This window comes from Conger conger, chromosome 18 (genome assembly GCF_963514075.1).
Source record: "Conger conger chromosome 18, fConCon1.1, whole genome shotgun sequence".
NCBI lineage: Eukaryota > Metazoa > Chordata > Actinopteri > Anguilliformes > Congridae > Conger > Conger conger.
The window spans coordinates 18540653-18612741 of record NC_083777.1 but is presented as its reverse complement, the minus strand read 5'-3'; the positions used below and the strand labels follow the sequence as shown (position 1 = coordinate 18612741).

The 72089-nt window shown below is 40.6% G+C and overlaps 2 protein-coding genes across 3 annotated transcripts; one reads left to right on the top strand and one right to left on the bottom strand.

Annotated features, from left to right (window-relative positions):
• Window positions 1-11951: 11951 nt before the first annotated feature.
• rgs17 (regulator of G protein signaling 17) lies at window positions 11952-16734 on the bottom strand. The gene is made up of 4 exons (XM_061228824.1): window positions 16611-16734; window positions 13498-13566; window positions 12349-12580; window positions 11952-12140 (listed from the first exon to the last, which is right to left on the bottom strand). The coding sequence occupies exons 1-4, from the start codon at window positions 16715-16717 to the stop codon at window positions 11952-11954; spliced, it is 597 nt and encodes a 198-aa protein (XP_061084808.1). The 5' UTR covers window positions 16718-16734.
• A 14374-nt stretch (window positions 16735-31108) lies between these two features.
• Window positions 31109-68467, top strand: oprm1 (opioid receptor, mu 1). 2 transcript variants are annotated; one of them, XM_061227933.1, is made up of 3 exons: window positions 31109-31224; window positions 63645-64003; window positions 66498-68467. In XM_061227933.1, exons 2-3 carry the CDS (start codon window positions 63655-63657, stop codon window positions 67025-67027), a joined length of 879 nt encoding a protein of 292 aa, XP_061083917.1. In that variant the 5' UTR covers window positions 31109-31224; window positions 63645-63654; the 3' UTR covers window positions 67028-68467. The 2 variants fall into 2 exon arrangements, with proteins under 2 accessions (XP_061083917.1, XP_061083916.1); XM_061227932.1 differs by lacking the exon at window positions 31109-31224 and adding an exon at window positions 54724-55203.
• The last annotated feature ends 3622 nt before the right edge of the window (window positions 68468-72089 follow it).

Here is a 72089-nt window from a genome sequence, read left to right as displayed (position 1 = left end):
CCAGGTGACGGGTAAATAACCAGCTCTATCAATGCATTGTATGTAAAAAAAAAAAAAATGTATTCTCTGTTATCTGGATAAAAGTAAATGCCAAATATAAAAGGGTTCAGCACTGCAGTGGAGAGCGGTGTTTGAAACTGCCATTTCACTTTTCACAAAACCACCCAGCTGCACAAATGGCTCACATGATGTTTTGGTTTAACCGACATTTATTGGCCGCTGTCACTCAATGTAACTGAGCTAAATGCAACTGAATTAGATAAAAGCCCCATGGTGATGAAGTCTGAAGTGAGGATGTGGTCCTCGTCTTGTTTAAGCTGGGGTTTTGTTTGGTTAGACTCAAGTCTTTAAAGAGAAACAAAAGAAACTGACCTCACAAACAGGAGAGGTGCAGTTTCAGGTAGCTGCTTATCACTACTTCCCTGTCCCACTGTCAGGTGCAGTCATATAGTTGTGTCTACCACAAGGTGGCAGTAAAGTACCTATCCATAAGACAGTTACTGAACTTAGGCAAGTTACAGCTTTTTCAAATACTTTATTTTTTAGATTATTATTATCATTATTAGTATTCTTCTTCTTAATAATAATAATAATAATAATAATAATATTCCTGGGGGTTACATTCCTTTTTTAAATGATGCATATGCAAACATTTCAATGTACTATTTATAAAACAGCATAAGAAGACATACAAATACGGTGCCTTAAAATACATATGCAGTTGTTGGTTTTTCTGCTGCCACTAGTGGAAACTGTGTTGACATTGTACTGTGTGGACTGCATATGGTCACAATTTATTACACATCTGAGTATTTCCTAACCCGCTCTAAATGCATTGCTAGCTATGCTATCGTACCTCTCTGCACTTTGATATACGTGTTAACATTATTGGCTCCCTTCCAAGTAAATAAATTCCAACACTCCGCACCCCACTGGATATTGCATCTGTCAGTAAAGTGTTATGCTGACATATATAGACTGCGGTAAAGTTTCAACAGCTATAGTTATGTTATGAAAGACATTCATTCTCTGGCTAAGAAATGTGTGTACTCCAACCAACATGTTTTCCTTTATTTTTAATATTGAAAAAAATGTTATATTGACTAAATATACATGACTAAAATGTTACAAAATGCATATTCATTCTAAAAATGCATATTCACGACTGTGTAGTCTTATCTTCCTTTCTCATTTACCTCTAGCTCTTGTTTTCAGTTATCCAATGCAGGAGTGAAAGCACCCAGATATACTTCAGTAGTCAAGGGACCATCTCAAAACTGCACTGCTTTTGAACACACACTGCATAGACCACATAATTACTTCATTATTCTCACCCTACTTTCACAAGCTTAATAACAAGTTGTTATAAAAGAGATGAATTTGCTTATCATAACAGATTTGCATTTTCTTCAATAGCAGTCCCTCCATGTGACGAGTACATAGAAAACCAATTGCAGTCAAAACTCACACTTGGATTGCTGGATCGTTGTTTCTCTCATAATGTATTTTGCCAAGTTTAAGAACTGAGCCAATATGTAGGTGTTCATAATTACCCAGCTAACACACAAGTGCATTAATGGCTACTTACCACGTCAAAGATCTTGGAATGGCAAAGTTGCCTCTTCGGATTGGTCCTGTTTGTCATTGACAGTATGTAAGTACAGGGAACATTGTTCCCTTAGGCCAAGCTAATTGTACAACGGATATTGTGTGTGGCATCATTCTCGTCCAAATATTCCCAAGCATGCCTTTATATTCCTACCAGAACTGAGCTGGTACATCATTTTAATTGACAGAGACAAAATGTGAACAAAAATTATCTCAATTTTATGGATAAATAATTCCACGTGGGAAATAAAGCAGTTAGTAGTGGATGCACAGGTATATTGGTTCAACGTAAGCAGAAATAACTTTTTCTCTTTCAAATAACTTTTTCTCTTTCAAATAACTTTTTCTCTTTCAAATAACTTTTTCTCTTTCAAATAACTTTTTGTATCCATCTACCAAAAACTTACTTGAAAAGCAGATTGGTCAAGATAAAAAAAATTACACTGGAGACGTGTGTACTTTGTACTCTTATTATGACCACAGTTATTTGTTACATTTTCATCCTTCAAATTGAAAAATGAAGGCGAATGAATAGCTCAGTTATTGCATTTTTGTCACGTTATTGTCTTTGTTCAAAAGACATCATCCAGACAAATGTACCAGCTTTATGAAGGCGCTCATAAAGAGTATTTAGTATTCATCAAAAGGGTTTAGTGTCTCCAGAGGCTGACAAGGGAAAGAGATTAACAGTTTGAACCAAGCCTTTTCAATCCATCCATGACGTGTGGACTCCTGACTGATTTATCCTCCTCAAACCTATTCACTCCCTAAACTCCATCGAGCAGGTCTCCTTTGCAAACCTTTCTGAAGCTCCATTCTGAGCATGTTCTGCATCATGCTACCTTTCCACAGGTGAACTGTGAAACTCTCCCATTCCTGCATATGAGAATAAAGGTCACACAATAAAGAGCAGTTCATATTAAATTCAATTACTGGCACTCGTTTACCTTATTATTAGTATTTATTTGTTTCCCCCCCTAAAGAAGTCAAAACAAACATTGGTAAAAGTCTAAAAAGTGTTTATTGTAGTAAGGTGTTACATTTAAATTCAGCATCTCTTCTCTAGCAGCACTATGTCAGTACACAGAAATATTGAGGGCAGTTAAACGGGTTTCTCCTCCACAGGACAGCATTGTGTAAACAACTCAGCACCCAGCGTCTCCAGCACATGAGCTTTCTGACATGGAGGTGTTCCAAACCGCGTGGGAAATGTTTTCAAAATAAAAGTCAACAAATGCTAATTTCTTCATGACAAAAAATCTACTAAACAGAAACCCAGTCTGAAGAGAACAAGACGTTCAAGACAAAAAAAAAGAATAGTGAATGATAACTTTTGATTCATACATTAGAGGCTGCCCATATCTTTATTACATTTGGTCTTTCACACAATCCAACTCTTTTTAAACAGATTTTTTCAACTACCTGTTCTAGCTTGTGAATGCCAAGAAAGAACATATGAATGAATTAATGAATGATAGCATTCATGTTTCACATGAGATCCCATGGTCATTCTTCATGACATGACCAGCACATTGCTTTAGTGGCCTTTAGTGGCATTACAGAATTAGATTTTCTGAAGAAGCTGATATCCTCTAAGCATATAGGACAAAATAATATTGGTCCTAGAGGACAGGGAATCGAATATATGTTTTAATTGTTTTATATACAGTACCATATGCATCCTTTGACGAGTGTAGGGGAACACACTTCCTGGTGTCACCATATCTGTATATAAATTTGTCAGCAAAGTTTTGAAAAGTCCCTCTCACTGTTTTGGCACGTCGAAGCAGATGAATATGAGTATGTAAGTACTGGGATCATATAACCATTTGGCACTTTCACGCACATTCCATAAAATAACAAAATGTATGCTGTAAATCATGAACATAACATGGATCAAGGTCTTTTTCGTTAACAAGCCTATAGAAAGAAAAGAACGAGACTCACTGGATCCTAAGGAGAGGACATTCCCATAGTGCTATTTCCATGCAGGAGTGGACATGACAGAATAGTGACACTAAGGAATTCAAAGTAAGTCCGTGTAGAAGCTTCTAGTGGCTAAACCATGAACAAACCCCATGATGAAATATGGCTTGTTGAGAATGCCAAGACTTTGCAAAGTAGCAACGGCCATTAAGCACGTATTTCCCCATAACAAATCTTTCTATCGCAATATACTTACGCAAAAAAGTACTTGGATCACAGCTGCCCAAGTCCTTTTAGTGCCCATCATGCACACCCCTTGCATACATTAATGAGCACTCCTCCAAGCCTAGCCCCCTACTCCCCTCCAGCTATCCACCAGCTATCAGTTTATTTAGCAACTACCCAATGGTGAAGACCTGGGAAACACACAAGCTATGCTATACTCACATACTCACAGCTATGCTAGAGAGGAAGCATGCAGGAAAAATAGGATGAAAATACCTTCAGTTACAAAGGTAAAATATCGACCGTCTCCTTCACAAAATATACGGAGCCTTACAAAACAAAACAAGATTCTTTGCCCTTGGAATCACCATCTCACACATGTATTGGTGTTCAGTGATCTAACGACCAAATCTATTCAGCCCTTTGTCAAAAACACACTGGAACATTCCCAGTCACAAAGCCCAACAAAAGGGAGAATCTCATGGAATCAAATTATCCATATATTTACATATCCTACGAATGTATCATGTTCAATCCACAAAAATTTGTAACAGAAACGGTCTTTAATCTACCCAATGACTGGTATAACAAGGTCATGCAAAATTTGATTTCTGCCAAATCATCTGAAGTGACCCATCATAGCATAATCTCATTAATATAAAGAGGATCTACGTCATTCAGGCAATTTTGAGAATCCACTGGTAACATCTTTAATATTTTCAATATTGTCAATACCACCTAAACGTACTCAAAAGTAAAACAATTTCCCCTCTCAAGGAGTTTCAAACTTACTAGTTGTCTGCATATTGCAGTACTTTTATACATACTCATACAGTATTGTTTATGATAAATAACTTAATTATTATTTTATTGAGTAAATGCATGCGGAATATAAAATATCACTTTGAATCAATATCGTCAGTGCCTTACACCCAGAAATAGCTTTTTTCAATCATCCACCGACTTGAACGTATCCAAAAAGGATTTGTCACTTCAAGTCTATAAAGAAAGCCTAATATTTTGGCATCTTAAATGCAGAAAAAGAAGCAAGTAAGTTAAATGCCACATCAATTGTGGTCCCACCAATGACACGACATACTGAGAATTCCAAAATCAGAAACTGCGATAATCAAGTAACCAAACTGCTTTTAGACAGAATGGCAGAGAGAGACAGGGATTTCAGCTGCTCCGGCACCATAAAAAGCACACGTCCCAAAACCAAAACTGGTGAAGAACCTGCACGAGCCAGGCAGGAGCTGACGGTGTGCACTAGCAGGTGTCTGGCTCTAGAGATGCCATACAGCCATTCTGTTTTTGACGGTAAATTCGGATTAAAGTTTGCAGATCTTAGAGAGTACCATTGATATCACCAAAGACCTTCTCTAGCCTAACCCTGGCACTGACACAGACAGCATCACAGAAGATGAAATACAGTAACAGAAATCCACACTCCCTAAAAGAAAAAAAAAAAAGAAAAGAAAATAATTTTCATTGTCATTAAATATTATGAATTATTTTCATGAAATAATGGAATCACGCTCTTTCAGCACCTCCCCAGAAGAGATGGATAACTATGTCTGTGACTCATCGCAGAAATGCTACACATAGTGCTATGCTGGACGCAGAGGAGTTTGGTATTTCTCTAGCAAGGTTAAACTTCTCAGTGATCATTTACCTGTGTTCCACCCACACAGGATGGAGGTGTGCAATAATCAGGCTTGAAATGCTCCTTCCTGGTGTCACAAAATTGCTCCACCCTCAAGGGCTATGGCCAGGCCAGCAGGGATTCACTTTGATTCACCTGGGCATGTAGAGGAGTACTTATCTCTCATGGCATTGAAGGTTTAGAAATGTAGGAGTGTAGGTCTGCAGGGTAGGGAATCTTGCGGGCCAAACGTTTTTCTGCACATGGAAAACTGTGGGATGCCTGCAGAATATACTGACCAGTAGTATTTTTGGTGATTATGTGTCTCTTTTATGTATATTCATAAACATATACTTCAAATGCCAGATCAAAAAGGGCAAATTAGATGTGATTTTCACCCTGGTCATCAAACACAAGCCAATTTGAATTTTGATGTGGACAGACACAATGCACCTCATCCAACTGGTCAGCTGGGCAAGCAATCCATGTAGTTAAAGTCTTATGGGTATAGTGCTGGACATCCAATTAATAATTACATAATATAACCATTTATTATGTGTGTGAAATTCAGAGAAAATTTTAATTTAACAAAGCAAGTAGCCTATTTGTGTGGTTATGGGGATTTTTTTGTTTGTTTGTTATATTTATACGTATCTATTATTCAATGATTTTTGTAATCATTTAATGATATCGACTTGTACAGCAGTGTTATTTTAATGTGTCTTATGTTAATGAATTCAGTAGGTTTGCAGGTCTCTTTCAGTAGGTTTACCAGACATCAATGGGGCTGGCATCACAAAGACTGTTGGGCTCATTCTTCCCACAGCTCAGATGGAGAATCGGCACTAAAGTCACACTTTGTGGGTATGCCAGCGTAATTTCTACTGCCTCGGTTACACAGGCCAGCTTTCACACAGAGCTGGAGAAAATATTCCACGCTGCAATATCGATGTGATTATTAGAGTGAAAGCAAGGGGGCCCTGTTGCTCAGGAGAAGCGGAGCGCTTAAGTTCTGCGGTTGCAGCTGATGATACACCCAGGGCCCTGTGTCAGTGGAACAAAGATAAAAGAACACAGATGTGCTGCTAATCGCTCCGCCCCTACACCGAAAAACATGACAGGTTGAGCCGACTTAACAGGAGCAAAGCCTGATTAAAAAACTATGAAAATGACTGTGTGAAGAGGTCTGGTGATGAGAATGAGAATATTGTTCTCTAAACCAAAGAAATCTGGAAAATGTGCTTTGGAACTCGGACTGCACACCGGTTCATCTCATAAAGCAGCAGCTAATCTCCTCAAAAAACACCACTTCATCTCTTCAGAAAACACCAGTTAATCTCATAAAACTCCAGTTTATTTCTTGATAAAACACTTATGAGACACCTTCCATCTCATAAAACACCAGTCCATCCCATAAAACACCAATTCAACTCTTGCTTTAACCAGTGTCGGATGAAATGAGACAATCTTTGCATCAGACGTGCTTTTAAGAACGATATGAAACACGAAAGCCCTCCCTTAGGAGCATAAACTCTAATATCAATAACACCCTTGGTGGAAATATTACACCCATTAGTATCTAATGCACCTTTGGGGGAAATACGATAAAGTAAATATATTGCATGGTATGTTTAGGCTTCCAGATGTATTCTTCTTTTCCTAGAAAACAAGCTGCTCAAATATGAATAAATTGCCTCCGGTTTGATGATTGTGTCATTCTGCATTGCAGCACTGGCATTCATTATTACTAAGTGAAAGTTTACCGAGAAAATACAATCCCAGATACGTCACTGATGGAGGGATATTACGATATATTACCAAATACACCCCCCCAATAATATAGCATGATGTTGAGAAAAATAATATAATGTAATATAGTCAAGCTGCATGGAGATGTCACGATGCGATTGGGATACACTGATAAGTAAGGCTGGGTGTTTTGCACAGAGTCTGTGACTTTCCCTATTTTCTCCCATTTACAATATTTTGAAGTTTTGGATTGGTAACGGTCAACCGAAACATAGCCGATTGGGCTTATTTGTATAGGCCTACGCATTTAAACAATCGCTTATTGCCAAATGCTGGGAGACACAAAGTGGGACAATGTACGCAGATTCTGGAATGTGCTGGGGACAAGATTCTCATTCTTGTCAGTTGCTGTAATTAGTAATGTTTGATGGGCCTTATCAACAGTGTTGATGGCCAGCACTCCTTCCCCTGTTATGGTAACATCGGAGACAAGAGGTGCTCCATCAAAGACCAAACCCTGCAATGTACAACATGTTGTATATCAAAACAAACTATAATCATATTAGTAATGCAATTTCAGCATGCTCCATTTCTAACAACATTCTGCTAAATTAAAGGCAAAAAAGCATGCTGCCCGTTGATTTTTCAGAAACTTCAAGCACTTGTTACTGTTGCTACAGTTGCGCATGATATTTCAGTTGTTTCTACTGCTACGCATGAGATCTTAATTTCATAATTGAGAGTAAAAAAACCCCCAAAAAAACACGACTCCAACCAATATTTTCAATAACAAACACCCAGTCTTACTGATCCTTAATCTGTCAAATTTTTTCCCCATGGAAATCTCCAGATTAGGATTAGGTTTCTTATTGGGAGGCATGCACCTGGACTCTCAGGGCCCAATGAATTTCAACCCCCCCATATATTAAAACTAAAAGTTACGCCTTCATACTATCCCCAAACAAAGTGATTAAACACTACTGCTACTCTGCAACGTGTATTACAGGAGGAAAAATAATGAAGGTGTGACTGTTATCCAACACTGAACACAAAAGCTGATGTCACGTGCGTAACGGAATCGGAGGGCAACGCAGAGGTAGATATTTCTGCTGTGTCCTGTCCTTGTGCCTGGCACTGTCCTTCAAGCAAACAAAATCCTCTCCGAAGTACTGACTCAATTAAACGCACCATTAAAAACAAACAAAACACTGCGTCACTGCACTTCCATTAAACGATTGTTCCTTTGAACCTATAGCTGTTTGGATTGTACACGACATTAATAACCGCAAGTATAATACCAAGTGCCTCCTTTATTAAATCAATTTTCATGGGCCTGAAAACAATACTGTATGAGCCAAGCAGCCATGAAGTAAGGGGCCAGTACAACCATACATTCCATTCATAGTGTATTTTACATTTATAATGCAGTGACCTGCCATCCCACCAAGATGTAATAACACAGCCACAATTCAGACGAGACAAATTTATTTAGTCTTTATAAATGTTATTTATACCATCACAAAGGCATATACTATATTCTCTATATATTTTCTTGATATAGTTTATAGAAATAAAATTTAAAAAAACCCAAGAATACATTTTTGCTGAAGAAGTTTGAAGTGTCAGCAAAGGGAAATGTAAACCATAGTCCATTCAACACAGCCAAAAAGCTCTCTAACTTTCCCACATTACAACAGTAATATATTTGCATAGGCAAAATGAGATTAGCCCTTGGACATTATATTTCCTGAATTCTTTAAATCTAAAAATCTATTTCAGTTGAACACAACTAAAGAAAGGAAACGGCTGCTCTTCACTAACTCTCAGTATGAAGGGGCATTACCCCTGTGCACATTGTCTTTACAGTGTTAGGATTCAAGTAGATCTAAATACGAACTGTACACTGACACAACTACATGAGAAATAAATTAACCGACATGAGAGGTAGTGATAAATCCTAATGAAACTCTCAAAGGAAAAAAGTAGATAAGGCCAATATCCATCCATTAACTATAAAAGCATTAGTGACCATCTACTAGTCTATACCACAAGTCAAACCATGAATCCCAGGCTGTACGAAAGCACACCACAACATATGGTGTTGCGCGACTTTTCAGTTGTTTTTCTTTCAAATAAAGTCAAAAGAAAAAAGGAAGGAAAGTTTTAAAAGGCATCTATCCTATCAAGTAATTTAAAAGCAGTGGTTGTGAACACTGACATTATAGGAGTGAGGAAAGCACAGATATCTCGCTTTTCCTCGTCAACACAAAACATGCATTAAAAACACTGTTCGTGCACATTGGTGTTCTCAGAACCTGCCATCAGTAAAATAGTGAGTTCTTCTGGCCATTCTTGCAGTGAAAATGTAAACCGGATAAAATTCAACACGCAACTATTTCCTTGCTTGGCAAGCCTGCCCATTCACACCGAACTGTAAACAAGTACATTTTAACCAAATAAGAGATCACCAATGGAGATCTAATGTAATTCAAAAGAGCCACATTTAAAATGAATCTATTGTACTAATAAATTGTATGTTCAATATCGTTATCCATGCATTTCAATCAATGTTCTCCAAAGGTTAGGTTTCTTGTATGCCATCATCGCATTGCCAGTAAAGACTTGAATATAATCCACCATCAAAATGTATATCTCCATCACAGAAATGGCTGTCAATATTAAAAAGTGTCTTTTTCTCAAACCACAACACAAGCTCAAAGAATACAATCTAATTGCACTTAAATGTTCTACAGGATTGTCTAAATCCTGCATGAACTGATCTGATGACTGGCCAAGAAATGGTGGCAAGTGGCCTTTAAAAGATCCAGAAACTGGAGGCCACAGTGTCCTAACAACACCCATAAGCGATTCAGTTAAAACTGATCTGATTGGTTTGATCCAGAAAAGCCCATATGCTATTCAGTTAACACTGATTTGATTGGTTTGATCCAGAAAAGCAGAAAAGCAGTTCATTTCAGACTGACCTTATTGGTTTGATCCTGTATCATTCTTTCAGTTCAAGTGTGTGATTTTGATTATGTATACTGCCCTTCAAAAATTGCTTAGTCATGCATTGATTTCATCACAAGAAATGGTAGGCAGAAGCCAAAGACTTGGAATAAATGTTCCATGTTCAAATGGCCAACTGGCCTTCAGTTCACGCATACATAAAGGAGTTATCCCTCATAGGGGGTGAACATTTGCTCAGTAGCAAATGCAACAACTGTTATGATCAATAAGAAATTGCTGTCTTACATATTTGGGAAGTGCAGTACAGAGAATACGGAATATAGATCCTAAATCTGAACACTTCCAGGGAGAAACTTTGCAGTTTTGATTCTCCTGGTTGAAGAGATCATCGGGCTGAGGTGCTGATTCTCTTCCTGAACTTACAGCAATGCATTTCACATGACTCCACCAGGTGTTAAATAAAAACTTAAGCTTTATACGCCACAACACTCTCTAGACACTGTCCTGTAATCTGTAAGAACGGTCTGTGTTTTCTAAAAGTTTGGCACCCAATGTTGGGCTGAATACGACTAATTCCCACCCTGACCTGGAATGCCCAATCACTAGCCACCACAGCTGCATTCGGGCGGGAACCCCGCTGGCGAAGCGAGACAGGGCAGACATTCCCGGCTCTCCTCGGAGTCTCCAGCCTTCTTCTTTTCCTGCCACAGAAACCTCCCACATCCTGGGCAACGCATCCTCCATATGGAGCTATGGCCACAGTCAGGACTGGCTCAGTCCAGGTTTGGATGGGAGACCGCGGGCTCATCCAGCACCGCAGCGCGGTGCCTTAATGACCTACGCAGCCCCCAGAAGAGTGTGTCAAACAGGCACTGCTGCCACCAACAACCACGTCCATTCAGAGACACCAACAAAAGCCCCCTCTCCACACACCCCCCCTCCACACAAATTCTTAAAAAAGGCTATTTCATACGTTACTTTTTTTTTTTTTCGATAATAGTTTAATAGCTTTTTGCTAGGTGTGCTTCTCTATTTGTGTAAAATGTATTTTGGGATGGGGGAAGGACTGGTACAGTAAACCGTGGTTTTTGTAGCTCTTCTCTTCTCATACAGGTTTTGTGATTTTTGCAGAGGAAAACATCACACTGAGCTGTCCGACCACTCTAGACATTTAGCCCTTATTAATCCCAGTGTCTCTATTGTAATGGACCAAAGTGCTTTGATGGCTTAAAATATATGTGGCATTGCTGTAAGATATGAAAAGACAACAACTATCAGTTAATTCCCTTCACTGACATGATGAGCCTGTTAAGGGCAATCCAGAGGCCTAAAATAAACTCACTCTCATGCCCAGGCCACAGAGAAACTGCCAGTGAGTTCAAATTCAATAACATGCACAACCAGGGGCTAACCATGGACAAGCTCTTAAACCTGGATAAAGAACTCAAAGAGGGGAAAAACAAACATTGTTTGTTTAAAACAGGTTCAAATGTGTGAGGCATGAGAGAGAGGGACGGATAGAGAGAGAGAGGGGGAGATACAGAGAGGGGGAGATACAGAGAGAGGGGGAGGGAGGGAGGGAGAGAGGGAGGGAGAGAGAGAGAGGAGTACAGTACGGTAATTACAGGTTTGCCTATTTCTGTCTTGTTTTCCGAGCCTGAGTGGTGCTTCCTGGGAGTTCACTCAGAGTGAAGCCCAAGGGATACGCGCAGGCATATGAGATTCCACACTACGGTTAGCTCTTCTTTTACATTTTGTTTTTTTTGAAATAGGAAATATCAAACCTTTCCGATATGGACACCTTTCCTGCCCTTTTTTCAGCAGGAGTTTAGGTGTCCAGGCAGGTGCTTTGCTTGCTCTCAACGAGCTCCCTGTAGAAGGAGGAGTTGAGGAAGCGAGGGTAGGAGTCTCTGTGCATGAGGGTGTAGATCTGCAGCTGGGCCTCCTCGTACATGTCCCTGTTGGGTTCCGCCAGGCTGTGGTGAATGCTCTCTCGCACACGCGAGTCCAGGCTGACCTGCATAGACACTGGCTGTTAGGAGATCTCCTCACAATTCTTCAGCCCACCGCATAACATTCTCTGCATATAAATACTTTTGCAGTGAGGGTATACCTTTCCGCTGCATGAATTTGCAGAAAAACAACAGCCCCAAGTTACAAAGACTGACCGGTTTCCGCTTTTACGCACCATTTCAAATGAAGCAAGAAAAGGACCTTGATCCTACCTCTTTTGGGGAGAGTATGGAGACGTAATCTTCATAAATGATCCTGGCCTTTTGGTCGATGGTAGGCCGGTTGGTCTCTGCCTTCAGCGCCTCGCAGGCCAGCCAGAAGAGCAGGTTCTCCTCGCTGTACTCGGAGCGGAGGAACTGACTGAAAATATTACGGCCCTCCAAGGAGTGCATCATCTTCTCGAAACTCCGCGACCAGGACAGAACCTCGTCTAGCGTGGGGGGTCTACGCACATAACGGCAGAACCAAACCATCAGGACTTTTACCTAGCAATGAGGCTTAATTACCTACATTTACACTATATTATATACATTTATATGTAAATGTAACTGCCAACACACAAATGACTACACTTCTGAGCTAGGGCTCTTGGTTTAAGATAATTATGTTCCACAAAGTGAAGCGTATCATTTTGCATTTGTTGTATTAATAATAATTTATGGTCAAATATGCAGTCACAGAATTAAAATAATAAACTCCTCCATGTTGAAACCTCCCAACAACATGAGGGTTCAACATACTCCAATTGACTAAAACAAAAAGACAGACACAGCAAAATGTGAAAAACAAACAAATAATGCTATTATTTTTGCATGCGTTCTGCTGGAGTTTTCTTGATATTACATACAGACAGATTTGTAACGTTAGATGTAAGGCCACATATATATAGAGAAACCCATAAGGGGTGCAATATGGATGTCAGCACTGGATGTAGGAATAACATGATGTAGGGATGAACATCCTTTGAACTGAATCTCTTAATGCTTAATGCTACTATAACCAAGCTCCAGTGTACGCTCTTAAAACTTGAGCAAAATCATTTAAAACGAGGTAAACATTTGCAACCTGTGAAGCCTGGTTTTAGTGCTTCAAAAAATCTGAAGGAACTGTATTCAACAGTGGACAGGTTTACCAATGATTACGTTATGTGAAGGAGCTGTGTAGAACAAGTAAAACAAGCTTTAAAGCAATTGTATTCAGGAATTGGGCTAACTGCATCCACAGATTCCACCAGTTGCGATGAAGCACAGTCTCCTCATGGGAGTTGCATATACATATCTGACTTTAACATTCAAAAGGCAGACTCAAAGTAAGGATTTACTTTCACAGTGTCATGATATGCCAGGTTCTCAGTCACTTACTGTTCTTCAGTAGCTTCAATACTGTCCATTTTAGTCTGTCCTTCAGTGCGCTCCACTCTGTCTTCATTCCTTTAACAGAGAAACTGACTGAGCTTCATCACACCACATGGTAAGGCAAAAGTAATGTAACGTTACATACATTAGTCACACAAACCAGTAATAATCAGAATTCCTCATGGCAGCAGGGATAATAGACAGAGGCAGAAAAAGGCACAAAATGGCAGAAGTGAACGGTGGATCCTTTCCCTAAGCAGCTGCTGGAGTCTAAACTCACAGTGCCAGCCAAACACCAAATCTTACCTGTGATCAACAGACATGACCCTTACTCTAGTTACCACATATATTGCGGTCATCATCTATGAACCATCACTGTTGTTATCATGTATGAACCCTCACTGTTGTTATCACACATGAAATGTCACTGCCACTGTATTTAATAGCCCCGAATACACATTGCACACTGCCACCCCTGCCTTAGGTTATGTGATCATTCCATTTGAATATACAGGTTGGTTCATCTCTACCCTGTATGCCATGAATTCACCATCTCACTTATCAAATAGTTTTCTTCCATTACAGTCAGTGGTCTCTCCCCCATGTGACTGCCTGCCTTCTGCACCACTGCACGGCTTGCCTGTTTTCCCTCCACTCCTGTAGCAATTTATAGCCACCAGGACAGAAGCCAATCACCTCACAGACTAGACCCAGGTGTCATGCCATTGTAAATTATACATACAAACAGTCATTCTGGTACAGAAAGGCAATGCCACACCGCCCCTTGTAACAGGTGAGTTTGTTACATAGCTCTTTTATACATTCTGTACTAATAGTCTTGAGCCTGAATTTCCTCAGAATTGCACACGATTCCTGTTCTGTAATATTCTGTCATCTGTTTTCCTAGGAAAAGATAGGGAATTAAAGATGACCAATTGCTTAAGACTTTGCGTCTCTTAAATGTGAATAGTCTTTTTTCTCAATTACATGCACCATGTCAGAGAGCCCCTATCCTGTGCTGTTTTTCAGTCTCTGTGACTGCATGTGCACAGTGAACTGAAAGTCTATTTAGCCTCAGAGTGAATTTTTGTGACTTCTCAGTAAGTTCATCAAAGTCTCTATTGTGTTAGCGTAGCTGGACTCACTAGCCCGAGGCCCTACACATGCTGAGGTCTCTAAATATAAAGCATGTTGGGCACAGCTGTTTTGCATGTGATGTGTGGCTAGAAATAGCTCTTCACAGACAAGATAAGGCAGCAGCACATAATTAGGAATGGCTGTGGAAACACTGCTCTAAAACTGGGCTGGGGGAGGCAGCGGAAACGGTGCCTTAAAACCAGGGGGGTCCTGCTCGCTCAACATTTTCATTATTTGGGGCATTATTGTTGAAAAAATGAGCTATTTGTGTTTGTTGCAGAGAGTGCAGTACTCGCATGCAATGCAGTCTCAGATTCTCCTACGTCCAGGACTGAATCTCCCTGCCCCCCAGGACTGAATCTCCCTGCCCTCCCAGGCCTGACCTTCCCTGCCCCCCTGGACTGACTATCCCTGTCCCTGTATAGAACCCAAATCATATTGTCACCTAAATAAAGATGACTGGTCAGCTAATATATACCTCAGGAGACTGAGCACAATGTACAGTGCTTTACAGTGATCTCACATTAATTTAATCAACTGAGATGTGCAAGTGCTTATGCAAATTCAAATATCATTGAAATAGATAAATATATCATATTTCATTGACTACAATTGCAAATATAACTGAATTAAATATAATAGAACTTAATTACAAAAGGTAAATATTAACCTGACACTGCAGATCTGATGCCTTCCTACAGTATGGCACACTACAGACTGCTAAGTGTTCCCCTTACAGAGGAAAGCGATTCCAGGTTTCCTTGCGATCACATTGCCTTATTCAAACGTTTCCATTGGCATGGAGGACACAGGCTGTCCTGCAGTCATCACAAGGCTGCAGTTCTGACCAACACGGCCTTACAAAATCACGCTATAAATGGAAAACAGGCCCGACAGTCACAGCAAAAGCGGATCAAAACGGCCTTCTGTGGCCGTATTCACAGAGCCTCCACACAGACACGGCTGAAGCCCTAATTTAATATCACCCTCTGCAGGCAGCGAGTGACGGCCGGTGACACTCAGCACATACCCTATGAGCCTGCCTCCTGAGCACATTTAAATACAGATGAGAGCCTTCAATGTTCCCATAACATTCCCATGTCATACATAAATAGCTGAGGGATTTATTTATTTCTCTCTCTCTCTCTCTCTCTCTCTCTCTCTCTCTCTCTCTCTCTCTCTCTCTCTCTCTCTCTCTCTCTCTCTCTCTCTCTCTCTCTCTCTCTCTCTCTCTCTCTCTCTCTCTCTCTCTCTCTCTCTCTCTCTCTCTCTCTCTCTCCCGTGGGCTGCTGCTGTTGAAGGCTGGAGAAACTTATATAATATAACATATTATAAATTCTAAGCAGGTGTGCATATTGAAAGGGAGGGGCATAGGTGACTGTATCATATACTGGATAGAGCATAGGATAGGACACAGGTGAGTGTGTTATGAATATGACACAGGTGAGTGTGTTATAAATAGGACACAGGTGAGTATGCTACAGATAGGACAGGCAAATGTGTTATAATACAGTGTGGGACAGGCGAGTGTGTTATAATACAGTGTGTTATAATACAGTGTGGTACAGGCGAGTGTGTTATAATACAGTGTGGTACAGGCGGGTGTGTTATAATACAGTGTGTTATAATACAGTGTGGTACAGGCGAGTGTGTTATAATACAGTGTGGTACAGGCGAGTGTGTTATAATACAGTGTGGTACAGGTGAGTGTTATAATACAATGTGGGACAGGCGAGTGTGTTATAATACAGTGTGGTACAGGCGAGTGTGTTATAATACAGTGTGGTACAGGTGAGTGTTATAATACAATGTGGGACAGGCGAGTGTGTTATAATACAGTGTGTTATAATACAGTGTGGTACAGGTGAGTGTTATAATACAATGTGGGACAGGCGAGTGTGTTATAATACAGTGTGGTACAGGCGAGTGTGTTATAATACAGTGTGGTACAGGTGAGTGTTATAATACAGTGTGGTACATACCAGGGGCATTTGCAGCATCCGCACCAGCACAAGCAGCAGGTGTTGGGCCTCAGGTGGGCGGGAGCTGGGGGGGGAGTGTCGATGTGGGGCTGCTGTCTCTTTCTCATCTCACCTGTTGGGGCTCGGAGGCTGCAGGAAGGGGGAGAGAGGCAGATTAGGCTTTTTCACAGGTGCACTGAAAGGAAACGCAACCATTGTCCCTCATTCCTGCCATCTCCTGACTTTAGTTCCACGTCCCATTTCACGCCTTGTGTCTCTGTCTTAGTTCATTTCCCAGTTTCCGCATTTCTGTGTGTTCTCTGTGTTTATGTTCCGTTCCATGTTTTCACTTTCCCCCTGTTACGTGTCTCCGCCACCCCACACCATATATGCATTTCCTCTCTGTTTCTCCTTGTCTAGTCCTTACTGTGGCATAAGTCGGCCTGCTTCATTGTTCTGTGCTAGTTCATCTTGTTCCTTTTTTTGGTTGTTCCCAGTGATTCTAGTGCTTCCATGTTCTGTTTACCTGCCTGTTCTTTTGCCCTGCCTGTTTTGGTCTCCCGTCCTGCCACCTGCCTGCACCTCCACCCTACCCCAGATCCGACCCTCATTCGCCCTGGACCTATTCTCCAGCACCCTTCCTCACCCTTCCTGCCCTTCAATCTACTGTACTCCAGCCCTGTTTCTTGACCTCCGCCTGTCCTTTGACGTCCACCTGCCTGACCCACTGTACCCTGTTCGTTTGGATCCTGACCCGCTGCCGGTTGGCCGTATTGCCCTGTTCTGCTGTGCTTTAACCCTCTTCTGTTGACCCTGATTAAAGCCTGTTGTTTAAGTTTATATTTAAGTCTGCGAGTGGTTCCTCTGTCCACGAACCTGACATCGATGGCTTCCATTAGCCACATAAGTCAACTACAGCAACTGCAGTTCCCTGCTGCCCCCTCTGCCCTGGACTTGCTGGCACAGGCACGCTGGGTCTCTGCACCTGCTCACAGCATCCTCGGACATGAGCCCGGAGCCAGCTGACACAGGTATAATGGGTGTCAGTTCATTTCCTCCAAGATAATGGGCACCCAGGGAGCAGGGTCATAAATCAACACAGTGGCCAGAACAAGCTTATGACCAGGAGTGATAAATATTTCACACACATCTGAAACTCATTTTGACACCATTTTGGTCACATTGTAACTTGCTGAATTCAACAGCAGCTTAAATTATGAGGAAAATAAGTTAATAAGTTACTGAATCTGATGTTATACATTAGAATACTCCCATCAAATGCTGTTTTTGGTTTCTCCTGTGAATGATCACATTAATAAACACTGTACTGTTTTGTTTCTCCTGTGAATGATCGTAATGAATTTTTGCTGATAGCGGGGATATTTTATTTAAAAAATGTTTTTATTTTATTTTATTCCTACCATGAGTGCCATTACACTTTAGTAGGGAGAATGCACTGGCCGACTGTCTGTACATCTGCTATCTAATGACCTTTTCTGAGCAGCTACTGCACATAGATACCCTTCAATACTACCCACTAAACCAAGCTTCTGTATTTTAATATAGATTTTAACTTTTAATTGTTTTGTAAATGGTAAAAAAAATAATCATTTAAACATTGATTAATGTCTATGCTTAACATCCAGAGCATATTTTACACTGACATAAGAAACTCTGTAATGATATCAAGAGCATGGATTACACCAACCACCCTTTTCATACAACACTCTCTGTAATGATATCAAGAGCATAGATTACACCAACCACCCTTTTCATTCAACACTCTCTGTAATGATATCAAGAGCATGGATTACACCAACCACCCTTTTCATACAACACTCTCTGTAATGATATCAAGAGCATGGACTACAGACAGCCTTTTTTATAAAAATAAAAAAAACTCTGTAATGACATCAAGACCATGGGTTACACCAACAGCATTTTCTAGGGATGGGCATGGGAAATCGATGAGCCGGTAAACTGAAATGGACACTTGACCAAAACGTCCAACGTCTTAACCGGTTAAAGTTAAAAAAAAAAGTTAAAAAAATAAATAAATAAAAGAACTCTTGCTTTATTGGGGTGGCTATAATTAGCTTAACTCCAAGATAAAAAATACTATACTATTTTGATTGGAGTTGTGAGTAACCTACGGTAGTTATTGCCAGCTTTCTCGAGACCAATAAGGGATCTTGACATCAAAACAAGCCCAAACAACTGGATAGGATTTTGCGATTGCAGACCGTGGCTGGGAATTGAATTCCTAAATCAATTGCCAATTTCATGCAATCATTAATTATATTGTTTTGGCTGTGATCCAGCCTATAGGAACATGTACAGGAGTTCGAAAAAGAGATTTGTAATTGGTTAATCGATTCAATTTCACCCGTTAACCCAAACATGAAAATACTGAAAATGTCCATCCCTAGCTTTTTCATATGAAACTCTGTGTAATGATATCCATGGATTACACCAACAGCATTTTCCACCTGCAACTCTAAAGATAACCACAACACGCTTTACAGTGGCAACCTTTTTGCTAAACCTGTAAAGACACATTTATAGAAAAGTGAAGGACACTTCCATTGCTTAGCAGGGCACACAAATAATCAATCTTTTGAAAACTTGCATTGCAAAAAACATAATTATGTTATGGCATCATTTCACTGTAGATTTATCTGCTATAGTAATTCTTCCTTAACAAATGTACGAAAAAAAGCTAAACAAAATAGGAACAGGAGTATAAAGGCGCAGTTGGTTATATCAGCACCCACACCCTGTCACAACCTCCATATTTGTCCTTCCTGTGCTAGACTCTTTCATAACCACACACACACACTTCATACACACACTGCAAGAAGTGTTCTTGCAATTTTGTGTCAGCATTTCTGCAACACAACAACAACACCAAATGAGAAGCTAATGAAAGGTGACCTACATTTTCTACCATTTAAAATAAGCCACACAGCACAATGGTGCTGTCCTCAGGAAACCCCTCTCAATGCATCACCTCTGAAGTGTCCACTGAAAAAATGTAAATAAAAGAATGAATAATGGGCCCCTGGTAGGTCTCTAGGAGGCGCTCATGTAGCAGCTGAACAAGGCAGCATTTTGGCCCCATATTGACTGCTCAGTCAAGCATGCAATGCATTATGTGCACTGCTTTGCCAACTCATTTGACCTATATAAAATATTAATAAACAGACGTCACATATCATGAAAGATATTCTGAGTAAAACGTGGGCATGCCATTCACACTGGACATTTATCTAGTGACAGTACATAAAATACATAGTACAAAATTCCCATACGTCCACATATATACATTTATATTAGCAAATGAACGTATGCATTACATTACTCTCGTTTAGCAGAAGCTCCACAGCAACTTCCAGTCAAAGAGAAAGAGAACTGCACTAATTCATCTGAAAAAACATCACCATTTTCACATCACCACCTGTATGTATTACCATAACCTGCAGTGCAGTCTGGAAACCCATCCACAAGGACTTTCTGACAGAGAAACATGATTTGAATTTTCCATTCAAGATCTCTTCTCTGAAGGTATACGCTAAGATTTACCTAGCTGCTATAAGTGAGCTTCTATGTTACCATCGGAGCTAACTAAGGCAAAGTGAAGCTTTGTGGAACAGTGGATGCTCCCAGTAAGACCTTTAAGCATCTTTCTGAAATATCTTAAATTAAGCATAGTAAAAAAATCAGCAAATTGGTCACATTAATAACAGAAATACAGCATGTGATTTCTAATCACACAGAGTCTGTAGTGGTTTGACAAAGTGTGTACATGCATGTGCATGCATGAGCCGTGTGCATACGCGTGCTTTGTGTGTCGTACATGTGATGTGTGTGCAGTGTATGTATCTGCCATGTGCATACGTGTAATGTGCATACTTTTTACATACATGTAATGGGTGCATGTGCGTTATGTGCATACATGTAATGTGTGCGTGTGCTTATTGTGCACATACGTGTAATGAGTGTGCGTGCACGGCGTGTGCATATGTGTAACGTGCGTGCGTGTGTATATTGTATGCATGCATGTAATGTGTGTGTGGTGTGTTCATACGTGTCATGCCTGCGTGTGTGTGTGTGTAGTGTATGCATGCGTGCGCATGCTTCCTGAACGCTTGAATGCCTGTCAGGCTCTCTGCCCTGTAGAGCACATCTCCCCGTGCAGCTGGATGGTGTGTGCGACCCTGGGCACTTTACTGCACAGATTCCACAGCCGCTTCAACTGATGCATGGCATGGGTCACAGATCAGTGCACAACCCCACCACCCCCACACCACGAGCGCTCTGGAGGAATGCCCTATCACAGGCCCAAAGCAACACACACACTGCCAATTCAGCCAATGGTGACTCGGCCACTGCCCTAGTATATCCAATAAGATCATAATTTACTTTAAACATGAAATCAATCATAAAGTATGCTTCACCTTTACAATGCTTTTAGAAAGGGAACCCATTAAACATGTTTGCACTGTGGATTGACTGCAATGTACCTTATAGAGTGCACCACTTTAACGTTTTAGTTTTTGTTTGTAAGTTTGAAGAACACCAAAAATATCTGAATGAGCAGTTGTATCAAGGCAAATCAGACACACAGGTATGAGCCAAAACTACTTAATCCCAATGATAGTGACAGTGGCGTCCTGCCTCTCGAGTGGGATCGGAAGCTACATCATTGTTTAGCGTTTGCTGCCTGATTAGGCTGCTAGCAAGTTACAGAACATCAAGCCGTCTACCAAATTTCCAGTCAAGTCTACTTAGAAAGTTTGCTAGCAAGCTAATTTGCTTTCCTCCATATGATAAGTCATACCATATCACATTGTTGGAACTTGGTAACGTTATTTCACTGCTTACCCTGTAATGACACAGCATAGCATTAGCCAGCTAACTTTGCTAGTTTTGCCATCTGTGTAACAAAATGTGGAACTCTGCTCAGCCCAGAGGTGGAAAGTCCAGTGGTCAGAAAGTAGATGCATTCCTTCCATACATGACCTCAGAAAATTCATTTCATTATTTAGTTCTACCTCCTGGCTGAAGAATTGTGCTAATTAGCAAATCCCTCTGATTGGATGAAAATACTGGGGAGAACTTTTACTTTCTGGACCTGGATTTTCCACCTCAGGTTCTGCCATATTTTACAGTACATTACAGCACATTTCTTTTTTTTTAAAGATATTTTTTAGGCCTTTTTCAGCTTATTGGACAGTATATAGAGACAGGAAGAATGGGGGCGAGAGAGAGGGAAAGACATGCGACAAATTGTCAGACGGTCGGATTCGAACCGTTGACGTCGCGGCTCGCAATGAGCATGCGGTCAGAGCTCTGCAGGCTGCGCCACCGAGACACCCCATTACAGCACATTTCTAAACAATTAACCGTGTAACCGATACTGCTCATGACGGCTAGGGGTCCTATCTTATTTATGAAAAAAAACGGACAAAAATGTCAGCCAACTGACAAAAATGTAATTGCATTTTCAAACTTATGTTCAGCCATCTTAGAGAGTTCAATTTAAATGTCAACACTAAGTCAGATAATAGCCTAATTGCCAAATTAACGATTAACATTGACATTGCATTCACAGCAGTCAGTCACGCTATGTAGGTTACGTCCAGGCATGCTGTCCAATTGAGTGTCATTTTCTACATTACATTACATTATATGTCATTTGGCTGATGCTTTTATCCAAAGGGACTTACAGTTGAGCAATGCAGGGTTAAGGGCCTTGCTCAAGGGTCCAACGGCTATGGCTACACCGGGGATCGAACCACCGCCCTTGCAGGTCCCAGTCATGTAACTTAACCACAATTCTTCCTGTTTTCATTCCTCTTCCCTATGGCTTCTGCCTGAGGCTTGATTGGCATGAAATGTGCCCAGTGTGCTGCTATTGAGAACTTTGTTACAGACAGGGTTGTGCACTCAAAATTCCCTGGTCACGTTAATGTCCATTGTCCCCTCTGTTCGGCGTATAGTGGCTCCGGTAAAGTTAGAGTGTTTCCAGCTGGATTGCATCCTTCCAACAGGACACTGTTTGTTATTTTGCTTTGTTATTGTTCCTGGGAGGAGACCTGATCTCCGTTGGGGGATGGCTACACGCCGCTTCGAGCCCGGTAAGCTTTCAAAGTCTTGCTGAGGTTTATTTAGGTTTGTTTAGGCAGACAGGACTGTTACTCGTCGGTCTGCAGTGTTTGTTTCGTTCCCACTCCACATTCTACACTCCATCTCCCTATCCTTTACCCTGTCATGGCCTGATCAAAGACCGGGTTGTAACTATGTCATAGTCGACTGGTCTAATGACTTTCATGCCTATGGTTTCTATTCAATTTGGGTTTTATTTTTATTTCCCGTAAACTCTGCCTATGCATTTGATTTCATACAGCACAGGGCAATCTTTGTGGTGAAACGAGTCATGTGGTCCATTTAATTCCAGGAATTTTCATTTTCAATATCTGATGGATATAATAGGCTATTGGTCTAAGGATTTTTCTTTGATGCCAGCAATTCTACTTTTTAAAATAGTGAAACTACACGGTCCTACAAAATGTAGGTAAGCTAGCTCTGGCCCATATTAGATATATGGAACACAACATTTAAAAAAACATTGGATATGTAAGTTTTCCAACATGTGTTGGAAAAGCTGATAACGTACAATGAATGTTCTTCAGTTCCCTTTCTGCATCAACAAAACAGGCAGCCAATTTAGTGAGAATGCAACATTCATATTCTATAAATGGTGTTTAATACACACTGAAACTGCAATTAGCAAGAGACTACAGTCATGAGCTAGGGAGCATGTGGCAATCAGGACAACAGCAGTCTGGTCTAATTCTGTATTCAAAAATAGGAGAGAGATCTTGAGAAAAGTCTTGAGCAAAACACATTCTGGTCTAAAAATAATGATACACTACAACTGAGCCATGAAATCTCTCAGGCCATCTTTTATTTGTATTACTATTTATATGCATTTTATACTTGGAAATGTATTCCTCTGCCAATTTTTACTCTGGATTATTTTGCTTCAAAACAAATTGATACATTTTTCCTAAACTTTGTAGCATGCTCAAGGTTGGCATCCTACATCAACATAGCAGCTTCTCAGTCAATACTGAGTGCAAGGTTCCCATAATCATTGCCTGAGGCTAAATTCATCAAGTCTCCTACACTGTTCTCCTGACAGTAGAACATGATGGTTTCTCTATAACTGCTATGCAACTTTAAAAAAAAAACTACATGCATCTTGAAAATATCAGATGCTTCACTGTAGAATGAACCCAAATAATAGTCTCTAAACAAGTGCCTTTTGTACGTACAGTGCATGTTTAGCGGTTAGCTGTGGTGTAACGGTCACGCGGGTTGTGATAAAATCCCACCTACCGGGCAGATTAGTGTGAGTCAGTGGACTGGGGCAGGAGGCTCATGGTGCTGAGGTAAGCTCTGAAGCCAGCCAGGGATGGGAAGCACTGTCTCCACGGTGCACAGTCCTCACCATGCTTCAGACGGGGTGTGCTCGCTGGGACAGCAGGCCGGGGGCATCTGGGGGGAGGGGGGTTGTACAGGTCCTTCTGTGTGGCGGGGGAGTGGCTCTGTGCTCCAGTTCCTCAGTGTGACTCAGCTTACAGTGGAGAAATCAGTAACTGTTGAGAGGGGCAGGGAACCTGAGCGTCATGTCTGAAAGGCAAACACCCGGCAGAACACACGCCACTTCAATAAGGTCTCACTGCACTGGGCCTATCAAGCATGGCTGTTCATCATCTCCGTTTACAACCATTTACAAGTCATTTCTTCCTCACACTTATACATACTTTATTTTCCTTTACATTTAAGGCATATTGACATTTTGTAGACACACTCATCCAGTGACTTGCACAGCCTACCCTAGTTTATATATAACCCTTTTACACGGCTGGATATTTACTGAAGCAATTCACCTGTACAATGGATTTGCGGATATGGCTGGATTTCCCTGCCACCGGAGAGGTACATCCCCAGTTCCACAACCATTACGCTACAGTGTATTGCTATACTGGAAAACCCCAGTTACCATTATGTTAGCTCTGATGCCCATTCTGGGAAAATAGCCATAGATGTTACTGAAGTGGCTGCTAGCAAAAACTGGTAATTACCACAAAAGAGCATGCGATTCCTATAAAAACCACTAGCAGGCTTGTATATTTTTGGATTTAATGTAAAAAATCATAACGTGAATGGCTAGTCAGTAAATTATTCAACATTTTTTCAAATGGATTCAAACGCATGCCGAATCTTGGAAGCATTATATAATTCTGAAGTATCCAATTCAAGTTTAAAGTCTTTACGCTTGGTTATGGGTGACCTGATTGCTGAAATGTTCCTAATTGTAAAAGGGAGGTTGGCATGTTAGAGTAATACTTCAGGGTAAATACTGTGGCCTTTTTCTGATTTAGGCTATTATAAAAGCTGAGAGCCCTTGTTTCCACAGGACTGCATGAAAAAGAAGGAAAGATTGTACACCAAAGACAGTGCTAAAAAAATATGTCTTTAATGCAGTATAGTTTCCATTTCTAAGATGCACTATGCTTCGAAAAATGGAGCTGAAAAAGAGAAAGGTGATAATTGCATTTTAATAGCAATAGAATGAATATCAAAATCAAAAAGATTTTTTTGTTTGTTACAATGTAGCCTATCTATTGCAAGCAATGCTATGTGGAATTGATATTTATTTTACACAGAGAATAGTCTAATATAAACAAAATGTACAGGTTCATCTGGTGATTGTTTTGATTAAAAACCTAATCTGGTGAGGAATTATATTTGGTATAGCACGTGGTAGAAATCTGGCAATACCACCAGGCAGTAGACGCATCGGGTTATGTTTATGAACACTGCCATATCGGCCACAGTAACCATAGAAATTCAGCTAAAACGATGGGCGGTCTGACAGATTGGCAGCTTTATTACGGCCTCGTGCAATATGCACTTTAATGGCTTAAATTCACTTAACTGACAGAACTACCTAATTTAGTTAAATATATGTACCCGTAACAATACACTGTGGACTTAATTGCGTGACCATTATCGACAGTTTGATTCGCACACGGATCGACTTTTGAAAAATAAATGAGTAGCCTACATTTAAATGGTGATCTAAAACAATAACAAGGGGGAGAAAGTGAGCCAGCATGCATTATGCTCACTGTAATGGCAGTTTGCGGCATAGGGTGCGTTGTGGGCGTTTAGTCTTATGTCAGACCGTAGTCGTAGATCACACAACGCTACTCAAACCTTGATAACTAAATCTCACCTAGCATGGTTGCTGAAAAGGTAGCGAGCTAGCTATTAACACGCAGCGATTCACAACACATGTGGGCCAAACCCTTAAACATAGGTACCATCAGATCAACCCAATGACTGAACTAACTAATCACTAACTCGTTTTTTTACATGCCTGTTTGTCATTACACCATTCGTATTCTTATCTCGCTGTCGCTGCCTCGGTGTTTTGCATCGATTGCTGTTGCAGCTGTAAAATTCGAATCATCTGAACTAAGTCACTGCGGGCATGACAAAACGATCCCATTACCAACAAAGACACTGCATTGCCATTTGGAACATATATTTCAATCTGTAAAAGCACCTACGCGTCGGATGGAAATCACCTCAATTTAAATAATTATAAAGATAATGGGAAAAAATCAGCACTTTATTGTGTAGGCTATTTTAATGTCATCTTCTGCACGACGAAGAAGCAATAGCGGGTGTGATACGACGGCATGCAACATACAAATATACATGTAATCTTACCCTTTTAATTCTAGACGGCAGACTGCTGTTGTGGCTACTTTGAAAGTGCTTAAGGTTGTTGTTTGTTAAAGCACACGGTAAAATTGCACACTGCCGTTTGATTTCCATCGGAGGTGCTTTTCCTCCATCCGCCCAACTTCAGCACCGAGCCAGTGGAGACGCACTGCGCATGTGCACTGTCGCTGTCAGCAGCGCCTGCCGAAAGCTGCAGGAGAGTGCAGACGCCGAGTTTTACATCAGGTTGCAGTGGCTCCAACATGACGATGCTCCAAAAACCTGTTCGATGCGCTTTGATGAAAGGAAAATAAGTATTTTAGTGCAATTTCGTGATCGGAACCACACCGCGGAAATATTGATATAGCCAGCCTACAGATTCTATGAACGATGTTGTGGGAAAATTGTTTCATAAAGATCACTTCGCATCAGTGATTAGCTATAAACTGGTCAAATTAACCTTCCGTCGACTGATTAATGATGGTCTAGCTATCAGTCGCGTTATCATTTAAACCCCCTGGCAAAAGCTACGACTAGGCTATGTAGGTACGTGCAGGTTTTAAAACAACGTATAGCCTACGATATCCTATTCCATGCATTTATTGTAAATGATTGCAAAAACGTAGCTTATAGGCCAATTCAATTCACAGTCTTGCTTTGGTTTCCTTAAAGAATATGAAAATCCATATTTAACAGAATCAAGAGTTAGAAAATCAAAGGAGTAAAATTATTAGTCCCACCATAAACGGGTTATAATTGCAAATAAAGAAAGCATAAACAAATATTGTGCCTATTTTAAAACGGTATTGCGATATGTAATAACACACAAAGGGCGTATGTAGTGAAACCTTGTGAATGCAAAAAACAAAACTAATTACTTATAAAATACATTTCGTTTATCCTATTTACAATTAACAGTGGTTGATGTCTTCTTATTGCTCATGATAGATGGATTTTGCCCCATTTTTACAGAACTGGCTGTCTGTGTAGGCTACTTGGAATATGCTGTGCAGCTTGTGTTTGGTATGAATTGATCTATGACATCCAGTCATATCAAATCTAAATGCAGAGGTAAGAGCAGTGGAAAGCCCCGCTGATGCAACCCATTCAACACCTTATGCCCTTTCCACGGTCATTCCTGGGGACCAGGGGTCAAGGACAATCTGAGTCACTAGCAGTGGAGCCATTGCAGATGCCATGCGTGGATCATGCATTAAGGCTTGAGAGGGTGCAGTCAGGACACAATATGCGTGATTTATTTGAAAGTTAAATCATTTCTGAGAAAAGATGTATAAACATGTGTCACGGATGAGGAATAATTAAGGTGACAATAAGTAGTCAAGAGCACAGCTACCTGTATTACCTGTAAAAGCCACACATCTTCGGGTGATATGTTTATCAGATCCCTTTCCGAATCCGGTGCCATTTAAATCACTTACATTGTGCATATCATATATACACTCAGTGAGAGCTTTATTAGGTATTTAGACTTAAATATTTTTTACTTTAGTCTTCTGCTGCTTTAGCCTATGCCCTTAGAGGTTTGACGCGTTGTGTGTTCAGAGATGCGTTACTGTCACCTTCCTGTCAGCTTTGACCAGTCTGGTCCTTCTCCTCTGACCTCTCTCATTTACAACGCATTTCTCCCCGCACAGCTGCTGCTCACGGCATGTTTTTTGGTTTTCACACCATTCTATGCAGACTCTAGAGACTGTGGTGCGTGAAAATTCCAGGAGATCAGTGGATCCTGAGATACTCAAACCACCCTGTCTGGCACCAACAATCATTCCACAGTCAAAGTCACTTACATCATATTTCTTCTCCATTCTCACATTTGGTTTGAAAAACAGCTGAACCTCTTCACCATGTCTGCATGCTTTCATGCATTTAGTTGCTGCCACATGATTGGCTGATTACATATTTGCATTAACAAGCTGGTGTACAGGTCTACCTAATAAAGTGATCACTGAGACTGGAAATGTACTGCAACCTGTACTGCAACCAGGTGGTATTTCTCAAACGTGAGCTAGCAGTAACTTTCCATGGATTTAAAAGGTCAATAGGGTATGAGATCAAGCAGAATGCTCATTTTTTTCAGACAACATGAATGCAGGTACCTCATCGTTTTAGGTGCTAATCCAGAAGAATGCCATTTTTGTGTGTGAACTAAAATGACAAGTCAAACAACATGTGAAGTTAAAGTAATTACACCAATTTGTTAGCTTTTTTTCAGAAAACATTTTTTCAAACTGAAATGAGTTTGAGGTGACTTGATTGTGGTAAGCTATGAATGAAATTATATGTATGGTAGTTCTGGTGGTAATTTAGCAACATGGAGGGAAACACTCATGTTGGCGAAGGATCTGCATGATCCAAGGCCTGTACGTCACAGGTCCAAGCCTAGGCTGGAACATTAGTCAGCCTATGACAGGGAGTCTGCAATTTGGTACTTGGGCCAAACCCACCAGGGATACAGTGGGTTATAGAGGCCACGGCTACCAGCTGTTATCAGAGGAGAGATACACTTCTCTACAGTCAGTGCAGTGCTAGCTCTCCTGGTGTACGGTGTGGCCTGCAGTGTGTAAAATAGCTGCTGGCTCATTCTGAGTGCAGTCAGATCAGTGCTCATTGTGAGTGAGGTCATCGGAGCAGTGCTCACTCAGGTCATCAGATCAGTGCTCATTCTTAGTGAGGTCATCAGAACAGAACTCATTCTGAGTGAGGTCATCACAGCAGTGCTCATCCTGAGTGAGGTCATCAGATCAGTGCTCATTCTGGGTGTGGTCATCAGAGCAGTGCTCATTCTGAGTGCGGTCATCAGATCAGTGCTCATTTTGAGTGACCTCATCAGAACAGTGCTCCTGGTATGGAGTGTGGAATGGAGGTGCCATGACTCAAAAGGTATGGAATTTAAAACTAGAATTTACAATTTATTTCATGTAATGCATATTTAGGAAATACATGCACACATGCACACAAACACAAATGTATTTATTTTATTCCGTATCTTAATTAGAAAATGAGACATAGTTAAAATATATGCATTATGCACAGTGAACTGTATACAACATATTAGGTATTTTATGATGTAAAAATTGTTTCAGTAGTTTTAATATTTTGATTGTTTCCATATGGTAATTTAAGTAATATTTATTTAATATGTTCCATTATTTGTGCAGTTCTTCCTTTCACCACCAGGAGACACTAAAACCTTGTTCCGGATTCACCCTATTTAAACTCACTGTTGTGAAGCAAAAAGGCATCTAATATCTGATTTGTTAATTTTCGGGATGAAGAAATATTTGGTAAGGCTGTGAATGCTGTTCACATAATCCCTGTACAGTGATCAAGTCTAAGACAGGAGGCTAAAATGAGATTTCAGAAATCACTCTACAATATTAGAACCGTACCATTTCCTTTTCATTACAAATAGTGATCTTTGTCAGAAAAATATAATCAACACAATAAATAGGTAATACATTATGTATAAAAGATGGGAGTTGACCTCTCACCTGTCAAAAATATCAGAGTAAAAATATAAATAGTGAAATAAATACTGTGCCTGTATGCGCCCACAACCACACAAGGCCTTCATTACCTCTCATTTAACTTAATCACCACCTAACAAGTAACTCATTGCAAAGGGGAGACGAGAACAATATTAGCTGACAAATTCTTCTCAGAGATTGCCGACGGGAGATTTGGATTAATATCAGCCTGGCATTTCTACCTGCTCTTGCTGTAAATGGCTTTTATGTTGCCTCGAAGAGAAGCATTATTCTCAGGCTGAAGGGCTTTCATTCTGTACATAAAACGCCCAAAAAACCTCAAACGCCTGCAGTCGCAGAATGAAACATGTCCACAGTGGGGGGATTTGCCACTCACCTTGCATTCTATATTAGGTAAAAACATACTTTTGAGAGATTCCTTTATGTGCCCGAAATCAGGCTGTCCAGAACAGCGCAAGGGGCTTATCTCTCCCTCAAAAACGGGTCCAAACCAGGATTCAACAACTGAACAACCTTCACTGGACCTGCAGTACTTTTTTTCTAAAGTGGACTGGCTGAAAGATAAGTATGCTTCATTTGTCCGAATACACCAGGTCTGACCTTTATTAATTGGTGAAAAAGTTCTGAGGCCTCTTGTGATTTACATTGAAAAGGTTAGTGCTGCTGCCTCACAGAGTAGGTGGATAGGATAGTTAAAAAAGAAATGCTACACGATGCTACTCTGCTGCTTCAGCACACACATAGGGGAGAGGCAGGGAAGAGAGCCATTGCAGTGTGTTTTCATAGAGCCATAGGAGTCCAGGGAAGAGGCTTTACAGCCATGCTGACAGCTGTACTAAACGCTCTGATGTCATTACAGGCTGCATCCCAGCTCACTACACCTTTGATTAAAAAGCGCTTTGAGGCCCTGCAGTATGTCTCAGGGCAGAAACAGATGGAGGGAGAATATTGTGCAGTACCCACATGAACCCACTATTGTTGCTTTGTTTAATTTCACTTTTGACATTCTCCCACTACACAATGAGAAATGATTATTTCTTAAACCATCCAAAGCTCTCCCCCATTCCCAACCATAGCTTGTATGCACCGTCTGGTAACACCACTATTCTCCTGTGACACCAACGCGGTGCCTTTCAAGGAAAATAAAGCATGTATATTAATTTGTGTCAATTTGAGTAGTTTATCTTTTGATCATTATAGACTCAAGCTGAAGGTAACTGCTTATGCACTGAGCAAACGCCTGCTCTGGTCTGCAGACGAAACCCAGGGAGACGATCTGCAGGATCAGCAACATCTTCCTCCCATTCTTCCTCTTCCTCTCAGTGAGTACAGGACATGCCCTCACCCCCAGTTTACCAACACTACAAAAGCAGCAGCTGGAAATGAAGAATAATGACAGCCTCCATCCCCGACACAACATTAGCACTACACATGATCGTAGCGCTACGATTTAGAGCACAGCGCTAACAGTACCCATGATGCACTATGATTTAGAGTTCAGCGCTAACAGTACACATGATGCACTACGATTTAGAGCACAGCACTAACACTACACATGATGCACTATGATTTAGAGCACAGCGCTAACAAGTACCCATGATGCACGATGATTTAGAGTTCAGCGCTAACAGTACCCTTGATGCACTATGATTTAGAGCACAGCGCTAACAGTACCCATGATGCACTATGATTTAGAGCACAGTGCTAACAGTACCCATGATGCACTATTATTTAGAGCACAGCACTAACAGTGCCCATGATGCACTATGATTTAGAGCACAGTGCTAAAAGTACCCATGAGACACTCAATGTATTTACAGCTTTGGGCAGATGTAGTGCCCCCTCAAAAAAGGACCATAGGATATGACAATTTGGGCGGCAGCTCCATAGGGCAAGCAGCGCCACCCAGGGTGGGGGAGGGTTAACTGGGGCGTTTTACACCCTCTAGCGACCCCCGCCAGTTGATCGGGTGCCCATGGACTGCATGCTAAAGCCCCATGAGAAAGGTTTTCCTCCAACTCTGCCCTACACAAGCTTAGCTATAGTCTGCAGTGTGAAAGGATTGCAGATAATTTGACATTCCAAATTAGAAATATACAGCCCCAAAATTGAACACATTTATATAAAAATGAACTGAATAATTATCACTGACATACTGTACAACGGAATATTTATTAAGCGCAAGACCATGTAGTACATAACACTGATACGACAGAGAAGATTTTAGTACATTTTAGCACTGACATACAGAATTGTTCATAGTATCCATTTATACAATTGGGTGTGCAGTACCCAGTCAATCAAGCCTGCAACCTGCAGATCATAAGCCCAGTTCCCTAACCATTATACTAGACTGCCATCCTGCAATTTGCCTTCGGTTCCGTGGTTTGCCCTTTCAGTCAATACCTACATACATTTTAATACAATGGCTTCACTGACTGAAAAGAAGCAATTTGGCTTATTTTTATTGGGTAAAATAATAGAAGTTTTTTTATTTCATTGGAGGTGAATGTAATTATTTTTCCAAGAATAAGTGACAGAACAAATCGTTCTGAATAATTCTTTTCAATTATTGTCAGTGGTATTACCGGCGTTTTTAGAACATCCTGTTCCAATGTGGGCAGGTAAAACTGCTGTAGGGTGTTACACAGCTGCTCTGACAATCTCATCAACTAACTTGAAAATGCAGCATTTAAGAACGCCATTTACCAAGCCAACGGAAATAAAACAAAACTGTAGCTTGAGGCTGCTGGGATCTACGGGAAGTACAGAGCAATACTGTTTGTAGTGTAAGCGGCCGAATCAAAATTATTATTTGCATTGGTAATCACTACAACTTCCCTGAAGTAAAAACATTCAGTTCTCCCGCACACACCTGGCCATGTGGAAGCCATACACACAGCAATTGTGTTTCTAATATATCAGAAATAAACAACATAATTTATCATTATGAAAGCAAAGGCCTTATTTCCAAGTCTCCCTGGTAACCAATGAATCCCAGTCTAAAGAGCAACGAGCAGCACAAATTCCACATCCCACCTGCAGGTGCATCTACAAATGATGACAGCAGTGGGTTTGGGATTTCATAGATACAGCTGAGATGTAGGTGGAAGTATGGCTCAGGTACACAGACATCAGAGAGACCCCATTCAGTACTGAAAAAGAAAATACTTTTGAGAGGGACGTTAGCGTTTATTGGTTTTGTAATTAACTTATTCAGTGGTGCCAAAAGGACATGACAGCCAAGCGCAACCAGCAAAGGAGAGGATCCTGTGGGCTGTAGATGAAACCATTTTTATAGAAATTCAGAGGTGCATGGCAGGGGATGTTTATTAGTTCAAGTAGATTTCCAAGAAGGTGAAAACATCAGCATGAAATCACTTACTTGGGTGCTGGCCCTCCACATGCTGGTATATACTCTTCCAGTACTTGCAAGAAGGATGCAGCATCATTCTTCCACAAAAGAATCTCCCAGTATCTAGAATTCTACTGGAGGAATACAGCACCATTCTTCCACAAGGAAGTCAATAATCTCCTGCCATGTGGATGGAGTGGTGACTGAGAAGACCATGAAATAAATTGTATGAAACATAAACTTGAATGTGATGCTGGATTTAAAGTCATATATGTTTGGGGTGTGAACATCCAGCCTAATTTATGAGGTGAGAGATCTCTAGGCCATTTCCATTTTTCAGGGATGGGTGATTAAGAAGAGTGGCACTGCTGTTACCTGTCTGTAACGGGCCATGGGGATGAGTCACTCTGCAGCCATTTTATTTGAACTAAAGAATGACACAGGCATACGTTCTGAGAGCTTTTTCCACCAGACACTATTTTTTGTGCATTGTCTTTTTGCCAAAATAAAATAAACCCAGCATCATAGAGTAATAATAACTTCTCTCTCTTTTCTCTGGTTATCTTTCTTTCACTCTCTCCCTTAGAATAATTTTTCCCTCTCTCTCTCTCTCTCTCTCTCAAACATGCACACACACATGTAGCTTACACACTCTTTTTGTACCTTTATTCATATTGTACTATACAGTCTTCTGTTAATTGGTGGACATGGGTACAGATTTTAGCTCAGGAAAGGATTTTAATGTACTGCCTGTTCTTTGTCCTGAACATGTTGGACAGTGTAACTCCAAATTAAATGCAGATGTAAACAGCTTATTTATATGCAGCACAAATGATAGTCAGAGAAATAAACTAATACCTCCAGACTGCAGCATACACAGAACTGGAGTATTGATGCATACAGTGTTTTGCATTGGAATTCTCCAATTTTAATGCATCCAGGTGGACAATTTTGATTGAACTGGAAGAGAAAAAGGTATTAGCAAAATCTTTCCATTTTTGACAGGTTGTCTTCAAAACTACTGATATTTAAATTACTTGATCATTTAAACTGCATGCCTTGCTAATTATGTCAATTAACATTTTACTCTTGCATTTCCGGCACAGTGTTTGTGTTGAGATTGGTTCTTAAAAGATTGACAGAACAGAAGCAAGCAGGTCTTGACAGTGTATTCACATCAAATTACAAAAGCACAATTCAATATGATTTTCCCCTCTTAATATGGTTGAGCATGTCAAACAGCTGCTACACTGAACATTTTTTAAAATCTGTTGGCAATGAATGTTGTGGCATAGAGTGCAGTTTCTCATAAGAACAGCCGTTCTCATAAATCAGTTTTCAAGAGATGCATTCATGAAAGCAACTTCTTGCCAAAATGGGCAGCATTAAATAAGTGGCACTGCACATGTTTGCAATATCCTGATAATTTAGTGTGAAAAGAAAATTGCCCAAAATTAAAAAATATATATATTGTAGTAGAGAAAAAGAGACAAGAGGAGATTATTTGCACTATAAACTAATTACAGTGGGGTGCAAAGATTTTGGCACCCCAGGTTTGAATATCTGTTACAATGAATCTTGATGCTTATAAATGATAAAAAGGGAAAAAGAACCTGTGCAAAAGTTAGAGAACCTTTTTGGTTTATTCTTTGTTGCTTTTTAAAAAGATTACTAAGGCCCAGAACCAGGTGATTTACTCAGTAAGGCTTCAATGAGTCAGGTGAGTATAATTCCAGAGGTGAACTATTTATTCTGATGTAACTCTTTCTAAACTTTCTAAAGTATCCAACTGCAGTGGTTGTTCTGTCTGGTGTTAACAACCATAGGTTGTCCGAGGATTTCAGAATGAAGATGGTTCATTTCCACCAAGAAGGAGAAGGCTGCAAAAACTCTCTCAATATTTCAAACTACCCATTTCCACTGTCAGGAACATAATAGGAAAATGGAAGATAAATGGAACAGTTGAAGTCAAGGCAAGTATGCCAAAGAAATCATTGAAGGAGGAGGAGTTAGAAAGAACAAACTGACAGGGTTCCCAAACTTTTGCACAGGGCCTTTTTCCTTTTTTATTATTTTGAAACGGCAAAAAACTAATCTTGCTTTAAAATTGTGCCATTTAGAGGTCAGGTTTGCTTGTGTTTACTTAGATATTAATTGTAAAAAGCTTTTTGATCAGGTGTGCCCAAATCTTTGCACATAACTGTACATATACTAACAAATATCTATCTGTTTCATGATAATTAAAATATCTCAAACACACAAAAACACTCTGCATACATAAAAGGCAGCCAACTGCAGTGAAAGCATCCGAGCTTTAGCGCAACAACAATAATGATTGAATTAATTATTTCCCTGGCCTGTTTTAATGAGATTAAAAAATGATGTGATTTAAAAAATGGCTGTTTTTATGCAATGATAATTGGCAGGAGCAATAAGTCATGATAGGCTTAATCCGCAGCTCTGGCACTTTACACAAATTTACCTCTTTCTCTTCACACTTTTAAAAACAAAAAAACGTTTTTGGTTCAATTTAATAAAATGAAACTGCTACTTAGGAAAGGTGTAACATTTTTTAAAATTATTCTTCATTTTGAAATGTATTGCAGTCTCTTTGAATCAAACAGGGATTTTACCACAATGCAGTCAGGAAACTCAAAGCTGAGTAAATTCCCTTTTGTACTGTGTTATTCGCATTCATCTCTTCAAGAGTGAGGTGGTGGAGAAAATGTGACTTTTGATATTTGAGAAAGAATAAACTAGAAAAGTCACAGGGGGGTCAAAGAAAACCCTACTATGAGAAATCAGACCAGAATTCAGATCAAGGTGAATTCAACTGCTCAAAGGAAATTAGAAAAGGTATGCCTGTCACAGTACATAACTTACATAGCAATTAGGTGAAAGGAAACCTGTGTTATTTGTTGTGCATATAATTTTAAGCAGTTAGTCTTCTGCAAGTGGGATTTCAATGGCACTGCCATTGTGTCCTGGAGTCTCCAGGCTGGAGTCTTGAATGACAAGTCATGACTTGAATTTGTCATGTGAATTCTGGCTTCAGCATTTTGCAGTGACACTGGCACTCAAATTGTGTCTTCTAGACAGTTACCCTTCATAACACTCACAATAATCAATACAATAACTAATGCACCTTCATAATTCATTTTAAAGAGATTGTAGCAGCTCAATCAGTGGGTTTAGCAAATGAACACATACGAGGGCAAGAAAACACAAGCCAAAATTTGACAAAAGACACTTTTATTTTGAGATGGAGGGGTGAACAATGTGGGAATAATTTTAAATGTTATTATGATCATACTGTATAATTATAATTACCCCTGGTTACAATCTTTTACTAGTCATTTCAATAATATTTCATCACAAAATGAGTATTTCTAAAGAGCATCATGAGATGTGCGTTTATAAACTGGTACCACTGAGATTTGAACTCAGGTAATTTGGAAATCATTAACTTATTTACATTATCATTTACATGGAATATAATTATTAAATTATGCCACACTCATTTTGCAGCTATACACCTTAGTTTAAAAAATAATTATGAAACCAGCGGTATATCATATATATATATACCAGAGGGGCGGCCTGTAGCGTAGTGGTTAAGGTAAATGACTGGGACATTCTGCACAATAAGATCTGCACAGCCGTTGGGCCCTTGAGCAAGGCCCTTAACCCTGCATTGCTCCAGGGGAGGATTGTCTCCTGCTTAGTCTAATCAACTGTGCATCGCTCTGGATAAGAGCGTCTGCCAAATGCCAATAATGTAATGTAATGTAATATCATACGAAGGTAGATCATTTTTTCGACATCCTCAACCCACTGGCATTAGGCAAGGGCTGAGGGATATTATTTAGCCAGCCAACAAAGCTGCACCCTACTGTTCCAGTAATAATGCCTATTTATGGGGAAATTCTCAAGAGAAAATACTGATATGCTATCTGTACAGATAAACAGTGTGCAAGTCAAACAAATCTAAAAGCAAAGAACGTTTCATACACATTCTAATCTTAGGAATATTGCTATCAGTCAACTGTTCTCCAGAATTCCAAATAAAAGAAAATGGCGGTTGATTTTGTCCTTCAAACTTTGATTATTTATACCTTTTACAAGTCACATATTTTCATGGGCATTTAATTTTAACTTTATTATTCATGTGGGTGTCCAGTCTGGAAGGCAGTGGCACAATGATTTTGAAAACAGGAGCCTTGTGGTTTTAAAGCAAATGACTTTATTAACTCAAATCAATGGGTAATCACATGATTAGACTCAGAATTTAAATCTGCAGCTGTCACAGGACCACTTCATCTTCTCCACATGGCTGCCTGCTATCTATAGAGGAGAGGATCAGCCACCTTCTGTACACCGTTGTGATTAAGTAATAATAACTTTCCTAATGATCAGTGTTGGCTTGAGATTCTCATTGCCGTGCATGCAGCATGTCAGACCTCACTCATAAAGATGAGCGGCGATAAACTTCAGTGAATGCATGCAGTCTTTTGTTTCAACTGGGCATTTTTATTTCAGCAGCATTTATTTTATGTGGTTGTTTTGTTTATTTCTCATCTGTTGTCATGTTTTCATGTTTTGTGTGGACCCCAGGATGTGTAGCTGATGTTTTGCATTTAGATAATGGGGATGCTAATAAAATCCTAATATCCTAAATCCTGTCATGCTTCGTTTCAGCAGATCTGTTTGACTTCCTGGTCTGTTTTACATTTCATCCTCCACAGTAAACATTGAACAGAATGACTGAGGCCAACCAAAGCAAATAACTTTTCATCTCTAATAACCAACCTTGGCTTTGAAAACATTTTAGCTCAAAACTGTGCATTCTGCGATATGACTAAAAGCTGTGCATTCTGGAATAAGACTCAAAGCATTGCATTCTGGGATATGATTCAAAGCTGTGCGTTCTGGGATAGGACTCAAAGCTATGCATTCTAGGGACTCATTCCAATCGCTTATTTTCATTTCTTGCATCCTTTCCTCATGTCCTTCCTCCTTCCTTTGGTCCACCTAATGGAGGATGCACGGAAGGATGCAAGGAAACATCCATCCATCCATCCATTATCTGAACCCGCTTATCCTGATCAGGGTCGCAGGGGGGCTGGAGCCTATCCCAGCATACATTGGGCGAAAGGCAGGAATACACCCTGGACAGGTCGCCAGTCCATCACAGGGCACACACACCATTCACTCACACACTCATACCTATGGGCAATTTAGACTCTCCAATCAGCCTAACCTGCATGTCTTTGGACTGTGGGAGGAAACCGGAGTACCCGGAGGAAACCCACGCAGACACGGGGAGAACATGCAAACTCCGCACAGAGAGGCCCCGGCCGACGGGGATTCGAACCCAGGACCTCCTGATGCAAGGAAACATGTATTAGGCAAATGGAACATCCTTGCGCTTTCAAGCGTCAGTTTGCAGTACAGTGTATTCTCTATCACAGAAGCATCCTCCGGGAATTTTACGGATTTGAATAAGGAGTACCTTGATCGATTTCAGGGTGAAATAAGGACTGAGTTGATGAGGATGGATAAAAAAATTAAAATAAAAAAAAAGTTTGGAAAGAGCCCTGGGATATAAGACTCAAAACTGTGCATTCTGGGATAGGACTCGAAGCGGTGCATTCTGGAACAAGACTGCCAGTCATTTGGATTCCTTTTGAATTTTGCAGCTGTACCCATCCAGTACCATGGTCCCGAGAGTTGCCACAGACTTTTGGTTGCAGGCTGTTTACTTGTGGATGCTTACTTTATCCTCAGATTGATTTTGCCCAAAAGCTAAGAGGCTCAGGAGATGGTGAGAGTGGTCTCTGTCCTGCATGCTTTTGGCTGTGTGGCGGATGGAATTCAGACCATCTGGCTGCCAACGGCACCCTATCAGGACAGCACCATTTTCATCTTATCACTTATCATCTTTGTTTGCCTTTTTGTTCATATTCTGTGTTTTGTTCATCTGCATTGTCTGTGCTGATCACTCTGTATCGTATGCAGGATCGTACTTGTGCGGTGGAGAATCTCACTGAGGATCAATCGCAGGTTCTTTGTGCTGGTAAACTGGGTACCAGCAGGAAGGTGTTCACGTGTGCTTTGCACTGTGTCCTCAGAATAGATTTCTGCCATTTTAATACCACCCATAACCAGTCCAGTCTGTCCTTCCATGTAGTTCTCTATTCAGGGGACTACATACATGCACTGTGCCTCCTGGTCGTTCTGTTGCCGTTCAGATTCACGGTCTTCTCCGACTGCAGTAGGGCCATGCGCACACTTTTCTCCTAACTCCTGCTCTCGTCTCTGTTCTTCTCCTTCACCAGCCCGATGCTGCATGGCGCTCAGAAGCGCTACAGCCAGGGAGAGTGGGTCGGGGCCTTCCACTGCATTCACCATCAGTTCAGCCATTAACCTCAGCGGCACAAACTTGAGGAAGATATTTTCTCAAATATATCCGATGGCATGATCTATCATCAAACAACATTAATTGTAAAAGCATTTCTTTTTAAAGGACTTACTGCCAACAATATACCATTGTAAAAGAATTGATTTGGCAAGCAAGCGGAGTTAATTATGGAACTCTCTATCTAGTTTAATATTTTATGATAAGGTTGTTTTTGAACTATAATGTGACTAATTACACATGAACTAAAAGACTTGCAGTGAACTGAGTATACAGACTCTGTGTATAGTTCTGTGTTAGCACCTTGATGCTGCCAGTAAGAGATTATGTTAATGTTGCATTACCATAAAAAAAACATAAATTACCATAACCAAATGACCGTATTAGGCAGCTCTCAGGCTTCAACTCTTAATTAGAACCCTTTCACTGGATCAAAACTGAACACCGAGTAGACAATTAGAGTTACACACATGCATCAGTATTTAGAGGGCATCTTACATGTGGCTTTGAACAAAGAATTAAAGGACTGTGTGATATTATGGACAGTGGATGTTTTGGCATTCTGTCTAGGATCATTGCTTGCTAACACACAAGTACTGTACAATTTTTCTAATGGCAGTATTTGAGTTGTTCTGGTTCGCTACATAACGGGGCAATCAGAACTACTTAGCCAAACACCTGGTAAATGTGTCATGAGTTATGAGTAATCTCGATTATTATAAGTGGATTCTGTTTACACTGCCCAGGAGCCTTTCAGTCTGCCCACAGAGCTTGTAGAAGACTTTCTCTGCTGTTATTACGTACATTTTTAACAAAGACAAGCACCTGCACCTGTCCTTATAAACATTGTTTGCCTACTGCCATGAACCTTGAGACTCTCTCATACCCATTTCTGCGCAGCAGTTCCCATTATTTCTGCTCCACAACTGCCTCCGATGACTCATTCCTGATCCGTTACCATGGACACCCTGCTCTTCCCAGCAGGAGTACACACAGCTTTAATGGCCTCATGTCTACAAGCCAAGCATTAAAGTTGGTTCAAAAATCGAGCGTCACTGTTCAGTAGCAGAAGATGAGATGGTTTAACCTTATACGTAGCTCACCTAAGACGCACAAGTAGAAACTTCAAGATGCCAGAGAATCCGCAGGATCTGCTACGTTGAGTACACTGTGACCACATTATTAGGTAAACCGAGAAACTAGTTTGTTAAAGCAAATATCTAATCCGCCAATCATGTGGTAGCAACGCAATGCATAAAAGCATGCACATAAGAGGTTCAGTTGTTGTTCAGTTGTTGTTAAAATGTGAGCGAAGTGACTTCCACAAGGAAATGATTTCTGGTGCCAGAGTTTACAGAGAATGGAGCCAAAAACAAAAAAGGTCCAGTGAGCAGCAGTTATAATAATAATTATTAGTATTAATAATAATAATAATAATAATATTTTATATTATACATTATTATATACTCACTTAAGTTCAGAAAAATTATTTGCATCCAGCTTTGAAATAGCAGGCTGCTGTCTCTGATAATAATTTGAATGCTTCCCAAGCAAGAGCTAATTCACATTCTACCAAATGAAACGATAATGCAGTCCACTGAATTTCACATGATAGTTTGAACTGCCACTCATTTCCATAATTACTGACATGTTTTTTCATCAGTCTCAGACTTCCATATTTCACTGGCTGTGAAGCAGAGGTTTCAGCTCCAACGATATAACCAGAGCATGTGCTACAAGCATCCTGTTGAATTATAAAAGCCATCTGATTGAATAAATTAAATTAAGTAAACCGTATTCTTAACCATTATGCTTAAGTGCATGGTAAGTGGGATGGGAGATATTTCAATGCAACCTGTTAAGAAGGCACTCTGCTTTATGAGAGAGTGTGCCTGCAAGTGTGTGTGTGTGTGTGTGTGTGTGTGTGTGTGTGTGTGTGTGCGTGTGTGTGCGTGTGTGTGCGTGTATGTGCGTGTGTGTGCATGTGCTTGAATGCATGTAAACGGTGAAGGAAATATATATCTTCTAAATTTCCTAAAAAGTAAACACGGGGATCACATTATCTACTGGGAGGATGGCTTCCTAGTGCTTCTGCTCCGTGCCCTCAGTCCTTTATTTTCATATAAATAACCAACTTAACACAGTTTATTAGTATTATTGATCAAGATATCAGATATGTGCAAATGTGCAAAGGTTCTAGATAATCACATTGATAAATATATGACTAAGCTTATACATCATGACCAAACAGGCTTCATGAAAACCGGACTTGCATCTGACAATAACCGAAGACTTCTGCACATGGTTCATTCTGTCGAAGATGTCCACACCTCAGGCATGGTTCTTTCATCTTTTGACCGAGTGGGGGCATCTCTGGGAGGTTTCGGAACACATGCGTGTTTAAAGTTTTAAATATCAAAACTTCTGCAATGGTTCTCACAAAAAATATTTGCTCTTCTGCAGTTCTTCATTTCCAGAGGCACTTGTTAAGGGCACTTTCACCCCTTCCATTTGATCTTGCCACTGGCTCAATCAATTTGCCAATCAATCAAATCCATCAATCTGACCGATAAGTGTCAACAATACCCAACATATTATATCCTTGCATGCTGATGATGTCCCAATATTCGTTAATGATGTTACCGCTTCGTTACCACATATCCTATCCACTTTTAGTGAGTTTATTGCCGTATTGGGATACAAAAATACACTGCTCCTTAAAGTAAAAATACCCTGCCCTCAACAGTTAAAACGGTGTTCATATCCATCCTTCACTCCATCTGACTCCAACAGATAGAGGCTGATCTCAAGAAATGGGCCCATCTTCCATGCTCTCGACAGGCTTGGGATTCCATTATAGCTGGACATTCTTCCACATATAAATGTTTTCGCCAATATGATTCAGCTTCCCCACCAGATAAATATTGGACCAAGCTTCATACCCTATGTCATGTCAAATTGTATTTGGTAAGGCAAATGCCCCAGCATTAAACTATTTATTTTATTTTATGCCCTTGGAAAGAGATGCATTGGTCACCTGGTGACCTATAGAAGAAAGGTTGGAATAGCCCCACAGACTTCAGGATATAATCCATTCAGTTTTTCCTCTATGACAAGCTAAATTGCATTTCAGGCCCATAATCTCGTATCTTCTCATAATTTGGGAAAAAGTCAAGAAGCATATAAAAACCATTCATTCACTCCCATTTGTCATAATGATACATTGTTCACAGATTCCCACCCTTTCTTATTTCCTCACTGGAGAACACAGGGAATTCATACCGTTGACATTTTTCAGCGAAATGGCCTCTGCACATTTCAGGATTCAAAATCACAATACATCATACCCGGTACATCATTTTACAATGAAAACGTAAGGGGTCCCCTGGGAAACAAAGCTTCCTATACATGCAATAGATACTATGCTGGATAGGAGAAATGGAACATGGGGGTTTAAACTCAGCCCTTTACATGTTTCAGCCACAAGCAATCCAATCACTTTGGGATAGAGATCTAGCCACAAGTTATGAAAATGAATTTCCTTGGGATACTATTTGGAGCAATCTTTCATGTGCATCCATAAATCCTTCATGCACTTCAATAAACATACATAACACCTAGAAAACGTCACATCATGAAGCTCATCCAATCTCTGTGTTGTGTCCTCAGGGGTCCGTTGGCACCTCATGCACTAGTTTTGAGTTTGGCCTGCAGCAAAATTGGCCGTAACATTATCCAATATTGTTATCAGAGATATTCCATGGTGTCCCAGAGTACTCATTTTTAAAGACAATTCGAAACTTGATTTATCTCAAAAAATGTGCATGGTTAGCTGGCCTCACTGCAGCTAAAAAGATGCTTGCACAAAGGTGGAAGCTACCATTCTCTCTGTCCTGGTCTAATTGCGTAAATAGTTTTCTACACATCACATTATTCACAAGGAAGCATTTACTTGGATTCATGGAGCTGGCCACAAGAGGCTGGATCCCTGGCATTCAGTGGCTGCCGCTGTTGAGTTCTTGTTATGATTTCGGAGCACATCTTTTGGATGTGTTCCATGGCCTGGAGGGTGGCCGGTGTTGCCATGGGGGGGGGGGGGGGGGGGAAGAGCGCTTTATAGGGGGAAAAGAAAGATACGTAATCTTTGGGATGTTCTGTATAAAAAATAAATAAATAACAAACAGTTGGTTACAGAAAAAAAGAATAAATAAATAAAGCAAAAACGAACAGCAAAAACGTGACCATACAAGACTAAGTAGATTAAAAAGGTCATTATTTTCTTAAAGCTTTAATGTAATACGGTTCCCACACAGGTCGGTCACATATCAGTACTGAATTTGACAAACAAATGTCAAATTTTGACAAACAAATTCAGGCAACTAATAGAACACCGGGAAAGGGTGCATTTTCTATCAACAACATTTATCTTACATCACTTGAATTTCTTGGAAGATCCCTGCAAGCGACATTAGAGAGTGACATTTAGAGCTTTTCAGATAAGTAAATATCACCAGGGGCGATTCTGGCGGCAAATACCTTTCAAAAAGGCTTTATTATCTCTCAATGACAAGTGCAAGGAGAAGAGCTGATTGAAAAAACAGGAAAAGAATGGGAGCTCAGCTTGTGATTCATTCTCTGCCTACTCATTTTCCCAAGAAGATGTGTGGTTATATATTGATAAGACAGAGAACAATTATAATTTATAGCGTGTCAGAAAAACTAAAAGGAAGAGGGTCACCCTTTCTGAAAAGATGCTGTCAGTATGCGTGTGAATGTGTGTAGGGAGGGGGTATGCAAGAACATTTTGTGTGTGTGTGCACACACAAGGACACGGTGCTCTTTTTTATGATGCTCCAGGAAAGACACACACACACACACACACAGACACACAGTACTGTACATACACATCCATGTAAATGCCCCTGAGTTCTATAATTTGAATGAACCTTGAAGCAAAGTGACAGCACATATTAAAAATTAAACAGCAAATCTGATGCTCATTAAAGTTGAGAATTACCACAAAGCTAAAAGATAGGTCATACAGATTCCAGATCTAAATCAGTCTCTTTAATTTGGAGTTGAGCTTGACAAGACCCCACAGACATTTAAATGTCTACTTCCACCAAAGTTATTTTTAGAGTGTTTGCAAAACAGTTACAAAATGTGCTCTAAAAGGCATTGAATGATGTGACAGCAGGAGCATGGAGCGATAAATCAGGACCATAGAGTGGAGGTTTGGACTGCTGAATGGGCCGGGATACCCTAGCAGTGCTGACCCTCAAGCTAGCAGGGCCAGACAAATGCTAAGCAGCCTAACCCAAATCAATGTTCTGGGTTATGGCACAAAGGTAGCAAGGTAGCTTAGCCTAGTCTCATCTGAGTTAGCAACTGCAGGGTAAGACTATCAATTGGAATTGGGTCGGGGCTTTGGCAGAGACTCCATTTTATTCTGTCTACTGATCATTTCTACAGTGCCCAACCTTCTCATTCTCTAAGTCTTTTTCCTTTTCCTTTTCCTGCCCTTCCCTCACCCTGACTGTACAGACCACTCCAGCCTTGTTCATTCCCTTGAAGTCGCTAAAAGCTACAGTCCTGTCCCTCCCCTGGTTCATGCCCAAGCCTTGATGCAGCCTGGAGCTATAGATGCATCACCCTACCTCTCCAAACTGCACACACTTCTTCGCCACATTTGAACTTTCTATTTTTAATTTTTAAGTTTATTACCTGAACTGTAACCCACTAAATCCATTTTATTTGATAGAATTCTCATCACATGTGTGTTACATTCATTCTACCTTTACACCAGGCCAGCCAGTGGTGGATGGGCTCCCCCTCTATATCTGGGTTCCTCCCAAGATTTCTTCCCACACCTCAGCACCATTCGAGGGGTTTTCTCCCAAGTGGAGGGTGTTTTTTTTTTTACCTCATATACTTATAATATGGGTTGGCCTGGTTTTTTTCCCCTACTGTTACTAAAGTGTCTTTGTACATGTATACTTGTATGATATCCATACTGTAATCTCTTAGGTGTTTCATGAGAAGATTTGTGTTTATTAAAAATGAGGATGAGTGTTATTAATAAACGGATGGCACTAGCTGCTACTTTTATTGCAGTTCTTCATCTTAGTTTGTCTTGGCATTAGATTTGAAGGTATGAAAAAGACAAAGGGGTGTAATATTGTGGACGGGAAGGATCACTTCTCTTACAAGTATATTTGAGAAATAATTGCTGCATTGTCAAAGCTCAACACTGGTCTGAGTAGCAAAAGCTCTTCATCAATATTGATGTTCTGTAGCATTACAATTGTAAGAAAACATAACATAACTTCTAACATAACAGAAGATGATGATGAAAACAAGCAATTCAGCCGAACAAAATGTATTACACTATATACAGTACATTCCACTACGCAAAAAATTGCTGACACCTTTATCCAAAGCAACTTACAGTTGATAGGACTAAGCATGGGACAATCCCCCCTGGAGCAATGTCATGTCTTCATTGAACACACCTATTAAACATTCATAGTGCTGGTGGAAAAAGTAAGTGAACCCTTGGATTTAATAACTGGTCAAGCCTCCTTTGGCAGCAATAACCTCAAGCAAGTGCTTCTAGTATCTGCGGATCAGACCCGCACAACATCCTTACAGAACTGCCTCAGCTCAGCCATATTCTTAGGATATCTGGTGTGAAGATCTCTGGAGGTCATTCCAAAAGCCTAATTTTCTTTTCTTTTTAACCAATTCTGTAGTATGCATTTTTGGAGAGCAGCTGCTTCCTCTGTGGCATTCTGCCATGGACACAATGCATGTTCCATACTTCGCGTATGGTCAACTCATGAACAGAGATGTTAACTAGTTCCAACGATTCCTTCAAGCCTTTAGCTGTTGTGCCTTGAGAGTCATCATGGCTCAGTGCCCACTTCTAGGGAGTAGCCAGAGAAACTAAATCATAGGACTCAAAAGTACTAAATATAGAGAATTTGTCTAACTGTGGACTGATGAATATCAAAACTATTTGAGATTAGTTTGTAACCCTTTCCAGCTTGATGCAAATCAACAATTCTTGATTATAGGTCTCCTGAGGTGGTTCATGGTTCCCATCAGCAGATTCTTGTGAATAGCAAACTCATTTTTTTTGTTTTTTATGTATGATTGAGAGTAGCTCTAACCCATACCTCCAATCGTGTTTCATTGATTAAACTCCAGGTTTGCTAACTCCTGACTCCAATTAGCTTTTGTTGAAGTCTAGGGGTTCACATACTTTTTCCAACCTATATTGTGAATGTTTGAATGATGTATTCAATATGGAAAAGACCAATACAATCATTTCTGAGTTATTTGCCGCTGTATATCAAGCACAATTTGTTTTTTCTTGTGTGAGTAATTATGTATATGAAAGACATGTAGTGTCACAGGTTACACTCTAACACTGTACAGTTTTTGTATTCAGTTTTGAAAAGTCTGTTTCTTCAAACTACTTCATTAAATTAAATGTTTGTTGTCCCGTGGACATTATTTTCACTTAAGTATCTTTTTCTCTCCACACGGACAAGAATAGGCTACAATATGACTGATGTTGCCATGTGATGCATGTCCTTAAAATGTCTCCCCCTGGTGGATAACAGAAGGTTTGCATATCAAGCTGCCAGTTCATTTGTGTTCTCTCTTTTCAGTGTTTAGCCATATGTTCAAGATGTTTTAAAGAAAACATTTCCAAGGTTTTGGAAATTCCCTGCTATTCTTTTGTTGTACTCATTCTAAACTGGAGCACATGTGGATAAAAACTAAAGTATAAAGTACGACAGCTTTAGGCTGTAAATGTTTTAGGTTAGCACGGGAGGCTAATTTAGCTTAACTGAGTTTAGTAAGGGAGGCCAATATACAACACAATACCATCAAATGAATCGGCCAGTTGCTGATGTCATTTTGTTGAATCCTTTTGTTTTCATGCCCGCCCTTTGAAGAAAAGACGTTACTGAACAACATCCTGCATCTCCATTTACTCTCTCCGCTATTGTCCTGATGTGCTTCTACTGTCTATGCAGAAATGCGAGATCTGAAAAAATCAAACACATTCAATAGCAGCCACCCTTTTCTCACTTGACACGATTCAGTCAATGTGTCCTGACACTGCATCGGGGTGTCAGATGGGTAATTGCAGCTATGCTGTCATCCTGGTTGGATATTTCACATGTTCATAGATGAGGGTTACTTAACAAAACAAGTTGGTGTTTTTTATGATTTGTAAGAGATCTCTAGCAATGAGTAGTAGTGTTCCAGAGTAGGTATTTAGTGTATTTATCACATGGTGTTTGGTGCTACTCCTCCCACCAGAGTCAATGATCCCTGTTTCTATTTTATGTCATGCAGGTTGGATTACAGTGCTGAATGCCATGTTAATGAATTATATATGTTCTGATATCAAGGGCATATGTGAAAAATCAAGACTATTCTATACTGTAGGTGTGCTTTTGTGAAAAAATAAAGTAACAGGAAGCTTTCTCCGATGAGTCTGCATTACTGCATCATCAGTTTTAGTTACAAATGTCCAATGGAATGAGACAAAAGTTGGGGATTTAATCGCTTTCTCAAGACTTCACAGATCATTGATCAATGATTAAAGTGCAAATTAAGGGAAAAAACGGACTAAATTAATTACTTGTCCTTGTGCAGGTCTACAGGCCTGGTTATGTGCATCACACCACACAATTCAAGAATAGATACTGTGTAGAGGTCTATCAATACTGAAATGGCATCTTCACTGTCATCACGGTTTCATTAAGGATTTTTTTTAGCACAGGTCTCATGTGGCTGAAATTTCTCACGTCAGTTGGCAGTTCTTCCAAACCACTTTCAGGTCATGACTTGCTTTTTCCTGCAATCTACAGAGACGATAGGTGCTGTCAGAACATCAATACTCAATTTTGTGTTCAACAGAAGCTACAAAGCTGGTTTCGATACACCTACATCATTTTTCTTCAACAACCTAAAGCACAATGTTAGGGGAACATGTCATAATCACTGAGTGATTTCACACATTGGGAAGTTCACACATTACTTTAATCCATAGACTGTTACAGTAACATGACCTTGAGCACTAATTTTAAAGAAAGATTATTTCCACTTCCATTCTCTGGGTAGAACAGACAGTTGAGAAGACCAGTTTCAACCACACATACAAGATCGTCACTGATTAAGCTGATTAGGTCAGCAGCCATAAACACCCTGCTCCAGCTGAATGGCCGAAGCAAAGCAAGTGTGGGCTTGGTTTGCACTTGGATGGGAGACTTCCTCAGTTGCTGCTGGAAGTGGCATTGGTGGGACAGTAGGTCCCTCTGGTCTTCCCTTCTAGTCAAATAAAAACCCAATGCCCCAGTGCAGTGATAGGGACACTGAGCTGCATGAGACCCCGTCTTTCAGATGAGAAGTTAAACCGAGGTCCTGACTCACTGTGGTCATTAAGGATCCCATGACACTCATTGCAAAGAGTAGGGGGTCCCCTGGTGGCCTGGCTAAATACCTAAACCGGCCCTCTCAACCACCCATAATCTAATCATCTAATCATCCCCTGGTTTAATTGGCTAAAATATGCTCTCTCCCCTTCAACCTCAGCTGATGTGTGGTGAGCGTTGCTGTATGTCATCCTGGTGGAAGCTCCACATTGGTGTTGTTTGAGGCCAGTTTGCCCCTCACACTCTAAAGCACTTTGAGAGTGAGAAAAGCACTATACAATTAATTATAAGCCACCAAGAAACTGGAAATAGGTAGGCAATGGATCAAAATGTTCAAAAACATACAAAAGCAAACAAAATGCTGCATTTTGGCAATAATGAATTCTGTGTGACGGAAGCTGAAGGGGGGCTCATCGTTAAAAAAATGAAATAGCAAGTGAGCCCCCCCAGCCGCCTAATAATTGTGCACATAACTGATTATACCTCCTTTAGCATCAATAAAGAGCTGAACACTTCCTGTGAGTGCAGATCAGTCTCTTGCACCGTCTCGAGGGATACATTCTTAGCTGCCCTCCCTTGCAGAATAAATTTCTTCCTGCACAGAGGCTCCTATGAACCTCTCAGTGAATCTCAATAGACTTTCCGCTGTGCAGATTTCTGCAGAATACTCTCTTACAGTGTGGAATGCACTAAAGGCCAAAAACTTCACCATCCCCCCACCGTGTCTCACAAAGTAAAGTAGTTTGTAAGCAGCAGGGTTCATCAATGCTAATTTTCCTATTGAGTTCAATGGGATAACTAGTTTGTATTGACCTCATTTGAAGAATGACATCACCTAGAATGTGCCCATGACAGGAAATGAGCAGAGGACACTTTTTCCAAAAGTACTGTACATTTAGGTGGAACATTATTTGGCTGCCACATTTCAACCTTGTTTTATATCGCACAAATCCACCACTTGACCTTCTGTGACAAACAATCCAAACCTTGAATATTAATGAGTTATATATTTATTTATTTTTATTCCTACTCTAATGAAAAGCAGCAGGTTATGAAAGAGCCTGCTGCTTCAAATCATCTGCTTTTAGTAGTTATTTCCATAAAAGTCTCCACAGAGCGGAAGAATAAAAGAGAACACTTGAGAACTAAAGCTATGTTCTGATGAGGGGGGGCTGCGCTTTCAGTTGGAAATGCACTCCTGGCTTTGAAGACATCGACGCCGTCTTCAAACAAAATCACTTTTTATCATAAGGAATTCAGTGCTGAAACATTCAAGTACACTGGAAACTTTGATGCACATGCTACCAAGAAGCAGTGTAAAAGGCAGGCAGTGAGCCATGAGCGTAAAACTTCTTTTGATAAATGACTTTTCTAAAACAACCGTGTACCTAGATAAATATTTACCACAAAACTTCAGGCATGCTTACAGTCTATAATAATTCAAAGAACATCATAACAACAGAAAGGAATGAGGAGATGGATAGTGGAGGATTGCTTTAACTGGATAGTAACAGCTGGGACTCAGTGGAATGATGGCTTGTGTTTATGCTCGGAACATTCCAGAAAGGGCTATTCTCCCTCAGCTAGTAGATAGAAGGGTCGGAGAAAATGTATTCGATTTTTACATTTTACATTTACATTTACATTTTTGTCATTTGGCAGACGCTTTTAATCCAAAGCGACTTACAAGTGCATAGGTTCTACCATAAGTCAAAGCATCACATCCAGAAACTAGCAAAATACACATGAAATGCTGTTCTAAACATAGTTGATTTTTAGAGGGAAATCAGAGAGAAGATGCCCTATTCCATGGTAATTTTCTTCCCACATAAAGGATTTGTTTCTGAGGAATGATGATACCCTCATATAAGTGGTATTGTATGTCTGAATGCAGAAAAACTAGTTGACTACTGGAAAATGCCATTCTTTTGGGCCTACTTAACCGTTATTTAGCCAGGGTAGTCACATTGAGATTGACATCTCTTTTGTGGGCGGGCCCTGGAGCCTACCCGTCTTTGGCCTTGGGTGGGGGGAGGCTGCGGTACCCAGGGAGAGGCGGGCAGGGGGAGCAGGGGGAGTGAGCATGCAGGGTACATGGAGGATGGCCAGGGATCCAACCCGGAGCCTCCATCTTGTGAGGGAACAGCGCTAACCACTGTACCACCATGCCACTCAGCAGCACCACATTCAATTTCAATAAAGCGGATGATTGGCAGCCTAAAATGAGGCGCATGCAGCTTTACTGAAAGAGAAAACCCAGTTTAGCGAAGAAGCATGACAATAACAGATTATGTTTAATGAGCTAACAGTGAGGGCCATGCCACATGTCTGATGACCTGTGTTGGGTTGATGTATGAATTTCATACATCAACCCAACCCAGCCTGATTCGGTATTACGGCTGTTTCATTTCCTTTCTGTTTTCACACCATGTGGTTGTATTTGTTGTAATGTAGTTTAATGCTCATTAGCATATTTTTCTTGTATATTTTAGTGGGTAGTTAACAAGTTGTTGAGTCTATACTTTTTGAACTCTCCATTCCTCTTAGGACTACACTTCCCTCCCCCCCTCTGGGGAGTTACTGCACTTTGACCCCTGCTTTTTGCACGTGTGTTTGCATTGCGCGTCGTACTGGAGACGTGCATCTTCTAAATGCCAGGAAATTCATATGGCAGGAGGCGAACATGCTGCTCTGCATCAAAAAAAAAACTCTGTGCGAGCACAACAGTGAGCCTCATTTCAGACAATACCCATTTCAATGTTGTAACTGAACGAAATATAAGCCCAGTCATTGGGTGTGTATCTAAAGGGCACAAGATACAGCAGCCCAAATATTTCAGGTTGACAATCTAATTATGTGTGAGAAGAGCACAAACTCATTTATATTCTGTGTAAGGTTACAGGCAACTTTTTATGAGAAAAAAATAATAAAGGAAAGGAATGGCTTGAAATGCTTGCTGAGTGCAGGATTCACACCAAGCCACAAAAACTAAGGACGATCTCATTTCAGACAAAACACCTTGGCCACTGACTGCAGCTTACATCAGATAAACCTCCCAGAGATTGGGGATGAATCACAAATCTATATGTCCTCATGCCCTCTGCGAGTTCAGGGTAAGGGACATTATTCTGGCATTTTTCCAAAGGTTCATACCATCAATCCCCAAGGTTCAGTGGACATCATGCATATGAGGAAATATCTGCACAAGAACAAACAAGTTATTTATAACACGGCAATGAATTAAAATATGTCCAGTACACTTGATGATAATAATAATAATAATAATAATAATAATAATAATAATAATAATAATGCATGAAAAATGGCTCATCCAGCAGTGTATATATTGTACATACAATAATGTAGCTTTGTCAATACAAATCACATGGACAGCTCAAAAAATGCCAAAGGAGCCATTTAAACATACTCTAGTGTCCTTTATTTAAGGCCCACTGTCTCAGGTCTTATGCATCATTGATAAGTCTATTCTGACCATTCCATTTAGAGTAATCAGACATGGGAAGTTGCACTATATATCACATTTTGCATGTGTTTTCTCCATCATTCTATTCCAATACCCTCTACTAAGACTCCCTCTGCATAATGTTTTCACAGAACAGTGCTTATGAAATGGAGTGAGAACATCACAGGCTCACACCAGTCAGAGTGACATGACACCAGGAACACAAGGGAGGCCACACACTGAATGTCCCAGTGGAAATATTTAGCAGGTACTGTATTGACAGATGAAAATACTAATTGCAGTAACTTCTTAAGACTTTGAATTAAATCACAGGAACAGGGCAAACAGGCTCAGCTTTACAGAAGTAAGCCGTGCTTCAAATACATTTTAGGAATTATTTCCCTACACACAACATTTACCAGAAATATTGATACTGCAATTACTTGCATTATCACGACTTAAATCAATTTATATTGGATTAAATAGCATTTTAGTACCTGGCCCATTATTCTAATTATAAAATTAAAACTGCACACAATTTTACGACAAGACAAATAGTAACTGCTGAACCAACAGTTACATGACTGACATTGAAGAAAGTGAAATCAATACCCATAAAATGAAAGATAAGTTTCTTTTTACTTCGTTAATGAATTGATAGCTAAGTGGATTTGTGATGAAAGGGTAGGTTGGGCTCCTGAGTGGTGTAGCTGAGTGAGCCTCTTGTACACAGCGCAGTAATCTCCTTCCTAGCCCCAATCAAAATCCTGCCCATGCAACTGCCAACTGCCACCCACAAGATGGATCATGATTGGCAGCTGTGTCGCCCAGGAAGTGGACAGCAGTAACCCAATCAGAAGAGTAACCCAATCCTGACCATTGAACAGTAGGCTAACTCCTGTAGTGGATGGCATGCCCAGGTTCTGCCCCCTGGAGCCCAGCAGCTGCTGCAGTTTAGACCCCTCCTTGTTAGATTGTTAGCAAAATATAAGAAATTGATGTAAATATTTTACTGCAACAGCATGTTCACTTCTAATTGTAAATGCTTGCTCTGAATGTATACAGCATTTACATTTTGTACATACATTATGTATATATTTTATGAGTAACGCAGCATGGCACAATGTATACTGGTATTAGTTGCCATCAACATCACACATTGGGCAAAGCTATAGGGATTGCTTGTACTGAGTGCAGGTCTTGTGCAAAATTAGAGCAGAGGTGGAAATTCCATAGTCAGAGCGTAATAGGACTGCCATGTGTTTCTTTTCTTCCAACCATGCACTCAACCAGCTGATTTCTCTAATTAGTTCTACCTGGTGGCTGAAGAATTGTGCTTATTAGCAAATCCAGAACAGAATACTGGGTAGGACTTTGATTGAACCTGGATTTTACATCTCTGGATTCCGGATGCTGTTAAAATATGCATTGCAGGAATTTTAACTATAATGGATATTTAATGAGTAATTGGTAAAATGTCCTGCTCGCTAACTATTCAATAACTACTTTGCATCCTAAAGAGACGATTCTCAATTTAAATGCCCCGCCTGGCTGATGTAGTGGTCATTTACAAACGCCAACCCCTCATTTTTGTTAGCAGATTTTTTGTTTTGTTTGCTGGTTTTTCTTTTTTCAATAACTGATAATGCATTTACAATGTATGATTAATTGTACGTAACCGAATAATAATCATTATTAGTAGCAGTGATAGTAGTAGGCTACTATACTAGTAAGGCTAGTTCTCACTTCCCAGCTCGATATCGGAATAGGCCTATACTGTAATGTCCGTTTCTTTGATATGAAGTTCTTTTATCCAATTTCATATGACAGCGGCAGGAAATTAGCCTACATTCGGGAAAAATACCTCTTGCATTTGAACCTGAGGCGCAATTTCAGTGTTTTGCGCATTTGCAACAATGTTGCATTTATGCAATCGCCATACATGAATGTGATTAATTTAAAAATAATCCAATACAATCGATTAAAACATTTCTGCAATGGTACCAATAAAGAAATCGATTATTTTTTCTCCAGACCCATGCTTTGGGTCAGGTGGCATAAAAAGTGACGTCATTTAGCTTAATAAAATGAGAAAACGCGTGTGAAAGTAATACGCTTCACTAGCAGGAATAGTTTAGGGTCTGTAGCATCAGAGAGAGAGAAAATAACAGTTTTCTGTATAGATAAAGGCTGTAATTAAAAGACGCACGCTCTGAGAACGGGACAAATCTCTCAATATAACGGCAAGGTGTCTGGTGCCGGACCCATCCGCGCACAGTAGGTTTGTGAGGAGCAGCAGTAGCTCTGCTGGTACAGCACAGTTATCTAGAGCGCGAATCTACTTATTCACACCATGGACAGCAGCGGCAACTCATCGGAACCCCTGTACCAGTTTCCAAACCTTGGCACGATCAACGGTACCGGTTTCTGTCGGAACTTCGGCAACAACACTACTCTTTTGGACTCAAATGGATCAACGTGTGAACCAACAGTCATTCTGAACAAAGGTTCTACTCCCATGACCATCGCAATTGTCATAGCAGCCCTTTACTCAATCGTGTGTGTGCTCGGGCTGGTCGGCAACGTGCTCGTCATGTATGTCATTGTAAGGTAAGCTTTTGTGAACTTATCAGACATGTTGCTCCCCGATTCACGGTAGAGGCTGCAGTTAATAACATTGCCTACATGTGAGGGTGGTTGTAATTACCATGGCAACAGAAAATAATAAATTCGTAAGAAACCGTTTTAAATGTTACCTGAATGAACATGTATGTTCACCTGTTGCAAGATGTGTGGTGTTTGATGTTACTGGCTTTAGCCACTGGGCTACAGCCGTTTAATAAAGGCATATGCTTCTGTAAGTACCTTCAAGTAGCCACAAGCCATTTTAGATTCGTTTGTAGATCGATGTTTATCAACAGTTAGCCTACCACGATGGTTGGTCATATTTTGTGGTGAATAAGCGCAAGCAAGAAAATGTCTCACGTTTCACCATGTTATGGTTTAATGCTACAGTGCGCATTGATAGCCTATACTGACAGCCGGAGCGGTTGTTAAGGAATGGCGCATTGCGAGCAGATAGTCGGTCTTTTGTGTTCCTCAATAGCTATACGTGAATACTAGACTACTTACCAAATGCTGAAAGCGAATTTATTTCACATAAGTGAATAATGTAGCAGATACCCTACACTCCTGTGTAGTTCAGTGAAGTATGGTCTAATGATAATGTATGCACACTTTGCGGCATCGATGGCAGAAATCCAAAAGTTGTAGTTTATGAATTATAATAGCCTATTGTTGCATAGGTATGCTCCAGTAAGTCATTGTTTATAAAAGGTTGTAGCCTACAAGGTCGTAACCATTACAGTGAAATAAACAGAATAATTCACATTTTAGTTTACACTGAAATTATCACCTATTAATTACAGATAATAATGTGTTTTAAGAGTTGGTTCATATCCAATAAGTTAAATTACAAATTAACGTCCACCAGTAATTGACAAAATTAATGAACAAAATCCTATTTACTACAATGACACTTCAGGTCGCAAGATTCGTTTTCCACTACCTGTATTAAATTATATTAATAAGCGTCCCTTGTAATAATCGTATAAACTTGTCGGTACTTGTTTGTCGGACTCCATAAGAACGGGATTGTTCTCGAGTCCTGATACAGCGCTGTTTGTGGTAAATGTCTTGAATTTATTAATGGGAATATCTCGAAATTTACAGTGATTCAACCAATGAGAACAGTTAGAGGATGTAAGAGGATGCGTCCAGTGTGTTTGTTGAAAAACAATAGGCTGATGTAGGCCTACCACATATGCATAAAATTATGATGTACCTTTAAAATCAAACAGCGTGATGTGCAGTCTGTGGAAAACCCGCGGGCTACTCGTCACATCTTTACCACTGCAGGTACCCATGAATATTTTGTTACTCTGCATATTCTTCCACCCGCAACATTCACACCGTGTCAGATTGACAGAGCTCATTAATGTAATCAGTCTTCTGAACAGTCTGTCCAAGGCTGAGTTTGGTCTTTTATCATGCAACCAAAAGTGTTCCATCTGATATGGGGGTGCCCGCTGTTCTATAGCGGACTACTTGCGATCTAAATATTCTGTTCAGCCTTTATATCCTGCCCAGAGTCAACTTGTCCACAATAATGTAACACATGTCAACGCAGTCTCCTTTCCAGCTGAAAATATGTCAAATATTTATACTATTTAATCGTCCACAAAGTTGTTTTCTTTTGTGCTTTCATTAGCCATCATTTCTCAAAGGAGACATTTCATCTGGAATATAACTGCATCAATATGGCACATCCGTGCGAGGATCTGGGGGCTTGATTCCAATTAGCGCTGAATCTGTTTGTATGACCAATAGTGCATGTGCTAGTCTGAAGTAATGACAATTATTAAGTTTCTTTTGTAATCTGTAATGTGATATCATTAGAAAGAAAAGTACTCATGGCAAAAATGTATAGTGTATAATTACTATCATTCCAAATGGACAAATCAATGTCTTTATCCATTTTTAAATGATCAATTAATTAGTCCTGATTGTGGTAGGATTTCTGTGTCCAAAAAGTTTTTTAATCTAATCTATACACATTGTGTGGAATATTTGTCTCTCCACCTCCAATGACGAATGGGATTCAATCTCACGACACGCGAAAAAGCCAGTCACACGTGCAGCTCTTCCTGTAGGTCCAGCGCTGTCCCACTGTCTCTGCTCATAAAGGAACTGAGCCCGCAGACGGAGCTGAGAGACAGCTGGATCCCACCCAGACACATCCCGCCTTACTCGAGAAAGGGAGAAGCGCAGCTTCTAGCATCCGAACAAGTTGGACCTTTCATCAATATCCCTAATGATTCATTTAGCGGAGTGACCTTATGGGCTCATCCAGTATATGAATACACACATTAATAAAGGAGATTGTGTGGAGAAGAAGGTCAATGAGCCGAGCGGCTCGTGTGACTGGGCAGAGCCGTATGAGCATAGACCTATTATGGGGAAATGCCTTGCTAAGCAACAAGTTAATAAGAGAACAAATGTTCTCAGGGCTGACGGTGCTCTTAGCAATCATCACGTGGTTTGGTACAAGACCTCTGGAGACAGCGCCGGCACTGGAACTGAGCTTTTATTTATACAGTAAAAGCATTAAATTACTGCTCTGGACAGGTCAAGAATATGGGTTCATACACCAATAATGAGGTATTATTTATATTTTAGCCCCTGAGCCAAGCCTCACTTCCACTGCCTCGCATTATTCTTAGGATTCTTTTAATTTTTTTTAATTAACAAGCTCCATTGAATGGGTCAGCCGTTCTTCTTGCTCCTTGGAAAAAGCCTGGCTTTTATTGAGCAGCTGAGGTATTTTTGACACACTCTACAACTGAAGGAGTCACTCTGCGTACAGCTAATGGAACAAGACTGCAGCCACCCAGTGAAGAGTCACTCATCGGCAAGTTCTGCTGAACAAAACCCAGACCAGTCCTCACAATGCTAAAGCTACATTAGGCTCAGGCACAGTAATATCTCACACATTATATCAGATAACATTAGGCATGCACAAAAACGTTGTAAATACAACATACTGCATCAAAATTGTTTAGCATTTTAGAGCCACTGTATATTCAAGAATGGCAGAAGGAACAACATTTTCAAAAATTTAAAAGGAAATAAATGTACCACCATAGATATCTGTATATTCAGGCTGGAGAAAAATCTATTTAATTTCTTAGTAGAAGAAATGAAAGTGCATTCAAGCGGTGCTCAGTGCATTCTGTTGCCATAGAGACACACTCGTGGCAGTCTCTGTCCCTCATCCCCTGTCTCATAGAGTCATACATGTAATAATAAAACTGCACCTCAAGAAGGGGAATAAGGGTATTTGCGTTAATTGATGTAAAATGTATATATCATTCCCTTTCTGTTGATGATTTGGTAATTTGATGGCCACCTGAAGCTTTTTCAGCCGTTTTCTTTCCATAAGGCTAAATAATAGCATAGAGTCAGTTGCCTTTGTCAGTACGCTTATGTTGGGTTAATCAACAGCAACCTTCCCTGTCTTTTCTGTTTTACCAAATATTTACTTTAGCTTGATGTTGCAGGTGCGCTTCGATTTCAGACATTTTGTCATGGTGAAACTGTGTGAAATAACTCTCATAGACAGAACCACAAAATCATTAACTGATAAAAGCCTCATTTGAGGCCAGTAATGCATAATGACGCATCAGGATGGCAGTTTCAACAAACCATTTCCTTCTCTTTTATTGACTTTTTTATTCTTTGTTGATCTAATTGGATGGCACTACGATACAGGCGTCCTTCCCTGCAGACCATGGGATGCCTCCCCTAATGACATCATACTGTAGCTCTGCAGGCATTTCATACAGCAAGACAAAAGCCATCGCCGGCCTGTATTCAATGATTCAATTACATCTTTTATAAAGAAACAAAACCCTGCATTCCAAATTACCTGGGGAGAAATACCTGAGTCATTATTATAAATGGACATTTTCCTCATTGGTAATGGACTCCTCATTTACTAAGACTCTTCTCCATCATTACTCTCCTCATTGGCTCTGACTCTTCTCCATCATTATCTCCTCATTGGCTCTGACTCTTCTCCATCATTACTCTCCTCATTGGCTTTGACTCTTCTCCATCATTATCTCCTCATTGGCTTTGACTCTTCTCCATCATTACTCTCCTCATTGGCTCTGACTCTTCTCCATCATTACCCTCCTCATTGGCTCTGACTCTTCTCCATTATTACTCTCCTCATTGGCTCTGACTCTTCTCCATCATTAACCTCCTCATTGGCTCCGATCTGGAGGTTACTCATTGCATGTGGCAAGTCTTCTCCATCAGTAAACTCATCTCCAAGCCCAGTGTTCCTATGGAGCCGCACAAAAGAAAAGCAGCTGTCCAGGAGCATTTCTCTGCCACTTCAGAGCTCAACAGTTTCTCATTATGTTCATTTCAAAAGCCTGTTGCTATGATTGGCATATTGCAATTTTCTTTTGAATTACATGTAACAATGCCTTTATGAAGTAGGACACATTTCCCTATGGGTGTCCTTTTATGTACAATTTAATCATGACTAATAGTCTCTTTTTAAATCTCAAAGGATTGTCCGCCAAATAATGAAGAGACAGTACCTAAAACATTTGGCAAGCCTGTTTTGTTTTTTTTAATCCAGTACAGTCAGACAAACAAAAAGAGCCATAACTAATGAAAACCCCATCCTAAAACATTACTTCATTTCCTTGGTTATTCATTAGTCATTCTGCACTGAGCTTTTGGAAAGCTAAAATAGAAAATAAAAAGGCTTTGAGAAAGGTCTGTATCAGCACCAAACGTTTAATGTGGCTCAAAGCAAGCCAGTCATAGGTTTAGTCTTTACTTGAAAAAATCCTGATGTGCTGGCTGCATTGAAAGTTACCTTATTTTAGAGCAGGTTTGAAGGTTTTTTAAATGATTTCCTTTCATAAGTACAAATGTTTTTTTTACAGTGATAAAATAATTGTCATAATGAAATGTTTTCCCCTCAGAAGCCACATCTGCTCGAATGTGCTGTTCGGATTACAAGGGTTATTTTCAGCTGCAGGATCTTGAAATGTGACGAGACATGCGCCAGACTGCAGCCTGTTATATCTCAAGCCAGTCTTTCACATGCTGCAACAGATGTGGAAAAGCTGTGGAGGCCTATAGCAACTGCATCAGTTTATTAGACGCCACTCATCGATGTAGATAAGCACAGATTGAAATTCAGTTTTCTGTCATCTGAAAATATGGCAGGGCAGTGCGTGCTTCACAGCTGACATTATACTGTATCTTCAAAAAATGGGTTAGCAGCCATATTTAAAAATGGCCTCTAAATAAACCAATGCGACATTGTATTTGGCCTGCAGTCAAGGTTGATCGCTTTTTAATCTACTGCAAGGAAGCTCGACTTCTAATTAGCAAACAGAATTATGTTATCAAGGCATTAAAAGGATAAATAAGAAAGAATAATACAGCGACACACTTCAGAAACAACATGAATTCATCACTTCTATTGTAAATACTAATAAACACTCACACACAATCAAATAAGTTCCCTTTCATTTAGCTGCTAACAGATTAAGAGATCAATAATTCAAAGTGCTTCTAAATAAATTAATGCATCTCATTACATTTCCAGCCTGTTTCTGTATTCAACAGCCGATATATTCCACAAGATAAAATACTTTGATTATTTCCCGATTCATATTATCCATCACATGAAGCTCATTTCACATGTGCATTTATTGGGACTGAGTAAATACATTATATATGATAAAATATATATATTTAATATACACAATAATTAGAATCCCATGCCTATAACATAGTGTATCATTAGACATTCATACGCTGTATACAAGGAAAACATAATATCAAATACACATTAATCTGCTGTATACAGTGTAACTATAGTATCAAATACAAATGAATCTGGGAATTACAGCATATATACAGTAGAGCCGGAGAACTATATTTAATGACTGTGCCACTTTTATAACTCAAAATATTGCCTATATTATCCCAACAGCTAGAAAGACATACAGCCTTTCTGGTTTTTCTTTTTTTTTTTTCTGTATCTTACACTCCACAGCTGTGGAGATTTGTGGAACAAGCTGTTTCACGCCCATGATGATTTTAAATCCCTCACCGGTCTTATCTTTCATAACAAATGTTTAATAAATTACTGATCCTGGTGTAACTCCTGTTCGGAACAGGAAGCACCATGCATTCAATGTTAATTTAGATTCATCCAGTCATTATTCATCTTCAGTGTTGGCCTTGGGGCTACATTTATGGTTTCATTATTACAATAATTTGTGGTAGATGCTCTCTTGACATATTGGGTAGCTTCATGCACATGTTTTAGATTTTTAGAACATCTCTTACAGAATGACAATTTATATTGATAAATGATTTCCCAGTCTCAGATGCCAGCCACCATGTGCAGGCATTGCGACATGATGTACTTTACTATTCACAACATTTCCTCCAGCTGCATGTTCTCTCTATTTGGTTCAAATGTTGTGTTTGCTTTAAAACATAAATACTACATATTTATACTGTATACTGTAAATCTGTATGTACACTTTGCTTTTCAGGTTTTGTTAAATTTAAGTTGTCTACAAATCTGAAATTCTCCTCTCCTTGTGCAAATATTTAGCTCATCACAGCCTATCCGTTCTCTGTTTGGATTCAGTTGATAAAACAAATGCAATTGATTTCTTGATATTTGAAACCATTTTTTCGCACCATGGCATTTCAATTTTTTAATAAACGTAGGTTCCCTGAAGGATAGACTAATTTGTTTGCAGATTCCTTTTCCTTTCATGTAAAACTGAGAGGAATGTGTGTAATGAGTCATGAATCTTTTCTCGGTGAGTCCTGTGTTCCCACGTGATTTGATTTGTTTCCTTTGGCAGAGTAATCTCACATGCCACTGAGTCTTTGTACATAGCGCTGATGTTTACACCGGAATGTGCTTACGTATTCAGCCCCTTGGCATCTAATCCCATTCTCCGTCAAACTCTCCCGGTGCTTATTTAGCCTTTTCAAATACTTCACAAGCAATGCAAGGGTGATATCCATGTTGAGTTCTTTATTACGAACCAGGGAAATGGTGTTGAGTCTGTGAAACAATTTCCACACCCAGGCGATGACTTTGCTAATGAGTGAGGGAAAATGAATCAAACATTACACACGTCGAAGGCCAATTTAAAATGGGCTGGGAGTTCACTTGAAAATCTAATTTGTTTCACTGAAGCGCAAATGACTTGCAGAAAGCGGTGATTTAATTTTCAGGAGTAATGGACTTATTTTGCCATTTCTTCTCAGAGTTATGCCTCACTGTGTTGATAATAAAACAGTGATAATAATACAGGCGACAGTACTAAGGACATCCAGGGAAGAGGCACGTTAGCATGTTGAGGACAGTGTCTGTGCTTGGTTATGAGCTGCCGTTGAGTAGGCAAAGCAAACACCTAACACAGAAACAGTCAAGAACTGAAGTTTGCGATAAGGCATTTAAGCAAAAGGCTTTAACTGCCACACCTTGAGCTGATAGACAGCACATTATACTGCAAGAATCGTCAGCTGATATACAGCACATTACACAGAGCATCTTCAGCTGATAGACAGCACATTACACAGAGCATCTTCAGCTGATAGACAGCACATTACACAGAGCATCTTCAGCTGATAGACAGCACATTACACAGTGAGCATCTTCAGCTGATAGACAGCACATTACACAGTGAGCATCTTCAGCTGATAGACAGCACATTACACAGAGAGTATCTTCAGCTGATATACAGCACATATAGCCAGCATCTTCAGCTGATAGACAGCACATTATATTGAAAGCATCTTCCACTGATTACACAGTCCACATTATACAGGGAACACAAACTATGATAAGTCAGGAACACAATGGTACAGCATCACCTGACTCATCCTTACTAAAATGAGTATTTACCATGATAATAAAATGACATACAGTTGCATGTATTAAAAATAAAAATTAAATTATGTTTCGATCATTGCCAACAGCCCCCATTCTTGCCCTGTTTCAGCGAGGGCACCATTTTCAAAGAGATTAAACAGAAGGTCACTTGTTGAACTGAGTTATATGCATCCACTCTGTTACACAACCATGTGGATTGGTCTATTAGCAGCCGTTTGTGAAAGAAAAGAGTTCACACAGAGAGCGCATGTGAAGGAGAAAGAACAAATCTACAAATAATCTACAAATGACCTTGCTTATGCTTATGGTAATGGTCAGACTGCCTTTCTTAAGAACCATCATGGCTTCAATAGCAAACATTAAATATGTGAATATTTACACAATGATTTAATCATGTATATTTCCCATTCTCTCCACTATTATGAACTGAATACCCCCTCCTGCTAACCCAGAATAAATCACATTAGCAGCTTTTCACTTCAACGCATCCCACAGGTTTGCAAAAACACGGTTCATTTTGTTGTTACTGCAGATACACCAAGATGAAAACGGCCACCAACATCTACATCTTCAACCTGGCCCTGGCCGACGCCCTGGCCACCAGCACTCTTCCCTTCCAGAGCATCAACTACCTGATGGGCACCTGGCCCTTCGGGGATGTGCTCTGCAAAATGGTGATTTCCATCGACTACTACAACATGTTCACCAGCATCTTCACCCTCACCACCATGAGCGTAGACCGCTACATCGCCGTCTGCCACCCCATTAAGGCTCTGGACTTCCGCACGCCGCGCAATGCCAAGATCGTCAACGTCTGCAACTGGATCCTGTCCTCGGCCATTGCCCTGCCAGTCATGTTCATGGCATCCACCATGGAGGACAAGTACAGCCGTGAGTTCCCCCGTCAACAGCAAATACACAGGACGGAATAATATTACTACCCACAATTGCAGTGCATCCGGAAAGTATTCACAGTGCTTCACCTTTCCCACATTTTGTTATGTTACAGCCTTATTCCAAAATGGAATAAATTCATTTTTTTCCTCAAAATTCTACACACAACACCCCATAATGACAACATGAAAGAAGTTTTTTTTTGACATTTTTGCAAATTTATTAAAAATAAAAAACTAAGAAATCACATGTACATAAGTATTCACAGCCTTTGCCATGAAGCTCAAAATTGAGCTCAGGTGCATCCTGTTTCCACCGATCAACCTTGAGATGTTTCTACAGCTTAATTGGAGTCCACCTGTGGTAAATTCAGTTGATTGGACAGGATTTGGAAAGGCACACACCTGTCTATATAAGGTCCCACAGTTGACAGTGCATGTCGGAGCACAAACCAAGCATGAAGTCAAAGGAATTTTCTGTAGACCTCCAAAACAGGATTGTCTCGAGGCACAAATCTGGGGAAGGGTACAGAAAAATTTCTGCTGCTTTGAAGGTCCCAATGAGCACAGTGGCCTCCATCATCTGTAAATGGAGGAAGTTCGGAACCACCAGGACTCTTCCTTGAGCTGGCCGCCCGTCTAAACTGAGCAATCGGGGGAGAAGGGCCTTAGTCAGGGAGGTGACCAAGAACCCGATGGTCACTCTGTCAGAGCTCCAGCGTTCCTCTGTGGAGAGAGGAGAACCTTCCAGAAGGACAACCATCTCTGCAGCAATCCACCAATCAGGCCTGTATGGTAGAGTGGCCAGACTGAAGCCACTCCTTAGTAAAAGGCACATGGCAGCCCACCTGGAGTTTGCCAAAAGGCACCTGAAGGACTCTCAGACCAATTATCTGGTCTGATGAGACAAAGATTGAACTCTTTGGCGTGAATGCCAGGCGTCTTGTTTGGAGGAAACCAGGCACCGCTCATCACCTGGCTAATACCATCCCTACAGTGAAGCATGGTGGTGGCAGCATCATGCTGTGGGGATGTTTTTCAGCGGCAGGAACTGGGAGACTAGTCAGGATTGAGGGAAAGATGAATGCAGCAATGTACAGAGACATCCTGGATGAAAACCTGCTCCAGAGCGCTCTTGACCTCAGACTGGGGCGACGGTTCATCTTTCTGCAGGACAACGACCCTAAGCACACAGCCAAGATATCAAAGGAGTGGCTTCAGGACAACTCTGTGAATATCCTTGAGTGGTCCAGCCAGAGCCCAGACTTGAATCCGATTGAACATCTCTGGAGAGATCTGAAAATGGCTGTGCACCGACGCTCCCCATCCAACCTGATGGAGCTTGAGAGGTGCTGCAAAGAGGAATGGGCGAAACTGCCCAAAGATAGGTGTGCCAATCTTGTGGCCTCATATTCAAAAAGACTTGAGGCTGTAATTGCTGCCAACGGTGCATCAACAAAGTATTGAGCAAAGGCTGTGAATACTTATGTACATGTGATTTCTTAGTTTTTTATTTTTAATAAATTTGCAAAAAAAAAAAAAAAAAAAACTTCTTTCATGTTGTCATTATGGGGTGTTGTGTGTAGAATTTTGAGGGAAAAAATGAATTTATTCCATTTTGGAATAAGGCTGTAACATAACAAAATGTGGGAAAAGTGAAGCGCTGTGAATACTTTCCGGATGCACTGTATATTACAAAATTGCACAACAGAAGGTGACCAAGATGACAAGAAAGCACGTTCAATAGAATAAAGCGTTCACCAAACAGTTGCGATCATAGCCATAATTTCAGAAAAGCCAGTCTTCTGTCTGGGAAGGCCCATCCTTTAGAAACCTGCATTGTAACTGCTGTTAATATGCGGCTGCTCTTTACCGCTACTCTTGGTGGTTCAAATGAATTGGCTCAGAGATGTGTTTGGATGTTTGTGCACAATGCTTTAAATCCTAAGAGGGCTTGTTAGAGAACATGTGCAATTGTTTGAGGGAAAAGCTGTTTTTATTGTGACTACTCACCAGGTGATGGTGCCTTTTTATTATGGCTTTGCAGATGTTCCCCATATATGCCTTCTCACTGGAGCTCACTTAAGACTTGAAGTGCATATTGGTTGTGTTTCTATTCAAATAACTCCCAGGCATAAGGCCTACACAGTTCAATGTAGTAGTACTATTTTATTACTACCATGTTCAAGTGCAAATAGTGGCAAAAATGTGCTTTTCTCCCAAATAATTGTTTTCCTTTATGATACTGGAATTTTGATCTAGTGCTTTAAAATGAATAGTGTGTATTTCTGACAAATTGCACTTAATGGTTATTGATTTTCCACACACATTTGGCACCACTGTGGGTGTATGTGTGTGCATTTGTGTGTGTGTGTGTGTGTACATGTGCAAGTGTGCATTTGTGTGTGCGTGTGTGCATTTGCGTGTGTGTGTGTGTGTGTGTGTGTGTGTGTGTGTCTTTGTACATGTACTACTCTGTTCTTTTGAAGCAGCAGGCTTCACAGACTGCACTCTGCTGTTCCCCCACCCCTCCTGGTACTGGGAGAACCTGCTGAAGATCTGCGTCTTCATCTTCGCCTTCATCATGCCCGTCCTCATCATCACCGTGTGCTACGGCCTGATGATCCTGCGTCTGAAGAGCGTGCGCATGCTGTCGGGCTCCAAGGAGAAGGACCGCAACCTGCGCCGCATCACCCGCATGGTGTTGGTGGTGGTGGCTGTCTTCATCGTGTGCTGGACGCCCATCCACATCTTCGTCATCATCAAGGCCCTGGTGGAAATCCCCAAGTCGCTGCTGCAGACGATCACCTGGCACTTCTGCATCGCTCTGGGCTACACCAACAGCTGTCTCAACCCTGTCCTCTACGCCTTCCTGGACGAGAACTTCAAGCGCTGCTTCCGCAAGTTCTGCGTGCCCACCTCCCCGGGCCTGGAGGTGCAGAACTCGGTGCGAACACGCAACCCACGGCGGGAGCACAACTCCAGCGGCCCCACCCAGGAGCGCAGCAGACAGCAGGTATGACTAGCCATGAAGGCCTCATCGCCAGGCAACAGCGTGCAGTCTGAGACTACCCAGGTCACCGCGGGGCTCTGAGACTGTTTGACACATCGGTTCGGCAAATGGCTGTTAACATGGCTTCTCTCCGTATAGGTTGCCCTGAGCACTACGAATGTAGACTTGCCAAGACACTGCCAGCCAACTTGCACGGAATCATGATGGACTTTTGGTAGAATCTTGCTCCTCAGCAACATCCAGTCTGCCACACATGAAATATCTTCATACGGTTGTGCCAAGTAAAGTTTAGCTGTCAGTCATAGATAGCTGTGCCCTTTTGCAGTAAAAGCTGTTTAAATAGATTAGGGGGTCACTACAACCTGACCTTTTTACACCTGTTCAATTTTTCCTTGAGAGCAAGTCATTGAGAACCTTCTGTCAAGGTCAGCGTGAAGGCATCTTTGCTAACAGTTCTTAGGCATTAAGTAGCTTTTCATCTGAATGTGTTTAAAAAAGAAAAGCTTGCAGCTGTAGACCCGAGTACAGGGAAGTGCTGTCGAGTCTATTGCCCTCGCTCTTTTCACAAGACCACGCATTCTTCTAATCTTCGGTGTTGTAATGAACTGATAATTTTTCTACAACATTTTTAGATATACATCTCATAAACGGAATATCCTGACTGGTTAAGTGTTAAAGCATATGTATGTTATTTTCATATCTGCTGTCATTTTTAACTCTCACGTGCCAGTATTTCTCCCCTTTTCTTGCAAATAGGCCTGTCATTTCGCCAGAAAAATCCACACCTTGTATTTTGAAATTAATATCAAGGAAACAAAAAAAAAAAAAAAGGAATTTTGTAACCAAGATTACTCACACACAGGAGTTTCGATACCTGTGGTTTCATTTTTGTGTCTTTTATCTTTGTACTGAGTTCTAGGATTTCACCATGTATTCTTTAACTGCATGAGTCTGCAACCATGCTGGGCTGTAATGGCTTCTCTCTTTAATTATGCATTCATACCACTTATATATTTTGACATTGCCAACTAAATTTAAAATTGCATTAATCTTTTAAATGTGAGCCCACAAACTGGGTCTTAAATTTGACGAAAATGATTTTCCACAGCACTGGGGCGCCTTTCATGTTCCCCCAGGTCATCAGTGCTCCCGTTTGGAGGCCTAAATTTCCTAAAATATCTTTGTAAATGACAGCTTTGTTAGGAGTTCATTGCTATAAGATGCCGGAGTCAGTATGTGTTTTTGAGCTTTGTCACTCAAGGTGTTCTTTGACTACCACGCATTCTCCCGTTTAATGTAAATTTGCATGCAACTCCAATAACTTTTTGATAAGTTTTCTTCATAATACACTTTCAAGGCTTCACACATTGCTCATAATGAGAAACTAATAATCAATATAATAGTCTGCGTTTTTCCAAAAGAATTCATTAAATAAACAATTACCTGTTATGCTTTTCTTCACTCTTTTTTATTGTTAGCTGCATTATCTTTGTCTATTTTTTTTTTTTCATAAAAGGGAAAATATTACAAACGTAATGAATGTATCCACCGCTGTATGAACGTGGGCACCATTTCCTGTGTTCAGACTGTAAAAGCCATTACACCTCCACCCTCTGCTTTTTTTCCTCAGCGCGTTTCAAAGTATGTTTGACGTCTCGTAAAAGCAGGAAGCTCTGTCGGCACCACAGCAGCTCAAGACGCACATCTGTTTATTCTGCTCTATGTCTCCGGAGGTTCCTCACATCGGTGTCCCCTCAGGCTGCCTGTTCCACTCAGATACTGAAAAAATATGTGTTTACTGAAACTCAGCTCCACTCAGATACTGAAAAAATGTGTTTACTGAAACTCCACTCAGATACTGAAAAAATATGTGTTTACTGAAACTCAGCTCCACTCAGATACTGAAAAAATATGTGTTTACTGAAACTCCACTCAGATACTGAAAATATATCCATCCATCCATCCATTATCTGAACCCGCTTATCCTGAACAGGGTCGCAGGGGGGCTGGAGCCTATCCCAGCATACATTGGGCGAAAGGCAGGAATACACCCTGGACAGGTTGCCAGTCCATCGCAGGGCACACACACCAGTCACTCACACACTCATACCTACGGGCAATTTAGACTCACCAATCAGCCTAACCTGCATGTCTTTGGACTGTGGGAGGAAACCGGAGTACCCGGAGGAAACCCATGCAAACACGGGGAGAACATGCAAACTTCGCACAGAGAGGCCCCGGCCGACGGGGATTTGAACCCAGGACCTCCTTGCTGTGAGGCGCTGAAAATATATGTTTACTGAAACTCAGCTCCCCTCAGATACTGAAAAAAATGTTTTTACTGAAACTCAGCCGTATTGCGATATATGCCTTATACCATCTTCCCATAGGTTTCAGTGCATGCTACTAATGTTAGACGGGCATACAGACAAGCCTGAACACGTTCCGATTTCACAGGTCAAAGTTCACCCTCTCCTCCACCTACACCAGGGATAGATTGCCAGTTGTGGTGAACCTCAGAATGGCATCCGTAGGTACACTCTTTCCATTAGCCTAATGACGGAAGCATAAAAGCATCGCGCAGTGTGATTCAATCTGCAGTAAGTGTGCGGTGAAACAGCCGAAGGAGTCGCGCCTGGCCTCCCGTCTCTCACCTCTACGGAGAAGCACACGCAGGAGCGGATCCGCTCACCGCGTGGCCGGCTCTGTGTGATCTAATGAGGGTCCGTCACTGGTGCAGGCGGCTGTAATTGGGTTCTGCCATCAAATCAAATGATCCTGTTTCTCGCTTCCATTTATGTGCTGTTTGCTTTGGGAGGTACACGCGCTCCTCTGAAACATGGCCTAGGGGACACAATAAAGCGGGGCGCTGCTGCCTCCTGCCAGATCCATCCTTATAGGAGACATGCAAAGAGATAACACCAACCCTGTCTGCACTGCATTCTGTGTGGGAAAAGGACTAGTGTTCCGGCACTTAATCTAATACAATTTACCAGATCCCCAGCTGATCTGTCCTCTAAATGATCTTTCTTCAACTGCTGTTTCTCCGACTGATTTCTTTCCCCAACTGATCTTTCTCCTACTAGTAAAGGATGTGGTCGGTAGTGTTAATACAGGATGTGGCCTGTAGCACAGGTAAAAGATGCGGTTTGCAGTGTTGGTAAAAGATTTGGTCAGCAAATGATGTGGTCTGTGGTGTTGGTAAAGGATGTAGTCTATGATGACTGGCATATATATTCTTGTTGTGGGGTATTTATAAACAGAGAAAATCACTGAAGCACTATTCCCATTATGCCATTATAACCATAAATGATTATAATACAGCGGTCTTTGTTCCAAAAAAAGAAAGGGGCAGCCATTTTAAATAGTGAAATGGGCCTCCCCAAGTGGGGTTAAAATGGCTTTGCCAGCAGCGGGTTGGAGGCTTGGCGGTCTCATCACTCCAGTCCACACTGATGAGGATGGAAGTGCAGCATGGGGAGCACATTTTCACACTTAAACAAAAAGCGATCCAGAGCAAATATCAGAAAATCCATATGACCAGATATCTCCCAGGCAAACGCACATCTGCCCTAGTGATGGCTGGAGCGAGCGTCAGCAGAAAGGCTCGTTGGCAGGAAACGCTCTGTTATTTGCTGTCCCGGTCTGACCTCTCTCTGTGACTGCATGAACAGTCAAACGCAAATGTCAGGACAACGACAGGAAAATTAATGAGAAAGACGGTATATGCTGCCCTGGCAGCAGCAAAATCCGTTATTATTTCACTCACCAAACCACCACGGAAACGCTTCTCCTTTGATTGTGTGCATCGGTTCAGTACGTACACAGCCTTCATACGGATGCTCTCTTATGAAAGCCTAACTTAACCTTCTCTCAAGAGCTCATGACAATGGCCACAAATAGAGTACTTATTAGTCACTTTTGGAGAAAGCAGCGGCCATTTTGGTGCCGCAGCTGCATGTTGGCTCTAGTGATCTTAGTAATATCAACAGTGGGGTGAAGACAATGGTGTTACAGGTAACTGTAACAAATACCAACCACTGGCATTACAGATAAACTGCTGAGGGAACTGTGATCCACTCACTCTGGGCAAAACACAACAAATACAAAACCAAATGGGCAATAAGAGGATTGTTAAAGCATATGTACACAAATCTCTCGTATTATGCCAGCAGTTAAAAACCCAGGGGTAAGCCCGGTGATAAGCAGGCTGGCAATAAACTGAGCATAGAAAAAAAAAAAACACTTCCATGTGTAAACAGTGATGCTGCACAACAAAATAAAAGTGTTTATTGTGTTATAAAGCCTGAGTGTTGCACAATAGAAACTCAAATTGGGTTCATTCAGAACTCAAACAGAATATAGCATATATACATATATATACAAATATATACAAACACACACACACACACACACATTTGTAGGTGTATGTGTACGTACTGTATGTACACTTAGTGAGCACTTTATTAGGTAGACCTGTATACCAGCTTGTGAATATGGCAATCATGTGGCAGCAACTAAATGCATAAAAGTATACAGACATGGTCAAGAGCTGTTTCAGCTGTTTTTCAGACCAAATGTCAAAATGGGGAAGAAATTTATTCTAAGTGACTTTGACCGTGGAATGATTGTTGGTGCCAGACAGGGTGGTTTGAGTATCTCAGAAACTGCCGATCTCCTTGGATTTTCACAGTCTCTAGGGTTTGCAAAGAATGGTGTGGAAAACAAAAAACATTCAGTGAGCAGGAGTTCTGCGGGCATAAACGTCTTGTTAATGAGAGAGGTCAATGGAGAAGGACCAGACTGGTCAAAACTGACAGAAAGGTGACAATAACAAAATAAGCACATGTAGAAGAGCTCTGAACACACAATGTTTCAAACCTCTTAAGTGGCTACAGCAGCAGAAGACCAATAAGAAGAAAAAAAAAGCTAATAAATACCAAATAAAGTGCTGGCTGACTGTAAATGCCATCTCAATGAAAGTATACATCTTCATCACTCTTACATGGGTAAAGGAGAAAAATATATATACCACGTACCAGATAAGTGCTCATTTTAATATAAAAAAAAA

Coding starts and splice junctions, on each gene's coding strand:
- rgs17 (XM_061228824.1), bottom strand. CDS start 16,717: ATGAGAAAGAGACAGCAGCCCCACATCGACACTCCCCCCCCAGCTCCC. Junction 13,567..16,610: donor GGATGCTGCAAATGCCCCTG/GTATGTACCACA, acceptor TCTCTGTTAAAG/GAATGAAGACAGAGTGGAGC. Junction 12,141..12,348: donor CCATACTCTCCCCAAAAGAG/GTAGGATCAAGG, acceptor GTGTCTATGCAG/GTCAGCCTGGACTCGCGTGT.
- oprm1 (XM_061227932.1), top strand. CDS start 54,947: ATGGACAGCAGCGGCAACTCATCGGAACCCCTGTACCAGTTTCCAAAC. Junction 55,204..63,644: donor GTCATGTATGTCATTGTAAG/GTAAGCTTTTGT, acceptor TTGTTACTGCAG/ATACACCAAGATGAAAACGG. Junction 64,004..66,497: donor CATGGAGGACAAGTACAGCC/GTGAGTTCCCCC, acceptor CTTTTGAAGCAG/CAGGCTTCACAGACTGCACT.